Raw genomic sequence first — 72,089 nt, forward strand, 5'->3', positions numbered from 1 at the left:
AATCTGAGGATGTGAAAAGACTCACTGAGCGACATTTTATTGCACTTATTCCAGCAACGGAAACGAGAAGGAACCCTCAGAAAAGATGTCGTGTATGTACTAAGAGAGGAATGAGGCGTGATACCCGCTACTATTGCATTTGGTTCATTTAGTGAATGACACATTCGAGTAGAGCTCACTTAATTTCCAGGGGTGGGGGGGTTCTCCAGAATCTAAACCTTCCATTGTGTGCTTGTTTCTGGTAATCATCCATTGAGTTAAAATGGTCACTAAACCCATAGATGAATTCCCAGACGGGTGTCAGTTCCAAAATGGGGTCACTTCAGGGGGGATTCTTTAGTTATGGTACTTAGCGCCTCTGAAAAGTGCCAGAACAGCAGAATCCCCCATGAAGTGACCCCATTTTGGAAATGACACCTCTCTGGGAATTCATCTATGGGTTTAGTGACCATTTACCTATCTACTTATTTTCCCACCACTAGATTAATTTATACAGAGGAGTAGATTGTAAAATTCGGTCACTTGTTGGGGGTTTCCTCTGTTTAGGCACCTCAGGGGCTCTCCAAATGCAACATGGCGTCCGCTATCGATTCCAGCCAAATTTCCAATCCAAAAGTCAAATGGCGCTCCTTACCTTCCGAGCCATGCCGTGCGCCCAAACAGTGGTTTTGCACCACATATGGGGTATCAGCGTGCTCAGGAGAAATTCCACAACACATTTTGGAGTCCATTTTTACCTGTTACCCTTGCGAAGATTAAAAAATATTGGCTCTAAGGTAATTTTTTGTGAAAAAAAGTTAAATGTTCATTGTTTTCTTCCACATTCCAAAAATTCCCGTGAACCACCTGAAGGGTTAATAAAGTTCTTGAATGTGGTTTTGAGCACCTTGATGGGTGCAGTTTTTAGAATGGTGTCACTTTTGGGTATTTTCTGTCATAAAGGCCCCTCAAAGTGACTTCAAATAAGATGTGGTCCCTAAAAAAATGTTTTTGTAAAGTTTGTTGTAAAAATGAGAAATCGCTGGTCAACTTTTAACCCTTATAGCTTCCTAACAAAAAAAAAATTTGGTTCCAAAATTGTGCTGATGTGAATTAGACATGTGGGAAATGTTATTTATTAACTATTTTGTGTGACATATCGCTCTGATTTAAGGGCATGAAAATTCAAAGTTTGAAAATTGCAAAATTTCCAAAATTTTCCGATTTTTTCACAAATAAACGCAAGTGATGTCGAAGAAATTTTACCACTATCATGAAGTACAATATGTCACGAAAAAACAATCTCAGAATCAGGGGAATCCGTTGAAGCGTTCCAGAGTAATTACCTCATAAAGTGACAGTGGTCAGAATTGAAAAAATTGGCTCGGTCACGAAGGCAAAAACAGGCTCTGGCGCGAAGTGGTTAACGTAGCATCTCAGGTTCTCATACAAGAAGTATTAGAAAAGCAGCTTTTCAAGAGGTTTCAGTAGACTTTGGCTGTGCCCGGGACATTTGCTTACTTGTCTGGGAGATCTCTTTTTTTCTGGAAGCCGACCATCATTTTTAACACGATTGTCTAGAATTATACATGTGTGTATATGTTGCGCCCCTGTGGGTTAAGTCGCCACAGAGGTACTGCATCTCACCCAGAGGTGTGGTATCTCACTCTCAGGTAAGGATAGAGCGCTGCCCGGGACCCTAATACCTGCATCCAACACTACACTACTCCAGACCAGCAGGAGGGGCAAGATGCGTCGCTTCCCTTCTGAGCCCTGTCCCTGGCTGGAGTGGGGGGAACCAAAATAGGAGGAACCATGTAGTGGGTGTGGGTGGAGGAAGTAAATCAGGGGAGCTCAGTAAGAAGTGCTATAAAAAGAAGGTGGAACAATCTAGAAGGGTTCTTCAGTGAGAGGAAGAGTTGGGAGCAGGAGCTCTGTAGGAGCTCTGCTCAGGAGGAGGGCCTAGCCAGAGAGGCCCAAGACTGAAGAGAGAGAGAGAGGAGCAGGAGAAAGGCTCCAGGAGCATGGAAGGGATCCCAGGGGTACGGGCAGTGCTGGAGGCCACCTGTATGCCCGAATCTGCCAGGCGGTGGAGGGATCAAGCCGCAGAGGGGACCGGCCCCTAACTAGTGAGAATTACAAAGTTCAACTAGGAACCGGAGGCTTCTGTACTTTCAGGGTGCAGTTGCCACATCCGCACTCAAGTCGCCAAAAAGGTAACCACATAGGATCCAGGGAACTCCAGGTTGCCCAGAAAGATCCGAGGATACCGACTAGGGACATTGTTTGGTGAGGCACAGGGCAAGAAGGGTGAGGGCCAGCGCAGAAAGACGGCTGAGAAGGTCATATAGAACGGGGTCCTGTCAGGCACTCTTGAAACACCTGGGAGTTTGCTGCACCCCTGCCTGGTGAAAGCAGCGCGATGTGGGAGGTCGTAGTCCAGAAAGTGTAACCTGAGGAACTAAACAACTGTGAGTAAGCCCTGAAGACTGCACCCCACTGTCTCTGTGAATTATTCTGGCCGCGCCATCACCCCCTGCACTACAACTGCAACAGCAACATCCATAACATTTCAGCACAGCCCTGGAGCTAAGCTCTACCTGTGGAGGGGTAAACCAACTCTACTGCATTTACACCAGCTCCAGAGGACCTGCTCCGCAGCGGCGGCTCCATATAGCCGCATACCACAGGTGGCGTCACGAACTGTATATAAAAACTATATATCCCCTGTAAATATCTCCTTTTATTGACCGCCCTGGGTCACGGACCGGGTCACCGCCACTGTGATATCTCCCCTGCACCGACCGGCCCTGCACCGAGTACCCCACGGCCCAGGGAGCGCGTCATATATTATAGCTAAATAGATTGTTGACTGTCAATCTTCCTTAATCTGGGGCTCCATGCAAGATCTCGCCTCATGAGATAATTCTGAGAAAGGTCAAAGGTCAAGAATGGGTCTTTCAGCAGGACAATGACCCGAAATATACAGCCAAGGCAACTAAGGTGTGGCTCCGTAAGAAGCATTTCAAGGTCCTGGAGTGACCTATCCAATCTCCAGACCTTAACCCAATAGAAAATCTTTGGAAGGAGCTGAAACTCAATGCTGCCCAGTGACAGCCCCGAAACCTGAAAGATCTGGAGAAGATCTGTATGAAGGAGGGGGCCAAAATCCCTGCTGCAGTGCGTGCAAACCTGGTCAAGAACTACAGGAAACGTCTGACCTCTGTAATTGCAAACAAAAGTTTCTGTACCAAATATTAAGTTCTGTTTTTCTATTGTATAAAAATACTTATTTCATGCAATAATATACAAATGAATTATGTAAAAATCATACAAAGTAATTTTCTGGATTACTTTTAGATTCTGTCTCTCACAAGTGAAGTGAACTACGATAAAAATTACAGACCTCTCCATTCTTTGTAGGTGGGAAAATTTGCAAAATCGGCAAAGTATCAAATACTTATTTTCCCCACTGTAGAAATGAGCACATACAGTACAGACCAAAAGTTTGGACACACCTTCTCATTTAAAGATTGTTCTGTATTTTCATAACTATGAAAATTGTACATTCAAACTGAAGGCATCAAAACTATGAATTAACACATGTGGAATTATATACTTAACAAAAAAGTGTGAAACAACTGAAAATATGTCTTATATTCTAGGTTCTTCAAAGTAGCCACCTTTTCCTTTGATGACTGCTTTGCACACTCTTGGCATTCTCTTGATGAGCTTCAAGAGGTAGTCACCAGAAATGTCTTTCACTTCACAGGTGTGCCCTGTCAGGTTTATTAAGTGGGATTTTTTGCCTTATAAATGGGGTTGGGACCATCAGTTGTGTTGTGCAGAAGTCTGTTGGATACACAGCTGATAATCCTACTGAATAGACTGTTAGAATTTGTATTATGGCAAGAAAAAAGCAGCTAAGTAAAGAAAAATGAGTGGCCATCATTATTTTAAGAAATGAAGGTCAGTCAGTCCGAAAAATTGGGCAAACTTTGAATGTGTCCCCAAGTGCAGTTGCAAAAACCATCAAGCGCTACAAAGAAACTGGCTCACATGAGGACCGCCCCAGGAAAGGAAGACCAAGAGTCACCTCTGCTTCTGAGGATAAGTTTATCCGAGTCACCAGCCTCAGAAATCGCAGGTAACAGCAGCTCAGATTAGAGACCAGGTCAATGCCACACAGAGTTCTAGCAGCAGACACATCTCTACAACAACTGTTAAGAGGAGACTTTGTGCAGCAGGCCTTCATGGTAAAATAACTGCTAGGAAACCACTGCTAAGGACAGGCAACAAGCAGAAGAGACTTGTTTGGGCTAAAGAACACAAAGAATGGACATTAGACCAGTGGAAATCTGTGCTTTGGTCTGATGAGTTCAAATTTGAGATCTTTGGTTCCAACCACCGTGTCTTTGTGTGACACAGAAAAGGTGAACGGATGGACTCTACATGCCTGGTTCCCACCGTGAAGCATGGAGGAGGAGGTGTGATGATGTGGGGGTGCTTTGCTGGTGACACTGTTCGGGATTTATTCAAAATTGAAGGCATAATGAACCAGCATGGCTACCACAGCATCTTGCAGCGGCATGCTATTCCATCTGGTTTGCGTTTAGTTGGACCATCATTTATTTTTCAACAGGACAATGACCCCAAACACACCTCCAGGCTGTGTAAGGGCAATTTGACCAAGATGGAGAGTGATGGGGTGATACGCCAGATGACCTGGCCTCCACAGTCACCAGACCTGAACCCAATCGAGATGGTTTGGGGTGAGCTGGACCGCAGAGTGAAGGCAAAAGGGCCAACAAGTGCTAAGCATCTCTGGGAACTCCTTCAAGATTGTTGGAAGACCATTTCCGGTGACTACCTCTTGAAACTCATCAAGAGAATGCCAAGAGTGTGCAAAGCAGTCATCAAAGCAAAAGGTGGCTACTTTGAAGAACCTAGAATATAAGACATATTTTCAGTTGTTTCACACTTTTTTTGTTAAGTATATAATTCCACATGTGTTAATTCATAGTTTTGAAGCCTGGAATGTGAATGCACAATTTTCATAGTCATGAAAATACAGAAAATCTTTAAATGAGAAGGTGTGTCCAAACTTTTGGTCTGTACTGTATATATATATTATATATATATTTATAATATGGTTGCCAAAAATAAAAAATCCTAATGATTGCACAGATACGTAGCACAATGTGAATGTTAATCTATATAATTGACATTAACTAAGGGGAAATGTAAGCGTCTGTAGAACTACTAAAAGGATATCTTCATAGTGTGACAAAGTCTCTGGTAGTGTGTCAGAAGGGAGGTATGTGTCGCTGAGACTCTTAGACTCAGTGATGTGAAAACATGCAAGTTCTCATGCACAAGTAGGTGCAGAGAGAGTTAATAGAACCACATTTACAAGGGAATGTTTTCAGTGGATAATGAAAGTGTAGGGTGGAACGTTATCCACCATCCTTCCAATCAGGGGAGTGTCTGGGCTTTAAATAGTCAGCCCTGACACTCAGGTGTGTTCAGTACCTGGGGAAACTTTGTTCTAGGAAGGAGCTAGCACATGCTGTGATCAACCTGTGTGTAGCTAATTGTGAGTGGCCAGACCTTGGCCGAGATAAGGACTCTGCTTAAAGTTCTGAAAGTTTTGCATTTTGTTTTGTCTCTTTAGCTGAATGGGCTGTGTTTTTATTTACGGACTCAAGGGTAGTTTATGACTGCTAAATAAACTAACCTGAGAATTTAAAGAGACAGTATCTTGTGGTTTACCTACGCATACAGCCGAGCTTGTCGCTATACCACAATAGACTCACAAGCCCAAGTGGGTACACATATATAGTATATAATATTAAGCTCTATAAGGAATCTCCTATAAAATAAAACATCCAAAATGGATGTTTTGGGGGCCCCTGATGAAGCAAGGACGAAAGGTACATTGGTGCACATAGGACCACATCCCACATTTACTCACTTGGACATTTAAGTTGCCTTGTAACTACTGCTCCTCCATTTTGAATGTATTATTTTATAGGAGATTCTTTACAGAGTTTAATATTATATACTATATATGTGTACTCACTTGGGCTTGTGAGTGTAAGAAGCTATCTTCTTAGTAGTTCTAAAAACACTTACATTTCCTATTGGTTATTGTCAACTATATATAGACTAGATGGTGGCCCGATTCTAACGCATCGGGTATTCTAGAATATGTATGCGGCCGACCGGGCGCAATTAGCAAAGCGGTGTTTAAATTTGGCGGCAATATCGGAGATTGGTCACGGGCGGCGGCCGCGACCAATCAGCGAACCGTGTTAGTGAGAACTGGAGAGCGTGTTTAAATTTGGCACCAAAATCGCTGATTAGTCGCGACCAATCAGCAGAGCGGTTTTTAAATTTGGCGCCAATACTGCTGATTGGTCGCGACCGCTGACCGCGACCAATCAGCAGAGCGATGCAGAGCATTGTTTAAATTTGGCGCCAAAATCGCTGATTGGTCGCGGATGGCGGCCGCGACCAATCAGCAAAGCGGTGTTTAAATTTTGGGCCAAAAGCGCTGATTGGTCGCGGGCGGAGGTCGCGACCAATCAGCGAACCGTGGTAGTGAGGACTGGAGAGCGTGTTTAAATTTGGCACCAAAATCGCTGATTAGTCGCGACCGCGACCAATCAGCAAAGAGGTGTTTAAATTTGGCGACAATACTGCTGATTGGTCGCGGCCGGCGACCGCGACCAATCAGCAGAGCGATGCAGAGCGGGGTTGAAATTTGGCGCCAAAATCGCTGATTAGTCGCGACCGCGACCAATCAGCAAAGAGGTGTTTAAATTTGGCCCCAATACTGCTAATTGGTCGCGGCAAGCGACCGCGACCAATCAGCAGAGCGTTGTTTAAATTTGGCACAAAAAACGAAGATTGGTCGCAACCACCGGCCGCGACCAATCAGCAGAGTGAGGTTTAAATTTGGCGCCAATACTGCTGACTGGTCACGGCCGACAACCGCGACCAATCAGCAGAGCGGTGTTTAAATTTTGCACCAATACTGCTGATTGATCTCGGCCAGCGACCGCGATCAATCAGCAGAGCGTTGATTAAATTTGGCACCAATCTCGTTGATTGGTCGCGGCTGGACTCCGCGACCAATCAGCAGAGCGTTGTTTAAATTTGGCGCCAATCAGCGAGATTGGTTGCGGCTGGCGTCCGCGACCAATTAGCACAGCAGTGTTTAAATGTGGCGGCAAGATCAGTGATTGGTCGCGGCCGCTATTTAAATGTGGTGCCCAAATCGGTGATTGGTCGCGGGCGCTATTTAAATGTGGCGCCCAAATCGGTGATTGGTCGCGGGCAGCAGCTGCGACCAATCAGCAGAGCGGTGTTTAACTTTAGCGCCAAGATCACTGATTGGTCGCGCTCTCCGCACGCGACCAATCAGCTAATCGTATTGGTGAGGAGCGGGGAGCGGAATTGTATTACTGAGGACTGGGGAGCGCCGCAGCCTGTGCGGGTACTTCCGCTGCGAGAACCCGGGACATGAGCGACTGCTCGCAGCAGAAGTATCCCGACCCGCAGAGCCGCTCCCCGGTCCTCCCTTCACACCCTAGCCGCTGATGTCACCACAGTATCCGCATGGTGTTACAAAGGTCTGGACATTTGTGTTAAAAATCGCTGATTGGTCGCTGGCGCTGCCCGCGACCAATCACCGATTTGGGCGCCAAATTTAAATATTGGCCGCGACCAATCACCGATCTTGGCTCCACATTTAAAGACCGCTGTGCTGATTGGTCGCCGACGTAGGGCGCGACCAATCACCGATTTTGGGGCCACATTTAAATAGCGTCCGCGACCAATCAGCACCGTAGTGTTTAACTTTTGCGGCAAGATCCGTGATTGGTCGCGGGCCAAGACAGCGACCAATCACCGATTTGTGCGGCACTTTTAAATAGAAGCCGCGACCAATTGGATGTCAGCGCCGCTCCCCGGTCCTCCCTTCACACCCTAGCCGCATGGATGTCAGCGGCGCTGCCTGTGCGGATACTTCCGCTGTGAGAACCCGGGACATGAGCGGGCGCTCGCAGCAGAAGTATCTCGACCCGCAGTGCCGCTCCCCGGTCCTCCCTTCACACCCTAGCCGCTGATGTCCCCACAGTATCCGCATGGTGTTACAAAGATCCGGACATTTATGCTAAAAATCGGTGATTGGTCGCTGGCGCTGCCCGCGACCAATCACCGATTTGGGCGCCAAATTTAAATATCGTCCGCGACCAATCACCAATCTTGGCTCCACACTTAAACACCGCTGTTCTGATTGGTCACGGCCGATATTTAAATTTGGCGCCCAAATCGGTGATTGGTCGCGGGCAGCGCCAGCGACCAATCAGCGATTTTTAACACAAATGTCCGGACCTTTGTAACACCATGCGGATACTGTGGGGACATCAGCGGCTAGGGTGAGAAGGGAGGACCGGGGAGCGGCGCTGCGGGTCCGGATACTTCTGCTCCGAGCGCCCGCTCATGTCCCGGGTTCTCGGAGCGGAAGTACCCGCACAGGCAGCGCCGCTGACATCCAATTGGTCGCGGCCGCTATTTAAATCTGGCGCACAAATCGGTGATTGGTCGCTGTCTTGGCCCGCGACCAATCACTGATTTTGGTGCCAAAGTTAAACACTATTGTGCTCATTGGTCGCGGACGCTGACCGCAACCAATCACCGATTTGGGCGCCAAATTTAAATATCGGCCGCGACTAATCACCGATCTTGGCTCCACATTTAAACACCGCTGTGCTGATTGGCCGCGGCCGATATTTAAATTTGGCGCCCAAATCGGTGATTGGTCGCAGGCAGCGTCGGCGACCAATCAGCACAGCGGTGTTTAAGTTTTGCGCTAAGATCAGTGATTGGTCGGGTCCGAAGACCGCGACCAATCATCGAATCGTCTTGGTGAGGACCGGGGAGCGGCGCTGCTTGTGCGGCTACTTACGCTGCGAGAACCCGGGACATAGCGGGCGCTCGCAGGAGAAGTATCCTGACCCGCAGCACCGCTCCCCGGTCCTCCCTTCCGCATGGAGGTCAGCGGCGCCGGCGGTCCTTCCGCTGATACCGGCCGGGAGATGAGCGCCTCGCGCCGCTCATCTCCCGGATGCATCTCAGTCCCGCAGATGGGTCCGGCGGTCGGGTTCCTTCAGCTGGTACCGGCCAGGAGATGAGCGCCTCGCGCCGGTCATCTCCCGGCTGCATCGCCGCTGAGCTCGGTCTCGCAAATGAGCCGCTAACGGCCGCCATCTTTTTTCAGAAATACCGCGGCGCTGATTGGCCGCTGGCGGACCAATGAGCGGCGCGGGATTTCCTGGACAGACAGACACACAGACAGACAGACGGGATAAGACGATTATATATATAGATTAACATTCACATTGTGCTACATATGCGTGCAATCATTAGGATTTTTTTTGGCAACCATGTTATAGGCATATATCTAATATATATAATTGTCTTATCCCGTCTGTCTGTCTGTCTAGAAAATCCCCCGTCGCTGATTGGTCCGGCCACGGCCAATCAGCGACGCGGGATTTCAGAAAAAAGATGGCGGCCGTTAGCGGCTCATCTGCCGCACGAAGGTCAGCGGCGATGCAGCCGGGAGATGACCGGCGCTAGCCGGTCATCTCTCGGCTGATCGCAGCAGAACTACCCTGACCTCCATGCGGCTACCGTCGGGAGATCAGCGGCTAGGACCGCTGATCTCCCGATGGTAAGTGTGAAGGAAGGACCGGGGAGCAGCGGCACCGCCGGTCGGGATGCTTCTGCTGCGAGCAGCCGGTCATCTCCCAGCTGCTAGCAGCGGAAGTACCCGCATAAGCAGCGCCGCTCCCGGGCCCACACTAATACGACGCTGATTGATCGCTGCCGACGGCGGCGACCAATCAGTTATATTGGCGCCAAGTCTAAACACTGCTCTGCGCCAATCAGCACAGCGGTGTTTAAATTGGCACCAATATCGCTGATTGGTCGGGGCCGGCGGCCGAGACCAATCAGCACAACGGTGTTTAAACTTGGCGACAATATCGCTGATTGTTCGCGGCCGTCAGCAGCGACCAAGCAGCGATATTGGCGCCAAATTTAAACACCGCTCTTCACAGAGGTCAGCGGCGATGCAGCCGAAGTACCCGACCGGCGGCGCCGCTGACCTCCATGCGGCTACCGTCAGGAGATCAGCGGCTAGGGCCGCTGATCTCCCGACGGCAAGTGTGAAGGGAGGACCGGGGAGCGGCGCCGCCGGTCGGGATACTTCTGCTGCGAGCAGCCGGTTATCTCCCGCAGCGCCGCTCCCCGGTCCTCACTAATACAATTCGCTGACTGGTCGCGGCCGGGACCAATAAGCGATATTGGCGCCAAATTTAAACACCGCTGTGCTGATTGCGCCCGGTGTACCGCATACATATTCTAGAATACCCGATGCGTTTGAATCGGGCCACCATCTAGTATATATATATATTCACTACTGTCTCTATATATGTGATACTCATGTGTTGGTGACTTGGGGTCCTCCAATGTTATACTCTGTAGAATTGTCTTTTAATTTTTGCAATATTTATTTTAGCGTCAATAAGCACCTATTGTTTTATTTTGGTGGTATCTACAGTCATATACATGTATATACATACAGCAATATATATACTGTATAAGATCTGATGTCTGTAGTCACAGTATGTCAGCAATGTACAGTATGTACTTTATTGTGCACTGACATTAGATCATATATGCCCTGGACTGATCCTGCACCGACTACCAGACATCACATTGTATAGATGGCAGTATAGATATAATCTGTGATGTCCTGTACAGGCCGGCTCCAGGTTTTCGTAGGCTCAAAAGAGTCTCAGTGGCCCCTTTAACACATACCACAATTCATGATGCACAGATAAGGCAGAGAAATATAGATATAGTACAATGCCAAAGATTTCACTTACAGTATTTTTCGGACTATAAGACGCACTTTTTTCCCTCCAAAATTTTGGAGGAAAATGGGGGGTGTGTTTTATAGTCCAAATGTTGGGGGGTATATATATGTGGGGTGTGGGTGGAGCGGTAGAGGAGCGGGGCACAGGAGGCAGCAGCCGCCCGCTGCAGCCTACACTGTCCCCGCTGCTAAAGAAAATGAATATTCATGCTCCTTATTAGCAGCACACAGTGTAGCCGCGCTGTGGCTCCTGCCAGAATCGCCTGTGCCCGCTGTTAAAGGGCATGAATATTCAACCTCTCTCCACGTCCATGGGCATGGTGAGGGGGTGAATATTCATGCCCTTTAATAAGCGGGCACACGCGATAGCCCGGCAGTAGCAGGAGCCGCAGCGCGGCTACGGTGTGTGCCGGCTATGAAGGAGAGTGAAGTCACTGCTCCCAGCGCACACAGTCCCGGCATGGGGAGCAGTGACTTCTGGCAGCTGATCTCTCCTTGTGAGCCACGCATGGCAGTGATGTCATGCGCGGCTCACATGGAGAGATCAGTACGGGCAGACAGGACGCGGCGCTGGAGGAGAGAAGAAAGGTGAGTATCAGTGTTTATTTTCTTTTATGTGCAGCATGATAGGGATTAGGGGGACCATGCATACCAGGATAAGGAAGAGGGGGCAATACATACCAGGGTAACGCTGAGGGGGCCATACATACCAGGGTAACGCTGAGGGGGCCATACATACCAGGGTAATGCTGAGGGGGCCATACATACCAGGGTAACGTTGAGGGGGCCATGTGCAGCATGATGGGGATTAGAGGTGCCATACATACCAGGACAGCGATGAGGGGTGCCATGCATACCACTATACCAGGATAAGGATGAGGGGTGCCATGCATACCGGGACAGGGATGAGGGGTGCCATGCATACAGGGACAGGGATGAGGGGTGCCATGCATACTGGGGCAGGGATGAGGGGTGCCATGCATACTGGAGCAGGGATGAGGGGTGCCATGCATACCGGGACAGGGATGAGGGGAGCCATGCATACCGGGACAGGGATGAGGGGAGCCATGCATACCGGGACAGAGATGAGGGGTGCCATGCATATCGGGACAGGGATGAGGGGTGCCATGCATACCGGGATAGGGATGAGGGGTGCCATGCATACCGGGATAGGGATGAGGGGTTCCATGCATACCACGATGGGGACCACGTATAAAAGGAAGGAGGGGGGCATATATACCAGGATGGGGGATATTGTCAGAATTGGGGGACATTACTCCTATACCAGTGTCAGCAGAAGACCCCCTCCCCCTTAAAAGTGCATCATGAACACATTTTTGGCTTAAATTTTTATTTTTTTATTTTCCTCCTCTAAAACCTAGGTGCATCTTATGGTCTGGTGCATCTTATAGTCCGAAAAATACGGTACTTCTTACATTACATGAGTGATATCTATTGTAAATTCTATAATAGCTCAGAAACCGGCGAATCCTCACAGTGCATGGGGCGTGTCAAGGGGGGATTCAAAAGTTTTCATTTTAGACTGTACATTATAGTCCTCCATACAGTATTATGGGGACCACATAGTCCTCCATACAGTATTATGGGGACCACATAGTCCTCCATACAGTATTATGGGCACTACATAGTACTCCATACAGTATTATCGGCACCACATAGTCCTCCATACAGTATTATGGACACCACATAGTCCTCCATACAGTATTATGGGCACTACATAGTACTCCATACAGTATTATGGGCACCACATAGTCCTCTATACAGAATGGGCTCCATACTGAATAATGGACCCCATATAATGTTCCATAAAGAATAATAGGCCCCATATAATGCTCTATACACAATAATGAACCCCATATAATGCTCATTACACCATAATTGACCCCATATATTACTCCATGCAGAATAATGGGCCCCATATAATGCTCCATAGAGAATGGGCCCCATATAATGCTCCATAGAGAATGGGCTCCATACATAAAAAATAAATAAAATACTCACCTCTCCTCATACCCTGCTGGCTACAGGTCCTGTCTCTTCAACACTGAGACGTGACAGAGTCAGAAGACGCAGAGGAGACTGGACCTGCGGCCAGCAGGGTATGACGAGAGGTGAGTATTTCAAACACCGTAAAGCACGGAGGGGTTACACTGGGCCCCCCCAACTCACAGGCCCAATAGCGTTCCAGTGTCCCCAACTGTGAGTGGGCCCCCCCCCTCTTGCCCAGGGCCCTGGCACTTGCCCTGGTGCAATGGGTGGTTATGCCGGCTCTGGCCCTGTAGCTGGTGCAGGATCAGTCTGGGGCAGGGGTCTGTATAGTAAGGTCTGAAGTGTCTCGATCTCAGGTCCGATGTGATTTGAACATTCATACAGATCGAGAGCCGTCGATCTCACACTGACAGCACGACCCCAACCTGCTTGAAGGGTCCATCTGCTACAATAAATCTTTCTGATCCTCAGCAGAGCGACCATAGATAACATTCAGGATCTGGCCCTGGACTTGTCAGGAGGTGAGCAGCATCCTGCCACTTCCACACTCTACAAAAAGTATAAATCTCCTGTCCTGACCACTATCCGGAGCTCAGGCTAAGGCCACGGCCCCACTATCAGTATTTGGTCAGTATATTTTCTCAGGAGTGGGAACCAAAACCAGGTCAGTAACAATCAGAGAAAAGGTATAATAGAAACAAGTCACCAATTCTGCATTTATCACCAACTCCTGGTTTTGTCTCCCACTCCTGTGAAAAAATACTGACCGAATACTGATAGTGGGGTCGTGGCCTTACAAGAATCAAAGATGTCTGCCCTCTCGTACTGCTCAGCGGCTGAAGCTTCTCTCCGGCAGGCATAAGAACGTGGCCTGTGCCGGCTGTTCTGGGCTGCAGATGCCCAGCTGGCACATGTACACAATGAAAGATACAGGGCCGCCCTGCAGTCTGTAAAGAAGCAGCTGCTTGGCGACCGGCTTGGAGGGCATGTGCCCCTCTGGCCCACCTCGCCCCTGGTCAATATGATACCATCTTTTTCATTAGTTGGTGAGGTTAGAAGAAATTTCACTCCAAGACAGTGGATTTTGTACTTTATTCCAGTATATTTATACATAGAAAACATGGCAATGAAAAACAAGTAGATGCACGTGCATAAAAATGGCCCAACATTAATTAAAAAAAGCCTTTAAGATACAGATAATACTTGTATACAAAAATATTAACACATTCTCAAATTGTATATAAAGTGCACAAAAGTCAATAGCCCTGACATATAGTGTACACAGGGTCCCGTCCCCCCACATGGTATACACAAAATACAATGTCATCCAGGAAATAACAAAAAATAACAAATACATTTAATCTATTCTGAAATCCCATGTCTATACAAGATAATAATATGTAAAATTCTACAGTGTCAAAGAAATGAGCTAGAGACTACTACATGGCGATGATGCCTACGAACAAGATAATGCCCAGCGAATGCTGTAAATGATACAAATATTACCAGTCACCCAATTAGACACATGAGGTCCGGGCAAGTGATTTTCTACAGTTCATTGACCTCTATGATGACATCTAATATTTTCAATCATTTATAGAGCGGGGTACATTGGGCCTCATTAATAAATCTGCTCACTAGAAAACTAGTTGCCCATACTAACCAATTAGAGCTCAGCTAAGGTTGTTTTAACGGACCTGGAAAAGTAAAAGCTGTTCTGTGATTGGCTGGGATAAGTAAAAAGGCTGTTTTAATAAATGATTCCCAATGTACCAAGCCCCGCCATAAATGTTATTGATTACAGTAGGGGCCACAATATCCCATGTGTATAGTCATCACATTCATCTTATTGTCTGCGGTTACCTTGGGACATGCTATATTGAAATGTAAGATGATATCAGTGGGGTCCATGAGGCAGAGCAGTGTGTGGTACGTGTGACATTTCCTAATATCGAGCAATCAATACTGTACCTTGGTCTGGAATGCAAAGTCTGCGTGGACAAGGAAGGGGCTCCCAGATGCCAGCTGTAAAACCCGTCGCTCCACCATCACACGCTCATCACCGTCAGCAAGCAGGGCTCTTTTGCCGATGATCTTAACAGCAAAATGTTTGCGGGTAGATGAATCTTCCGCCAGCAGGACCGTTCCATAGCATCCCCGGCCAAGCACTTGATGGAATAATAATCTCCTCTTGATGGTATCAGAGACTGTGCTTTTGGAGCCGGTTGGCCAAACACCGCTGCTTCCTGCAGCTTCTTCAGCCTTCTGCTTTAGATCCATGGGTTTCTGTCCTAATGTAATCCTTCTTCTTTTCTTCTCCTTTTTGTCCCCTGATGAGATGAAGATGGCTCCTCTCTTCTTGGCTCCCATCTTCTGACTTTCTACCTTCTCCTTTTCTTCCACTTCTTCTTTCTTCTGGACTGGTTGTTTTGTCCTGTTGACTGAAGACTTCCTCTCATCATCAGATGTGTCATGGGAAGGTCTTAGTCTCTTCGCTCCTTCTCTCCTCACCACGTTCTCCTCTACTTCTTTCTTCTGGACTGGTTGTTTTGTCCTGTTGACTGAAGACTTCCTCTCATCATCAGATGTGTCATGGGAAGGTCTTAGTCTCTTCGCTGCTTCTCTCCTCACCACGTTCTCCTCTACTTCTTTCTTCTGGACTGGTGGTTTTGTCCTGTTGACTGAAGACTTCCTCTCATCATCAGATGTGTCATGGGAAGGTCTTCGTGTCTTCACTCTTTCTCTGTTCACCACAATCTCCTCCTCTTTTATATCCATATTATTGCTTTGCTTAGATTTAGCCGACATCTCCTCCACTGTTGTTGGTCAATTCCAACTGTCACTTACAACTGTCACTCAGTGCACTTCATATGGAATCATCATGCATGCACCACCACTGGTCATGTGATCAGCATCTGACCAATGATATTTAAGAGATAAATGAACATTAGCTGAGATTAAATATTCAGGTAATATTCAGATATTCTGTGGAACACAAGGTGCCACATTTAGTAATAGTAATAGAACTGCACTAAGTCGCCAATTTAATTTACATTGTTACTACAGAGCATCAGATGAATGTAATATAATAAATATTAGCAAGATGTATGATTTCCATCCACTCTACGTATCATAGAAATACAGATGTACTATCTTTTTATATAGAGATGTAGCAGAAGCCATCCTGATTGTTTGCAGCATGCTATGGTGATAGAGAAGCATGCATGACTGTGCCATGCAAATGGTGAGGAGCATCAAAATGGGACATATGATTCACGTAGCCAGGGGCGTAATGTCCGCGGTCGCAGTGGCAGTCACTGCGACCGGGCCCAGGGGGGGTTGGGACTTGTAAACGCCAGCAGAAATTTCAACAGGATGTGTGTATTGCAGTGCACAGTCGCTTCGGGTCCGTGCGTGACAAATCAGGGGCGGGCGGGGGCAGAGCCGGACTGGGGTGTCTGGGGCCCACCAGGGACATTGACTCCAGGGGCCCACCCCCCCGGGCCCACCCTTCAGCTATTAGCAAATACCTGTTAGCCGTTATACCCATTATACTGGCGGCTCCTGCCCATCACTGTGCGCTCACCAGAACTGCGATGTACAATTACTGTAGTTTGCATTAAAGGGTTTTTATTGGTGAAAACAAGTTATCAGTGATGCACAGGTTGGGAAGGTGATCACTTATTTATTGGTGGAATCCGCACTGTCAGAAGATTGTGGCACTTGAGTATTTGGTGAGATTTTTACCTCTGTATTTATAAGACAAAACCAGGAGTGGAGCAATCCGAGGTCATGTTTTATGCATTTCTCACCCACTCCTGGTTTTGTCTTATAAATAGAGAGGTGAAAATCTCACCAAATGCCAACTTGCTTTCTCTGGTGAACCTCTGTAACTGCATCTCTGCTGCTGTGTAATAGTCACAGGGCAGGGAGGGGTTAAACATCTAAGTATTTAATATCTATTGGAAATAAAGAGGTTTCCCCTTATTGATATCAGATAAAACAAATGACCAACCACAATCCACTCTACCAAGACCAATATTACCAGATAGAAGGCAGAAATACCACCACACCGTGACCAGATCACATATTACCACCACATAGTGCCCAAATAATACCACATACAAGGCACAAATACCGCCACACCATGACCAAAGCACATAATACCACCACATAGTGATCAAATGCTACCAGATACAAGGTATAAATACTGACACACCATGAGACCACATATTACCACCACATAGTGACTGAATAATACCACATACAAGGGACAAATATCGTCACGTCATGACCAAAGCACATAATGCCACCACATAGTGACAAATAATGCTAAAATAATAAAAATGTAAAAAAGCTCAGTATATTGGGTCAGTGTACAGGTTATACAGTGATCACCAGTGACATTATGCACAGGAGCTCTGTATATAGTGTACAGGTTATACAGTCATCACCAGTGACATTATACACAGAAGCTCTGTATATAGTGTCAGTGTACAGGTAATGCAATGATCACCATTGATATTATACACAGGAGCTCTGTATATAGTGTACAGGTAATACAGTGTTCACCAGTGACATTATACACAGGAGCTCTGTATATAGTGTCAGTGTACAGGTAATACAGTGATCACCAGTGACATTATGCACAGGAGCTCTGTATATAGTGTCAGTGTACAGGTAATATAGTGATCACCAGTGACATTATACACAGGAGCTCTGTATATAGTGTCAGTGTGTGTGTGTATAGGTAATACACATACTCACCAGTGATGTCTCTAGGTGAAGTTCTTTATCTGCAGACCGATATATCACATCTTCTATGCAGGACTTATCTCTGCAGAAAATAACATAGTTAGCTATAACTGATCACTTCCAGAGCACAAGCCACACTTTTCCGAAGATTTCTACACTGCATGAAATGACAAAATGCAACATAGTGCCGCACTACACAGTAAAAATAAAACACAAAATACATTTAGGGACTCCATCTTTAATAAAAAAAAAAATCATGAGAGATCAGAGATTATGGGTCCCAGTCAGGGATCGTACATCGAAATCATGTGGCCCAGTCAGGGGCGTATACAGAAATCATGGGGCCAATCAGGTTAGGGGTGTACATAGAGATCATGGGGCCCAGTCAGCGGCGTACATAGAGATCATGGGGCCCAGTCAGCGGCGTACATAGAGATCATGGGGCCAATCAGGTTAGGGGTGTAGATAGAGATCATGAGGCCCAGTCAGCGGCGTACATAGAGATCATGGGGCCCAGTCAGCGGCATACATAGAGATCATGGGGCCCAGTCAGCGGTGTACATAGAGATCATGGGGCCCAGTCAGCGGCGTACATAGAGATCATGGGGCCCAGTCAGCGGCTTACATAGAGATCATGGGGCCCAGTCAGCGGCGTACATAGAGATCATGGGGCCCAGTCAGCGGTGTACATAGAGATCATGGGGCCCAGTCAGGGATCGTACATAGAGATCATGGGGCCCTATGAGGTGAGGCTCTCAGCTCCACAGTATGGTGCCCTCAGGGAGCTCCCACAGGGCATCACAGGCCTTAGTATGAAGCAATACTAGAAGACTTGTGGAATTGCTTCATACTAAGGCCTGTGATGCCCTGTGGGAGCTCCTGAGGGCACCATACTGGGGAGGTGAGATCCTCACTTGGCAGTAGTAGGAGCAGCATCTCCATAGTGTGGCATTCACATCACACTACATGCTGCACTGTACAGGACTCCCAGCCGGCAGCAGGACAGATGAGGAGGTAACTGGGACCAGCGCCGGACTGGAGTACCTGGGGCCCACCAGGAAAAAATCAATCTTGGGGCCCACCAGCACCATGCAGTTACCGTATATAGGAATAACATAAGTCCACAAACTCTTTCAAAATGAATCAACTTTATTAACCAATAAATCTCTGCTGCTGTGTAGTAGTCACAACACAGGGAGAGGTTAAACATCCAAGTATTTAATATGTATTGCAAATAAAGAATGTTCCCATTCTTAATATCCGAAAAAACAAATGACTGACAACAATCCACTATACCTAGACTAATAATACCATATAGAAGAGAGACATACCGCCACACCATGACCAGAACACATACCACCACATAGTGATCAAATACTACCAAGTACAAGGTATATATACTGCCACACCATGAGAAGACCACATATTACCACAAAATAGTGACTGTCTGAATAATAACACATACAAGGGACGAATACCGCCACGCCATGACCATGGCACATAATGGCACCAGATAGTGAATGATAATGAAAATGTAAAAAAACTCTGTATATAGAGTCAGTGTACAGATACTGCAAAGATTATCAGTGACATTATACACAGGAGCTCTGTATATAGTGTCAGTGTACAGGTAATATAGTGATCACCAGTGACATTATACACAGGAGCTCTGTATATAGAGTCAGTGTACAGATAATGTAGAGATTATCAGTGACATTATACACAGGAGCTCTGTGTATAGTGTCAGTGTAGAGGTAATACAGTGATCACCAGTGACATACACAGAAGCTCTGTATATAGTGTCAGTGTACAGGTAATATAGTGATCACCAGTGACATTATGCATAGGAGCTCTGTATATAGTGTCAGTGTACAGGTAATACAGGGATCATCAGTGACATTATACACAGGAGCTCTGTGTTTGGTGTCAGTGTACAGGTAATACAGTGTTCACCAGTGACATTATACACAGGAGCTCTGTATATAGTGTCAGTGTACAGGTAATACAGTGATCACCAGTGACATTATGCATAGTAGCTCTGTATATAGTGTCAGTGTGCAGGAAATACAGGGATCACCAGTGACATTATACACAGGAGCTCTGTGTTTGGTGTCAGTGTACAGGTAATACAGTGTTCACCAGTGACATTATACACAGGAGCTCTGTATATAGTGTCAGTGTAAAGGTAATATAGTGATCACCAGTGACATTATGCATAGGAGCTCTGTATATAGTGTCAGTGTACAGGTAATATAGTGATCACCAGTGACATTATACACAGGAGCTCTGTGTATGGTGTCAGTGTACAGGTAATACAAGGATCACCAGTGACATTATGCACAGCTCTGTATATAGTGTCAGTGTGTGTGTGTATAGGAAACACAGGGATCACCAGTGACATTATACACAGGAGCTCTGTATATAGTGTCAGTGTACAGGTAATAGAGTGATCACCAGTGTCATTATGCACAGGAGCTCTGTATATAGTGTCAGTGTGTGTGTGTATAGGTAATACACATACTCACCAGTGATGTCTCTAGGTGAAGTTCTTTAACTGCAGACCGATATATCACATCTTCTATACAGTACTTATCTCTGCAGAAAATAACATAGTTAGCTATAACTGATCACTTCCAGAGCACAATCCACACTTTTCCCAAGATTTCTACACTGCATGAAATGACAAAAAAAGAAACATAGCACTGTACTACACAGTAACAGTGCTCCAGTGTCATTCTGTGCCTGCTCATCTGTCAGCAGACATATTTGTCTGATGGCAAAGATCTAAGAGAGATGAAGACAGAAGACCTATGGATTACGTTGGGAGTGAGGATTTTTCTTTATTAAAGGTGGAGTCCCTAAATGTGTTTTATTTTTAATAAAAAAAAAAAAAAATTCTGTCTTTTTTTTTTCTGTTTACTAGAAATTGATGGTGGCTATGTCTAATTTGGCGTGAAACCATGAATTTCGGGCTTAGTACCGGCTGATAAGGCAAAGCTGGCCTGGTACTAACCCTATTATTACCCAGGGTGCCACTCACCACCAGGGCCGCTGGAAGAGCCGGGTAAAGCACCTGGAAATGGTGCTATGATGAATGTGCCATTTTCAAGGGTGGCTGTGGGCTGCGATTTTCAGCGTGGAGGGCCAAGAACGCTTGGGCCTTACCATGCTGCGAATCTCAGCCCCCAGCTGCCTGGTTTTATCTGGCTGGCGATCAACATATGGCGGGAAAAAAAAAAGTTAAGTAGTTTAAAACAAATATTCGGCTTCTCTGTCTTTTGATCGCCAGCCAAGGTAAAGCCAGGCAGCTGGGGGTGGCAGTACGTAGCTGTCTGCTTTATCTGCGGTGAGAATCAAAAATTCATTTTTAAAAATTTCTTTTCACACTTCTATATGTGACAGACCCAACAGCCAATTGCAGATGCTGTCAAAGAGGATGGGCTTCTGTGATTGGCTGTTTGAGTAATGAACAATCAGCCCATACATTCTAGTATGGTACTATGTATGGGCTGCTTTCAGGTTACTCAAGCAGCCAGTCACAGACGCCCATTCTCTGGGTCAGCCTCTGTGATTGGCTGTTGGGACTGTCACACATATAGAAGTGTGAAAATAAATAAATAATAAAACAAAAATGACATAGCGCTCTGCAGAAATTTTGATTCTCAGCGCAGATAGAGGTGGCAGCCCGTAGCTGTCTGCTTTATCTGCCTGGTTTTACCTTGACTGGCGATCAAAAGTCAGGAAAGCCCAATGTTTTTTTTATTTAAAAAAAAAAATGCGTGGGCTCCCGCCATATTTTGATCGGGGGGGCTGGGGGCTGGGATTCTCAGCATGGTAAGGCCCAAGCATTCTGGGCCCCCCATGCTGAAAACGGCAGCCTGCAGCCACCCCTGGAATTGGCGCATTCATCGTAGCGCCATTTCCAGGCACTTTATCCGGCTCTTCCAACGGCCCTGGTGGGGGGTGGCACGCTGGGTAATAATGGAGCTAGTACCAGCTTTGTATTATCAGCTGGCACTAAGCCTGAAATTCATGGCATCACGCCAAACTACACATGGCCACCATGAATTTCTAGTAAACAGAAAAAACACAACACAGAATTTTTTTTTTAATAAAAATAAAACACAAAACACATGTAGGGACTCCATCTTTAATTAAAAACAAAACCCTCGCTCTGACGTAATCCACGGATCTTCTGTCTCCAGCTCTGCTACATCTTTGCCATCAGACAAATATGCCTGCTGACAGAGATGAGCAGGTACAGAATGACACTAGAACCCAGTTGTCAGAGAAGTGCTCAGCTGGCCTCCAGCCGCCGACCATGTTTTCCTGATGATAATCATGCCCATTGCCCAGTAGTATTTACTGCCAGCCCCGGCCAGGGGTCCTCCCAGTCACCCCTCCCCCCTATCCCTTCCCCCTCCCCCTCCCCGTTTCATACTGACTCGTCGAGATGAGCTGCAGCCGCTGCCTGGAGCGACGCAGGGTCCGTACTCCACAGCGCGCACAGGAAGCAGTCCCAGGGCAATGACGTCATCACCCTGAGACTGACCTCCTGCGCACGCGCCGGCAGTGTCGCGCTGCGCAGAGGAGGCAGAGGGCCCATCACTAATCATATCGGCAGTGCTGCGAACCGCGGGGGGGGGGGCCCTCTGTTCAGGGGGTAGGGGGCGGGGCCATCGGGACCCGGGGGTTTTCCCGATCCTCCGGTGGGCCAGTCCCCCCTGCAGAGGGGCATATGTATACATGCAGGTCGGCCACATCCCAGTGGTGCAGACACATCCACACTGCACCCTGTATCCTTGTGCACTGCCGTCTGCTGCAGTGGTAGGAGCCGCCTGAATGCATCTTCTTCCTGCCGGAGAGGAGCTTGTGGGCCTGTGCGGTGAGGAGGTGGACGCTGCGCACCTCCTGAGAAGTATATGGCTCTCCATGTATCTGTGCACATAGTATACCACTCTAGTGTATAGCAGAAAGGAGACATCGACCAGAAGAGTCCAGGCATGTGGGTGATGCACATAATTATTATATTGATAACCAGGTGGAAGAGGAGGAAATGCAGAAAAAGGGGGGAATTAAAAACTATACGCAAAGGGGACGTCGAGACAGGAATTACAATTAACACCAGTGGGAATGGATCATGATTAGAACAGCAAAGGGATAATACAGAGAATCAAGCCACAAATTAATCCAGTATATAAAAATATATATACATATCATTAGCTAGATATATCTGTACATATGATTGTTTAATTATAAACTTTACATAAAGTGCAAGTGTGACGCCTCTACTCAGAGAAGCCCGTGTTTTACCCTGGGTGTTGGGGGACTCGGTGTCAGGCCCTGTGATGGAGAGGTGGGATGCAGCCGTGGCCCGGGCCCGACCCGTGCTCAGGGCCGTCACATTAGAAAGAGATGGTGTGGGCTAGTCCTGCTTGAGTGGCTGATTAACGACTACGCCACCTGTGGTGTCTGGTGAAGGGTCACCAGCGCCGCAACAGTCCGCTGAGGCACGGTGTCATGGCGGCCAAAGTTCTCACTGCTCCCCACAGGCGGAGCAGGGCCTCAGGGCAGGCAGACAGGATGGAAGGGGGGTAGTAGTGCGAGGAGTACGGGCACCGCGTTGCATGGTATGGCGCATAATGAACAGTCCGGAGGCCATAGGGGTGAACTTCCAAGGCTTTACTCACTTAGAGATGACAGCGGGAAGGCGACTCCCTGCTCCCCGCGGAGTCCTGCGGCCACCAGGGACGGGGGTCCGACTACCTCCGAGAAAGTCCAGTGTTTGGTAGCGACCCTACACCAGAGTGTTCCTGCACTACAGACTTCACCCTTTCCCGTCTGTGCGTGTGTAGCTAGGCCGAGTCTCCATCTGAGCTCCTCTCAGGATTAGGGCACGGGTGGCAATTCTTCTCCATCCGATGCCCGGTGGGATCCTCAGGGCCTAACCGGGCTTTCCTGTCCAGGACATAGAGTACAAGGTCGGGGGTCGGTACTCCTCATGCAGCCAGAATCCCTCTGAATAGATCAGGTAGGCGAGGACAGGTGGCGTACTCCGCTCCGTCTGCATCCTCCCCGGGACCCATTTGCTGGGGAGCCACACTCTACAGCTCCTGGGCCTTCTTGATCCTGGTCCTTGGCCGGGTTGAGACATTCCTTGTCTGCAACCTACCTCTCGTCCCAAGGCCAGGGTACAAGGGCTGTGTCCCATGCCGGTGCAGGCCCACACAGGATCTGTGCTCCCGGAGGGAAGTCACATTAACACGTAGTAGTTTGACAGCACAGTACGACCACTAGGACTTGACTAACTAGGACCAACGAACGACTAGCAGAAAAGGACTAAGATCAAAAATGGCTTTTCATTAAATATTAGATCTAAAGTGTAACTAACTTGTAAGTCCTCCACCCTCACCCACTAACTGGTTCCAACCACTTTGTGTTCCCCAGTCTCCCTGTAACCAGGGGAGCAGCACCTAGTGCATACTAGCTCCCTCTGGTGGAGAAGTGTGGTGTTGGATGCAAAAGGTTAGGTCACAACTATCACACTGGCCTTACCACGGAGGAGGAACACTACACTCCACTAAAGAAATGCAGCATTCCTGTGGCGGTTGAACCCTCAGGGGCGCCACAGAAGTGCCTCCAAAGTATAAATATACATAAATTATATATCTCATATGTGAACAAATACAGGTGTTTCTCACTAAATTAGAATATCATCAAAAAGTTAATTTATTTCAGCTCTTCAATGCAAAAAGTGAACCTCATATATTATATAGAGTCATTACAGAGTGATCTATTGTTTATTTCTGTTAATGCTGATGATTATGGCTATACGAGTTTCACTTTTTTGTATTGAAGAACTGAAATAAAGTAACTTTTTGATGATATTCTAATTTAGTGAGATGCACCTGTGTATGTATATATACAAGGGCTGGTCCCTTATTATTTGGATGTCGGTGTGAATCCTGTAGAGAGTAGTGCACTGACTTGGGCATATGTGCTGTTGACAGATATGTATTTGTATCCACTTTAAGCATTTTTAAAAAAGGTGACCACATGTGCATTGTACTCACGCTATAGCAGATGCAGATCCCACTCCTGAATGGCGTCCACCCCGACGTATGTTTCGGCTTCTTGTCTTCGTCAGGGGGTGGCATCATTCGGAAAGAGCTAAGAGTTAAATGGCCAACTATAGCCAATCAGGATGGAGGTATGTCTCCACCAACCAATGGGTGCTGAGGAGGCGCGGCGCGATACACAACGCGCACCAACGCTACGAGGCAACTACGGCGACATGTGACCTGTGACGCTGCGATCACGTGATGGAGACACATGATCGGGGGTCACGGGGCACATATAGATACAGTCGGGGAGGATGACGTGGAGACGTTCATGCGTATCGCCTCTTCAGCAGACATCTAATCTACTGATTGAGTGTGGATATATCGGATAAAGTGGAAAATCTTCTTAATTTATAATGATGGATAACGAGTATAGGTTACATATTACAGCAATACACAGGAATAGGGGGTAGTGAGTGTTACATGTATATAAGAATATAAAGAATATCATAAATTATTATGTGTGATCAGGTAATAAATAAATAATATATACTGTATATTATACGGATATTAGTCCCCATATACAATACAAAGATTAATGAATTAGACTAAAAATAACCATTATAATAGATGGAGAAAAAGGGGGAATAAATACTAAGTCATTATTAAAGGGGTTTTCCCACAAACAAAAGTTCATTTGAATCATTGTCTGTGTCTGACCCTGTACGGAACATACCACAGCTCCTGGGCAGGGGGGGAGCAAAAGACAATACAGACATTACAGCCGGGGATCGCAGAGGATTCATTTTCTGAGGTAAAACATTTCACTGCCTGATTTATACAATATTGTCCCTCACAAAATGAATCCTCTGTTATTCCCTGCTGTAATGTCTGTATACTCCTTTGCTTCCTCCCCTGCCCAGGAGATGTGGTATGATCAGACCATGTTCTGCACACCATCAGACACAGCCATTCATTACAATTACTTCTGTTTGTGGGAAAACCCCTTTAATACATATATCGAAATCGTGAAAATCAATAGTGAATATGTTTATATAAATATATAAAAATACAGTGACATGTGAACAATAAATAAAGGGTGAAAAATATATATAAAAGAAAAAAAATGTATAAAATAATAAAATTTCAGGGACATGTGAACAATTAATAAAGGGGAAGGGAAGGAAAAAAGGAGGGGAGAGGTGTGGACGGGAGGGTTGGGGAGGGGGAAAAGGTGAACGTGAGGAAAAACTAAAAGATAATATTAATACATATATATACTGTAGAGAATTGTACTCAGCCGCCTTAGAGGTAGGCACAGGATACTGTTTCTTTAAAAATGTCCAAGGCAAGTTTATTCAGACCTCATAAACCGCACTTGCAAAGTAAACAAAAGACAGCCTTGTCCAGCACAAAGTAACAAAATAGAACATAACTAGTCCATACAATACAGCAGGTTCACCTGCTCACGGTCAGTGTCCTGTAGCACAGACACGCTGGAGGTCTCCACACCTCCAGCCACAGACACTGAATGAGACACTCGGTCTCCATTTTATACACAGGCCCTTGGGTGGGGATATGTGAGCAGCCAATCCTTCCCAACTCTAATGACTGCTCGTAAAAACCAGCCCTGATACGCCCAATTAACTCTCTCTGGGTTTATATCACCGAAGCTACTAACCTTGGTAACGCATATCTCCCCTCAAGGACCTGTCCGGCAGCCATCTTACAATACATAATAACAATTAACGTAATTCTTTTATTAATATCCATATGTGTACCCTCTTAGTGTTTACACTATAGTATAACGAATAATACAGACATCAGCTGTTATACATTATAAACACTGTCATATATCTGTATATACAGTACAGACCAAAAGTTTGGACACACCTCATTTAAAGATTTTTCTGTATTTTCATGACTTTGAAAATTGTACATTCACACTGAATGAATGAATTAACACATGCGGAATTATATACTTCACAAAAAAGTGTGAAACAACTGAAAATATGTCTTATATTCTAGGTTCTTCAAAGTAGCCACCTTTTGCTTTGATGACTGCTTTGCACACTCTTGGCATTCTCTTGATGAACTTCAAGAGGTAGTCACCGGAAATGGTCTTTCAACAATCTTGAAGGAGTTCCCAGAGATGCTTAGCACTTGTTGGCCCTTTTGCCTTCACTCTGCGGTCCAGCTCACCCCAAACCATCTCGATTGGGTTCAGGTCTAGTGACTGTGGAGGCCAGGTCATCTAGCGTAGCACCCCATTACTCTCCTTGGTCAAATAGCCCTTACACAGCCTGGAGGTGTGTTTGGGGTCATTGTCCTGTTGAAAAATAAATCATGGTCCAACTAAACGCAAACCGGATGGAATAGCATGCTGCTGTAAGATGCTGTGGCAGCCATGCTGGTTCAGTATCCCTTCAATTTTGAATAAATCCCCAACAGTGTCACCAGCAAAGCACCCCCACACCATCACACCTCCTCCTCCATGCTTCACGGTGGGAACCAGGCATGTAGAGTCCATCCGTTCACCTTTTCTGCGTCGCACAAAGACACGGTGGTTGGAACCAAAGATCTCAAATTTGGACTCATCAGACCAAAGCACAGATTTCCACTGGTCTAATGTCCATTCCTTGTGTTCTTTAGCCCAAACAAGTCTCTTCTGCTCGTTGCCTGTCCTTAACAGTGGTTTCCTAGCAGCTATTTTACCATGAAGGCCTGCTGCACAAAGTTTCCTCTTAACAATTGTTGTAGAGATGTGTCTGCTGCTAGAACTCTGTGTGGCATTGACCTTGTCTCTAATCTGAGCTGCTGTTAACCTGCGATTTCTGAGGCTGGTGACTCGGATAAACTTATCCTCAGAAGCAGAGGTGACTCTTGGTCTTCCTTTCCTGGAGCGGTCCTCATGTGAGCCAGTTTCTTTGTAGCGCTTGATGGTTTTTGCAACTGCACTTGGGGACACATTCAAAGTTTGCCCAATTTTTTGGACTGGCTGACCTTAATTTCTTAAAGTAGTGATGACCACTCATTTTTCTTTACTTAGCTGCTTCTTTCTTGCCATAATACAAATTCTAACAGTCTATTCAGTAGGACTATCAGCTGTGTATCCACCTGACTTCTTCACAACACAACTGATGGTCCCAACCCCATTTATAAGGCAAGAATTCCCAGTTATTAAACCTGACAGGGCACACCTGTGAAGTGAAAACCATTTCCGTTGACAACCTCTTGAAGCTCATCAAGAGAATGCCAAGAGTGTGCAAAGCAGTCATCAAAGCAATCACCAGCGCTGCGACAGTCCTCTGAGGCAGATGATAGGGCAGCTTGAGATGGAACGGCTCCCCACAGGTGGAGCAGGACTCAGGGCAGTGTAGAATAAATGGAGGTGCGCTGGCTGGGCGTTGTAGTGCAGGGAGGGAAATGGCACCGGCGAAAGAAAGGAGCGGAGGCAGCTCAGTGCAGTCATCCAAGATTTACTCACAGTTCTTAGACAGTCCACAGGTGCACAGTACTGGTGCAAGCCTCCCACGTCGCGCCGCATTCACCGGGCAGGGGTTCAGTCCTTCCTCAGGCAGTTCGGGTGTACCTGGCAGAACCCCACTTTCTTATGTACCTCTCTAGACCGACTTCATGCTGGGTCTTACTCCCTTCCCTGCACTTCCCACTGTGAATCCTGTTCGGGTGGCTGCGAGGTCCGCCCTGTCCGTCGGAGTTGCACAGACCTGCTTGACCTTACTTGGATTGAAGTGGGGGTTTGGCTCTTGGCTATAGAAGTCAGAAGCCTCGGGTTTTTCCAGCCGAGGCCTGAAGCTGCATGACTGGGCCAGGGGCCGGTCCCCTTCTTGCAACCTAGATCCTCCTGACACTTGGCAGGTTCGGGGTGTACGGGTGGTGCCTGCACTCGCCGTACTCCCCTAGGATCCCTTCTACAGAACAGAGCTTACTCCCTGCTCCCCTCCTGGGCCTCAGTCCTGGGCCCTTGTAGTGGAGCAGAGCTCCTACAGAGACTCTGCTCCCAGACTGTTCCTCTGAACCACACTCCTCAACTCCCTGCTCTTGTTAAGATGTCTACCTTTTTATATATCTACTGCATGAGTGCTCCCATAAACTACTTCCTCCACCCACACCCACTACTGGTTCCCCCTAACTTTGGGTTCCCCCCACCCCAGCCAGGGCTCAGCAGAAAACTACATTGCGTCTTGCCTCTCCTGCTGGCCTGGGGTAGTGTAGTGTTGGATGTAGGTGTTGGGGTTCCATGCAGTACTCCCTCCTTACCTGAGAGAAGGGAGACACCACACCTCTGGGTGAGGTGCAGTACCTCTGTGGCGACCGAGCCCTCAGGGGCGCCACACTACTACATGGATGACTATGGAGATGCATTATACTTTATGGATGACTATGGGGCTGCATTATAGTACATGGATGATTATGGGCTGTGAATTATAATTTATGGATGACTATAGGGTGCATTATGTTTTATGGATGACTATGGGGTGCATTATATTTTATGGATGTCTATGGGGGTGCGTTATAGTACATGGATGACTATGGGCTGTGCATTATACGTTATGAATGACTATGGATTGTGCATTATAATTTATGGATGACTATGGGGTGCACTATACTACATGGATGACTATGGGCTGTACATTATACTTTATGGAGGACTAATGGCTGTGTATTATATTATATGAAGAATATGGGCTGTGTATTATGCTAATATGGATGACTATGGGCTGTGCAGTGTATTATATGGAGGACTATGGGATGTATTATACAATATAAAGGACTATGAGATGTCCATTATACTTCTTCTATGGAGCCCCGTGACTTTTATGTACGCCCCTGATGAGCATAGTTTATTTTCTTCTATACATTAAAGAACAGTAGCAGAATGGGGAAAATATACCAGGATGAGGGATATACTGTATATACCAGAATGGGCCCGGGATAAGGGACGTATACCAGAATGGGCGATATAGATACCAGGATGGGGCCAGGATGAGAGACATATATACCAGGATGAGTGATATACGGTATATACCAGGATGGAGGACGCGCATATATATATATATATATATATATATATATATATATTATATATATATATATATATAATATAATAATTTATTCAAGATGGAAGGGGGACCCGGTCCAGATCTTGCACTTGGGCCCATAAGACTCTAGTTACGCCACTGCATGCAGCTATAACCAGTCAGTCAAATGTGTACATACAGTACTGTGCAATATTTTTAAGCAGGTATGGAAAACTGCTGCAAAACAACATCAAAGCATCAGGTACACTTGCATACAGTTTTGTGAAGGACCTCAACAAGGAGACTATTCCCAATATCTTGGCTCACTGAAAAATAACCACAGATCTTCTGTGGATGTAGGCTTGGACAAAAATACTTCTGTCTCTCTATGTAATCCAAGACTGACTTGATGATTTTGAGATCAGTGTTCTGTGGGGGCCATATCATCACTTCCAGGTTCGTTGTTCTTTTTTATACTGTAGATAGTACTTAGTCACATTGGCTTTATGTTTGGAGTCATTGTCCTACTTGTTAGGAATTGTGGTTCTGTGCTCCCACCTGGGAATGGATCAAGTCCAGTGCTACGCTACTTCGGTCGCAGGGGCCACCATTGTCCTGACTCTGCAGGCGAAACTACTACGCATGCAGGAAAACCGTCTCAATCTTATGGAGCATCGCGCTCTGGAGTAGTAGGATTTGTGAGGACGCGGGATGCCGTATCTCCCACTGATATAATGCCCGGTTAACATGGGATGCTGTGTTCCCCCGATTGCCAGGCAACACACGATACTGCGGTGTCTGGCACTAGGCAGTGGTGGGATTGGGTCCAAGCTGCTGTACAAGTTAGCAGGGAGTGGTTGTCTTTGGATGATTGAGAGGTATTCAACACCTGATCATTAGGCGGGCTATTTAAACCTGTTCCCTGCTCAGTCCTTTGCTGTTTATTACAGTTTCAATGTGCTGTGGTGGTGAGGGGTGCTATCATTATTAGTTGTTATCTTTCCAGCGTTTTGTCTTAGGAGTCTTCTCTTTCCCTTTTAATTTTTCCTAGGTGTTCTTATAGAGGTACCCACCCCGTTCTTGACTAAGCACCGGCCGTGTCACCAGACGCCAGCTGGCTGGCGACAGTGGGCCTGGGACGGCTCTGCCATAGTCCCCCTTCCATCACTGGGAGCTGAGTGAAAAGTGTTCCTGGTCCTAAAGAGCTCACCTAGCTGGGCAGCTTGCGCCAAGTGCGTCTGTCCCTGCGGATTTGCTGGTTTGGTGCCAGTCTTCCTGGGTCTTTCTGCGTTAGCGCATAACACTGCTGAATAATAAATTTAGAGCCAGTCAGACGCTTAACTGATGGTATTGCATGATGGATAATTATTAGTGTTGAGCGAGTATGTTCTGTTAACCCTTTCGGCGAGTATGCTTGGGCCGAGCACCGAGTAGTTACAGCTGCTCGGTGTTATGTTTAAATCACTCCCGTGTGCATGATTTGCGACTGTTTGACAGCTTTAGTACATGTAAGGAATGTCTATTTATTACACATTCCTCACATGTATTAAAGTTGTCATACTCGCCAAAAGTGTTAACAGGACATACTCGCTCAACACTAATAATTATCTGCTATATTTCTCTGCATTGAAGACACCATTAATGATGACCAAATCCCCAACTCCATTTGTTGAACTGGAGTTCCAAATATGCTAGGTCCCTCTGTAATGGTGTAGAAGATGTCTGAACACCCTCTCTGAAGACTCCTGACTGTATAGTTAGTGTGACCTGTGGTTTTATGTGTTTTATCCTTATGTAGGCTCCAGTTTTCCTCTGTACAGGGGTGGACATGGTTAACTGTAGGGCCAGCCCATAGTTTGGGGAGGAGTGAGTGGGCACCAGGAGTTAGTTCCTGTTTTAATAGAGAGTCTGAGTAGAGCTGCAGAGAAGAAAGGACAACTTCAATCGGATCTAGCCATAATTTTGTGTGTGCGAAGAGCAGACATACTAGGGAATACATTTCAGCATTCAAGTAACAGTGGCAGCAGTACTCCATACCAAAGGCAAGTTGGGGCACCCACTGAAAAATAAATCATTTTAAAGCTAGTCTCAGTGTTAGCCAGACCTGGAAGTCTTTGTGAAGAAATATGGGATCAGCCAGGCTGGTACAATGGTCACAGCGCAATACATCGACCCATGTAGCCCTGTACTGGGAATATGAAGGCCCTCGGTGGAGCTTGTTGTTCATTTGCAAAGTTCTACCCAAGTATTGCGCCACCGTCCTCAACCATCAAGTGTGAACCTCTGTCATACTATACAGATGAAAGTTTAAAGCATTATTCCTGCTACCCATTGTACATTTTTTCCAGACCTAGTAAATGAGAGTTTATTTTCGTAAACATGTCTGTCTTCTTCTTTGCGGAGTTAAAGAGTCCCAGTGTCTCACCAACTGTGGCAGAACATAGTCTGAATGTGCCATCAGCTGAATCAGTAATATGTGCACACAACGAGGAGCCCCTTGTCTCGTCCCTTACACCTTCACCATACTTCATTGTTGCTTGCAGACCCTCTATATTGGTCCACTCTCCAGCCCTTTGACAAACTAACTGTCTTCTGTGAACGGCAAATATTTCACATTTTTGCTCATTAGTCCATAGCCAAGGCTGACATTTTTCTGCACCCTTGTTTCTATGACTAAGATATTGTTTTTGATTACAATTCTTCCTTGAAGACCACTTCTGGCCAGAACTTTGGATGGGATGGGAGCATTTTTGTGCCAGCTCTGTGCTTAGGCTTGGACTGGCCGACAGGAGAACAGGAGAATCCTCCAGTGGGCCCCTGTGCAGAGTGGCCACCACCCTCTTATATGAGCAGTACTTGGCACAATAAACTTTACTCACTATGTGCAGACAAAGGTAGCATCTTATTCATTTACCAATCTACCCAGTTCATTGTTATATAAATTTGTGATTGAGGATAATGTCACATTTGCATGTAGTTGAGAAGTGGGGCCCTACAGTTGGATAGTCGGGGTCCCTGGCACCAGTCAGACACTGCTTGTGTCTCTTGTATTCGGTGGCTCGGTGTCCCGGTCTTCAGTCTTCTATCAGGTAGTGTGTTGTGTAGGACATACACTATTTTAGTGCCCTTCCCCCATCACAGAGATTGGTCTCCATAAGGCTGTGTGCCCACGATGCATTTTTAAACTTTTCCGCAGCGGCAAAAACGCTGCAGAAACGCTTAAAAAACACATGGTAGAAGGCCTGCCATGTTCCCCAATGATAATCCGCATGTGTTGTGCACATGCTGCGGAAATTTCCGCTGCGGATTATCATTGCGGAAAAAAACGCAGCACTACCAATTATTTTGCGGAAGTGCTGCGTTTTCGCCGCCATTGACTTGCATTAGATCGCATGGATTACGCATCACTGTATATGTAGATGCGCATTCCATGCGTTCTAATGTGTGGATCGTACCCAGGTCTAGAGAAGAGGAGACTCTCCTCCGGACCCTTGTACCATAGAAAACTGTAAAAAAAAAATGAATAAAATAAGTATATATTTATTTTTTACCTTCTGGCGGCCCCCGATGCGCTCCTCCTCTCATGCCGGCAGTTCGATGGACTGAAGGACCTGCGCTGACGTCATAGTCATGTGACGGGTCACGCGACACTGACGTCGGCAGGTCCTTCAGTGTAACATGATCTGCCGGCAGCCGGGACGGTGAAGCTAGACACCGGGGGCCATAGGAAGGTAAGTATATTTATTTTTTGACATTCTCTTGGGTCACACTATATAAATCCATGCTGTTTGCATGGATTTATATAGTCTGACCAAGTTGTCAAGCACTTTCCAAGTGATGCTAAAATCGCCTGGAAAGCGCTTGTCAACCCGCATGCGGAAATGCATGTGAAGAACGCTTCACATCCGCATGTCCCTGGCAGGAAAAACGCATGTACAATCCACATGTACAATCCGCATGCGTTTTTTCTGCCAGGGGAGATGCAGAAATGCTCAGGAAAAATCCGGAGCATTTCTGCATCGTGGGCACATTGTTAGAACCCTCCTGTTAGTTTTTGCTATCTTGTGTTTTGCGGTCACGTGACGATCTGCCTATATATTCCAGCTCCGCCCTTCTGGCTTTGCTGGACTTTAGTGTTGTTTGACTGTTTTGCTAGCCAGGTGCTTCGGTGCCTATCTCTGTCAGTTTGCTTGGACCTCTAGTACTTTTTGTCAGTTTGTCTTTTGTGTTCTACAACAATTTCTGTTTAGGAGGTGTGCCATTTTTGTCCCAGCCCTTAGTGCTTTAGGGACCCCTCCCTTAATTCTGTAGGTCTTCGTTCAGACTAGCCGAGGACGAAGGTGGGTCTGTTCACTAGGAACAGGCAGCCCGCTACATCGTAGGGATTCAGCTTAGTCTTACTGTAGGGACAGCTTTCCCCTATCTTTCCTTAGTTCTTGTTGCAGATCACAACAGTAAGTCCAGCCCAAAAAAAAAACTAAAAGGAAAGAAATTCAGGGATCAGTATGGTTTCCGTCCAGGAGTTGGCTCAACGCCTGCAAGGATTGTCTCTGGAGGTGGTCGAGCTTCAGCAACACGTGAGTAGCTGTCCTGGAGCCCATTTTGTGGAACCGAAGGTAGGACTGCCTGATGTTTTTTATGGTAAACAGCAAGATTTTTTTCCTTTAAAAATGCTTATTTGTTATATTTTCGTTTGAGACCAAGATCCTCTGGGAATGAATCACAGCGCATTGGTTTTATTATGTCACTTTTGCGCAAAGAACCACAGGGTTGGGCCTTTTCTCTCCAGCCTAATGATCCGTGTTTAAGTTCTGTTGAAGAATTTTTTTCTGCTATGGGGCTATTATATGACGATCCTGATCGAATCTCATCTGCTGAATCAGAACTTAGACGTTTGAATCAGAGGTCTGATGATGTTGAAAATTATTGCACACACATCAGGAGATTGGCTTCAGAAGTTAAGTGGAATGATTCGGCGCTTAGATGTTTATTTCTTGCTGGTCTGAGTGAAAGGGTTAAGGATTTGCTAATTGCATTCCCTGCACCTGAGACTCTGCAGGAGGCTATGCAGTTAGCTGTTCGTATAGACAGGAGACTGAGGTGCAGGCTCAATGACGTAAAGACTCCTGTAATCTCAGGTCCTAGTCCCCAGAAAATCTGCACTGACGGCGGGGAACCGATGGAGGTTGGGGAGATGTCACTCCACTCTCAGGAAAAAGACCGGAGATTCGCCGAGGGATTGTGTCTTTATTGTGGTAAAGGTGACCATTTGATTAAGTATTGTGAGCGTCGTTTAAGTAAAGAAAAAAAAAAGGTCAGTTACGCCCGTATAGCTTGTTTATGCTCTGCAGGAGTATTTCTTTCTGGGAGTACTACTCTGCAGGGAGATTTGATTGAATTTCAGGTATTTGTGGATTGTGGTTCAGCACTTAATGTGATTGATAAAGGGTTTTTGGAAAACCTTAAATTGAAATCCAAACCTTTGTCATCACTTATTTCTGTGGTTGCAATTGATAACACTCCTTTGAACTGTATTACTCACAAGGTTGCTGCATTTTCTCTCACTAGCAATGGAGTTCACCAAGAAATTTTGGACTTGGTTGTTTTGGATAATTTACCCTCTCCAGTTGTTCTAGGATTGCCTTGGTTAAAACTGCACAATCCTTTGCTGGACTGGTCTACTAATGTGATTAAGTTTTGGAGTCCGAAGTGCTATGATAAATGTTGTAATGGTCACTCTGCGGCTGTGGAAAAAGTGGAATTACCTGTACCTATTCAAGATTTTTGGAGGGTTTTTTTGGAGGAGTCGCAAGTTTTACCTCCTCATAGGGATTATGATTGCGCCATTGAGTTTGTTCTGGGTGCTACTCTTCCCAAAAGTCGCTTGTTTAATCTGACTATCCCTGAAAGAAAGGCCTTGGAGGAGTACAAAGAGACTAGCCTGGTTGCTGGTCACATTAGACCTTCTAAGTCGCCTGTGGCAGTCGGATTCTTCTTTGTTAAAAAAAAAGGACGGCGGTTTATGTCCATGTCTGGATTTTCATGAAATTAATAAGATTACCGTACGCAATTCCTACCCATTACCGTTAATTCCTGACTTGTTTAACCAGTTAGTGGGAGACAAGTGGTTCTCCAAAATTGATCTCCGGGGGGCATACAATTTGTTACGTGTGAAGGAGGGTGATGAATGGAAAACTGCTTTTAACACTCCGGTAGGTCATTTTGAGAATCTGGTGATGCCTTTTGGTCTTACCAATGCACCTGCATTTTTTCAGAACCCTATTAATGACATCCTGAGACCTCTGATTGGTAAGAATGTGGTTGTGTATTTGGATGACATTTGGATTTATTCACCAGATCTGGAGTCCCATTGGCAGAGTGTACGTGAAGTTTTGCAGTTATTGGGTGATATTTCACTCTTTGCTAATCTGGAGAAATGTGAGTTCGCTGTGCAGAAAATTAGTTTTTTGGGCTACATTGTCTCCAGCGATGGCTTTGAGATGGACCCTGTGAAGGTTCAGGCTGTGCAGGAATGGCCTAGGCCTATTGGTTTGAAATCTATACAGAGATTTTTGGGTTTTGCCAATTATTACAGGAAATTCATTAAGAATTTTTCTGTAATTGTTAAACCTCTAACCGATCTCACCAGGAAAGGTGCGAATACGGCCCAGTGGACTACTGAGGCCATTAAAGTTTTTGAGTATCTCAAAGAGAGGTTCAGTTCTGCCCCTATCCTTATGCAGCCTGATGAGACCAAGCCTTTTTTGGTCGAGGTCGATGCTTCATCGGTGGGGGTCGGAGCAGTTTTGTCTCAGGAGAACAAGGGTGGAGTACATCCTTGTGCCTTCTTTTCGAAAAAATTTTCGGAAACCGAACTGAATTATGATGTTGGAAATCGGGAGCTGCTGGCTATTAAACTCGCGTTTGAACATTGGCGTCATTTTTTGGAAGGCGCTAGATTTCCTATTCAGGTTTTCACAGATCATAAGAATTTGATTTATCTGGATGCTGCCAAGCGCTTGAATGCCCGTCAAGCTAGGTGGGCACTTTTTTTTTCTCGGTTTCATTTTTCTGTTACCTATTTCCCTGGTACTAAGAATGTTAAAGCCAATGCTTTATCTCGCAGCTTCTCTCCTACGGTCGGTGCCGAGGAGGAGGAGAGCATTTTACAAAAGGAGTTGGGTGGCGGCTTTGGACTCCGTTTTGGAGAATGGGATTCTGAAAGCTCAAGAAGATGCTCCATCTAACACTCCCCATGGGAGGTTGTTCGTGCCTGGAGCCTTTAGGAGAGATTTGTTTGTGGAGTGTCATGAGTCTCTGTTGGCAGGTCATCCAGGAATTTCGGAGACTAAGAGACTGATCAGTCGCAGTTTTTGGTGGCCTGGATGGCAGAAGGAAGTCATCAAGTGGGTGTGTCAGTGTACTGTGTGCGCTAGGTCAAAGGCTTCACATACTCCTGCTGCGGGGTTGCTTTGCCTTCTGGAGGTTCCTAGTGTGCCTTGGACGCATCTCACTATGGATTTTATTACTGATCTTCCTGTGTCCGAGGGTTTTACTGTCATCTGGGTGGTCGTGGACCGTTTTAGTAAGATGTGTCATTTGGTTCCATTCATTAAGTTGCCCTGCGCCAAGACACTCGCTAAGGCATTTGTTAAGGAGATTGTCAAGCTCCATGGCGTTCCCACGGATATTGTTTCTGATAGAGGACCTCAGTTTGTGGCTCGCTTTTGGCGTGCTTTTTGTGACAGGTTGGGAGTCCATTTGTCATTTTCGTCTGGTTATCATCCTGAGTCTAATGGACAGACTGAAAGAAAGAACCAGGATGTTGAGCAGTTTTTGCGTTGCTTTGTGGCGGACAATCAAGAGGTGTGGTCGGAGTTTCTGCCTCTCGCAGAATTTGCTCTTAACAGTCATACATCCTCCTCTGCTGGGTGTTCTCCTTTTTTTTTGTTGTACTGGGAGACATCCGTGTTTTGGTTCTTTCTCCAAATTGGGGTCGGCGGTGCCGGAGGAGGAGAATTTTTCTGGTGATTTAGAGAGAGTTTGGACTAATGTACGTTGTAACCTTCAAGAGGCTAACAAAAAGTCCAAGAAGTATTTTGACAGGAAACGTAAAGAGGTTTTGTTTACTGTGGGTGACATGGTTTGGTTGTCCTTGAAGAACCTGCGTTTGAGGATTCCCTCTAAAAAACTGGGTCCTAAGTTTGTGGGTCCATTTAAAGTGCTTCAGGTTGTTAACCCGTCTGCTGTTAGGTTGGATGTCCCTACTTCCTGGAAGATTAATCCTGTGTTTCATGTTTCCTTCTTGAAAAAGGCTGACGTATCTAATAGGGACGCCACTGTCACAGTTCCTCCTGTGGTGGAAGACGGCGAATATGAAATTTCTCGTATTTTGAATTCTAGATGGCATAGAGGGAAATTACAGTATCTTGTCTCCTGGAAGGGTTTCGGTCCCGAAGACTACTCCTGGGTAAGAACGGATGATGTCTCTGCTCCTAGGCTTGTTAAAGCTTTCCACAGGAGCTTTCCTGATAGGCCTGGAGGATTCAGAGGATCCTCATAGAAGAGGGGGTACTGTTAGAACCCTCCTGTTAGTTTTTGCTATCTTGTGTTTTGCGGTCACGTGACCATCTGCCTATATATTCCAGCTCTGCCCTTCTAGCTTTGCTGGACTTCAGTGTTGTTTGACTGTTTTGCTAGCCTGGTGCTTCGGTGCCTAGCTCTGTCAGTTTGCTTGGTCCTCTTGGACCTCTAGTACTTTTTGTCAATTTGTCTTTTGTGTTCTACAACAATTTCTGTTTAGGAAGTGTCCCATTTTTTGTCCCAGTCCTTAGTTCTTTTGGAGCCCTTCCTTAATTCTATAGGTCTTCGTTCAGACTAGCCGAAGAAAAAGGTGGGTCTGTTCACTAGGAACAGGCAGCCCGCTACATCATAGGGATTCAGCTTAGTCTTACTGTAGGGACAGCTTTCCCCTATCTTTCCTTATTTCTTCTTGCAGATCACAACACACATAGCCTTACTTTGTTATTTAGATAGACAGATAGATACTGTAGATAGAGGGCTGCCACCAGGAATTTCAGGGCCCAATATTGGCAACATTTTCAAGCTCCCTTGAGACTCCGCCCAGGCTCCACCCCAGCTCCACCTCCACCCCTCGAAACTTCCACAGTCCCACCACCAAATATTGGAAAAACTCCACTTCTGCACCACGCCCTCACCAATCACAGATTTACAGTTCCCACTCAACCATATATCACATACATAGCCAGCAACTTTTGTTTTGGCCAAAAGATTTTTTTAATCAACCACCACGACAAGTTAGACTCTTTTGGCTGGGCCCTACTTTACTCTAACCTATTAAACCTTTCTTAAAATATCCAATACTCTTTTTAGGTATATTTTTATTTCTTTTTCTTTAAAGGAATGTGTCACATACATTTTTTAAAATGACTAATAATATCACATTCAAGGAACAAAAACCATCACACCATAGCCGGACCACAATTTACCATCACATAGTCACCAAATAATACCACATACAAGGTATACTGCCACACCATGACCAGACCACATATTACCACCACATAGTGATCAAATAATAGCACATACAAGGAAAAAATACCGCCACACCATGGCCAGACCACATATTACCACCACATAGTGACCGAATAATACCACAAGCAAGGAACAAATACCACCACACCATGACCAGACCACATATTACCACCAAGTGGTCACCAAATAATACCACATATACACTGTGTGCAAAATTATTAGGCAAATAAGTATTTTGATCACATGATACTTTTTATACATGTTGTCCTATTCCAAGCTGCATAAGTTTGAGAGCCAACTACCAATTAAGTAAATCTGGTGATGTGCATCTCTGTAATGAGGAGAGGTGTTGACTAATGACATCAACACCCTATATAAGGTGTGCTTAATTATTAGGCAACTTCCTTTCCTTTGGCAAAATGGGTCAGAAGAGAGATTTGACGGGCTCTGAAAAGTCCAAAATTGTGAGATGTTTTGCAGAGGGATGCAGCAATCTTGAAATTTCCAAACTTTTGAAGCGTGATCATCGAACAATCAAGCATTTCATGGCAAATAGCCAACAGGGTCGCAAGAAGCGTGTTGGCCAAAAAAGGCGCAAAATAACTGCCCATGAATTGAGGAAAATCAAGCGTGAAGCTGCCAAGATGCCATTCGCCACCAGCTTTGCCATATTTCAGAGCTGCAACGTTACTGGAGTATCAAAAAGCACAAGGTGTGCGATACTCAGGGACATGGCCAAGGTAAGGAAGGCTGAAAAACGACCACCTTTGAACAAGAAACGTAAGATAAAATGTCAAGAATGGGCCAAGAAATATCTTAAGACTGATTTTTCAAAGGTTTTATGGACTGATGAAATGAGAGTGACTCTTGATGGGCCAGATGGATGGGCCAGAGGCTGGATCAGTAAAGGGCAGAGAGCTCCACTCCGACTCAGACGCCAGCAAGGTGGAGGTGGGGTACTGGTATGGGCTGGTATAATCAAAGATGAACTTATGGGACCTTTTCGGGTTGAGGATGGAGTGAAGCTCAACTCCCAGACCTACTGCCAGTTTCTGGAAGACAACTTCTTCAAGCAGTGGTACAGGAAGAAGTCGGTATCGTTCAAAAAAAACATGATTTAAATGCAGGACAATGCTCCATCACATGCATCCAACTACTCCACAGCGTGGCTGGCCAGTAAAGGTCTAAAAGAAGAAAAAATAATGACATGGCCCCCTTGTTCATCTGATCTGAACCCCATAGAGAACCTGTGGCCCATTATAAAATGTGAGATCTACAGGGAGTGAAAACAGTACACCTCTCGGAACAGTGTCTGGGAGGCTGTGGTGGCTGCTGCACGCAATGTTGATCGAAAACAGATCAAGCAACTGACAGAATCTATGGATGGAAGGCTGCTGAGTGTCATCATAAAGAAAGGTGGCTATAATGATCATTAATTTTTTTGTTTTTTGTTTTTGCATGTCAGAAATGTTTATTTCTAAATTTTGTGCACTGATATTGGTTTACCTGGTGAAAATAAACAAGTGAGATGGGATTATATTTGGTTTTTATTAAGTTGCCTAATAATTCTGCACAGTAATAGTTACCTGCACACACAGATATCCTCCTAAGATAGCCAAATCTAAAAAAAAAAACACTCCAACTTCCAAAAATATTAAGCTTGGATATTTATGAGTCTTTTGGGTTGATTGAGAACATAGTTGTTGATCAATAATAAAAATAATCCTCTAAAATACAACTTGCCTAATAATTCTGCACACAGTGTAAGGGACAAATACCGCCACACCATGACCGGACCACATATTACCACCACATAGTGACCAAATAATACAATACTGATCATTAATAAAAAATAAAAAAAATACTAATATTACCATAAGTGCCATTATACACAGGAGCTCTCTACATAGTAGACGGTGTACAGTGATCACCAGTGACATTATACACAGGAGCTCTGTATATAGTGTCAGTGTAGAGGTAATACAGTGATCACCAGTGACATTATACACAGGAGCTCTACATATAGTGTATAATGTACAGGTAATACAGTGATCACCAGTGACATACACAGGAGCTCTGTACATTAGTATATAGTGTCATTGTACAGAGAACACACTGACTCACAAGTGACGTCTCTAGTTGAAGTCCTTCATCTTCGCTTTTTTTCACTTTCATCCAGCGCAGACCGACCTCACTTCTTACAGCCAGGACTCGTCTCTGCATAAAATAGCACACAGTTATCTAGAGCACATTCCCCAATTTCTACATTACGCAGCTGAATACAGATGTGCACCCACCATTAATATATAATTAGTTATTATGCAACCCACCATTCCAAATACAAATTGTAATCCACCACGGCACCCCCACTAACTGTAAATAGCCACTTTCTCCACCCAATAAATATATAAATTAAATAGCACCTGTACTCTTTCCCAATTCATTACCAGTCACACTCCTGCATCCTCAACACCCCCCACTCTGTACCTCCCGCTCCCCCAATTCATTATATTTACATGAACCCCTCCACTCCAATTCATTATGTCATGTTCGTGCTCTCTCCCAACCTGTATTCATAATCATTTATTCTCCCCCACTCCCAATTCATCATTTGCTCTCCCCCACTCCCAATTCATTATTTGCTCTCCCCCACTCCCAATTCACCATTAGCTCTCCCCACCCCCCATTCAACATTTGCTCTCCCCACTCCAAATTCACCATTAGCTCTCCCCACTCCCAATTCACCACTAGCTCTCCCCACCCCCCACTCCCAATTCACCATTTGCTCCCCCCATCCCCACTCCCCATTCACCATTTGCTCTCCCCATTCCCAACTCATCATTTGCTCTCCCCACTCCCAATTCACCATTTGTTCTCCCCACCCTCCACTCCCAATTAACCATCTGCTCTCTACCCCCCACTTCCAATTCAACGTTTGCTCTCCCCACCCCCCACTCACTATTTGCTCCATTCACCATTAGTTCTCCCCACCCCCTATTCCCAATTCACCATTTGCTCTTCCCACCCCCAATTCATCATGTACTCTCCACACTCCCAATTCACCATTAGCTCTCACTACCGCTCCCTCCCAATTGACCATTTGCTCTCCCCACTCCCAATTTACCATTAGCTCTCCCCACCCCCACTCCCAATGCACCATTTGCTCTCCCCACCCACCACTCCCAATTCACCATTTGCTCTCCCCACCCCAACTTCATCATTTGCTCTCCCCACCCCCAATTCACCATGTGCTCTCCACACTCCCAATTCACAATTTGCTCTCCCCACTCACCTCTCTCAATTAATCATTTGCTCTCCCCAACCACTCTCAATTCATCATTTGCTCTCCTCACCCCCCCATTCAGCATATGCTCTCCCCACCCCCCACTTCCAATTCACCATGTACTCTCCCCACCCCCCAGATCATTATCTGCTCTCCCCACCCCCAATTCACCATGTGCTCTCCCCACCCCCCACTCGCAATTCACCATTTGCTCTCTCCGCCCCCACCTTCAATTCATAATTTGCTCTCCCCACCCACCATGTGCTCTCCCCACCCCCAATTAATAATGTGCTCTATCCACTCCTCACTCCCAATTCACCATGTGCTCTCCCCACCCCCCACTCCCAGTTCACCATGTGCTCTCCCCACCCCTTAATTCCAGTTCACCATGTGCTCTCCTCACCCCCCACTTCCAATTCTCCATGTGCTCTCCCCACCCCGAACTCTCAGTTCATCATGAGCTCTCCCCACCCCCCACTTCACCATTTGCTCTCCCCACCCCCACTCCAAAATCATCACTTGCTATCCCCACCCCCAATTCACCATGTGCTCTCCTCACCCCCCACTTCCAATTCTCCATGTGCTCTCCCCACCCCCGACTCTCAGTTCATCATGAGCTCTCCCCACCCCCACTCCAAAATCATCATTTGCTCTCCCCACCCCCAATTCACCATGTGCTCTCTCCCCCTCCACTCCCAATTCATCATGTGCTCTCCCCTTCCCCCACTCCCTATTCTCCAAGTGCTTTCCCCAACCTCCACTCCCAGTTCATCATGTGCTCTCCCCCAAGACCATTTAATTAATTCTATTAAAAATAAATAAATTGATACTTACCTCTCATATAATCCCCTGCAGCTGCACTTCCGTACTGGCATCTTGGCCCTCTATGCAGATGCGTACGCGATGATGTCATTGCGTACGCACCTTCACCAGCACGTCCAATAAGAGGCGGAGGGACTGCACGGCCGTTCAGGTTTTATGGCTGTGAGAGCTCCAAGGGTCTCGGCACACGATACCCCAGTGTCGGCATATAAGTAAGCAAAAAAGATGGTAGCACTTAATAGAAAATTACATAAAAAATGGTGTATTTATTGGCCCGTGTGAACAGGTGCCAATGTTTCGGCTCAAAAGCAAGTGGATTTTTAATGCAACCAAACAAGCCTCATCAGGTCTAAGAAATGTATTTATTTTAATAAAATAAACAGTTTGTATTGTGGAGTCGGCTCCACTTCAGAGTTATTACATATATTGGGAATAACTCTTTAACCCCTTCCCACTTAAGGTAGTTTTTACTTTCCTGACCAAGCCAAATTTTTTAAACTAATATGTGCCATTTTATGTGGTAATAATTTTTTTTTTAACACATTGTAGTTTATGTTCGTGGTAAATTTAGGTCAATATGATAGACATTTATATAAAAAATATCGGAAATTTGACAAATATTTAGAAAAAGTCTCATTTTTGAACTTTGAATTTTGTATGCCAATGAAATGTCCCATCCCTCAGTTTTTCAGGACCATCTACACATTTGAAAAGATTTTGAGGGATCTATATGTCATGTATACACCTCAAAATATTCAAAACCGTATTCAGAAATTTTGTATAACCCACAGGGCTTCATGCAAAGTTAAATGAAAAATTACTTTTTATTATTATTATTATTAGCATGTGAAGGTATTTGCAAAGGGGGGTAGCAGAGGAATAGTGAGGCGAGAGATGAACCAGTCGAGCAGCAGAGTTGGGGATGGACTGGAGGGGTGCGAGAGTGTTAGCAGGTAGGCCACAGAGGAGGGTGTTGCAGTAGTCGAGGCGGGAGATGATGAGGGCATGAACAAGCAGTTTAATAGATTGAGGGTTGAGGAAAGGATGGATTCTGGGAATACTTTTGAGCTGGAGGCCACAGGAGGTGGCAAGAGCTTGGATGTGGGGTTTGAAGGACAGGGCAGAGTCAGGGGTTACTCCGGGGACCGGGGAAAGTGTGATGTCATTTATTGTGATAGAAAGATCAGGTGGGGAAGATATGCGAGATGAAGGAAAGATGATGAGTTCAGTGTGCGGAAACAGTTGGCTTATACTCGAGTATATACGGTATATACTTTAAACTGTAAAGTGTTAGTAACAAGGCAAATCAACAGTAGAACTAATAACAGTAAGCTTGGGATAGCAGAGAAAGTCTTTCACTATTTAACGTTAATGTTCTCTTCACAAAGGTGGTGTGCCCAGTCGTGTGAGTTTCCATGTAAGTTCTCTATGAAGCTCTGGCCCTAGCAGGGATCACTGGGTTTTCCGGCTAGGCCGCAAGTCTCTCTCTGATGTTCACTACTAGGACCAACCCTTCTCAATCAATATGTTTCCACAAAGTAAAATAATAGGAGCTATACTCACCTCCGGTGCTGGCACCATTCCAGCTGGATCACTGAGGGGCTCCCGCAGGAACTGAGCAGTCAATGTCTGTGATCCTAGCTGTTATCTTTAATTAACGCCTTTGATGCCGCAACCTATAGTATCAGTGGCATCTAGGTTGTCAAATAAAGGTAGGGGGCTCTTTTAGTCAACCAACTCACACAATGGCCCCCACAGCTGTAATTGTAAATCATGCCTCGCAGCATCGTGCAATAAAGCTCAACCAGGTTCACATTCTGTAAAGGGACTAAAGTAAAAAAAGTAAAAACCAAAACGGTTTATAGAAAAAAATAACAAATCCCAGGTCCCGTTCTTTGATGTGGACTTGGGAACTGAGCCGACAAATGATGGCTGCATTATTCAGCCATCATCTGCCTCTAACAGATGCGAGTGGAGGGAAGCGACCGTTAACCTGTTATATGCCGCTAACTATCTGTGATGGCAGAATTTACAGCGACTGGTCCAGGTGGGGCACACTGTTCTAACTGTCCCTGCATCATGATTGTGGGGTGCCAAAGGGTTGTCATGACAGCTTGAGGTTTTCTGAACACCCCAGTGCTTGTCATGACAATACTCTGTAGTATCGGTGTCTCTGCGCCTTGACAGGCAGAGACGCCGTCCCTCTTACCGCCGCGCTCCCCTCCCGGCGTCCTCCGGCGCTCCTGCTTCTGCCGGCGCGCAGCTTCCCGGGCATTGTGCTTAGGGCGCCCTCTTAAAGGGGCCGCGCACGCCGTCCTAAGGAGTCCCCGGCCAATGACCGGAGGACCTCTCATATAAAAGGCACCTCCTCCAAGATGGAGGTGCCCATGCAAGGTTGTAGCTTTGTGTGTTAAACTCTGCTTCAGCCCTCAGGTCCTGCTGCCAGCCTGACTACCAGTCCAGCCCGCCAGCTTGACTACAAGTCCAGCCCGCCAGCCTGACTACAAGTCCAGCCCGCCAACCTGACTACAAGTCCAGCCCGCCAGCCTGACTACTAGTCCAGTCCGCCAGCTTGTCTACTCTCCAGCCCGACAGTCTGTCTACAGTCAAGTCCGCCAGTCTGTCTATGGGCCTTGCCCGCCTGCTTACCTGGAAGCACCTGCCTGTTACCTACCGTGCCTACCAGTCAGCTTATCTGGAGGCTCCTGCTTGTTATCTGCCGTGTCTGCCAGTCTGCCTACCCGGATCACCCGTCAGCCTGCCTGCCGTGCTCATCTGCTGTACCGGTCAGTTCCTGCCTTCTGACCCGTGGGAGTCACCTGCTCTCATACAAGGTTGGTCCCAGAGTAGCACCTGGTCTCTCTGCTCGGTCTTCCCTGGTCACGGAGTCGATTGAGCCGCCGTATGACCTTGGTCAGTCCGAGTTGACAGCTACTTACGCCCCTCTGGTCCCTCCTTGCACCGCAGCACAGAGGTTCCACCACCCGGATCCGTAACATACTCCTTTGAACACATGCCTGTGGAGAGTAGGAGACTGTGATTTTTGCTACATACTGAAGCAGGGCTGCCACCAGGAATTTCAGCACCCCATACTGGCAACATTTCCGGGCACCCTTGAGACTCCACACCAGCCCCGCCTCCACCCCTCAAACTTTCCACCGTCCCACCTCCCACTCTTGGAAAAACTCTGCTTCTGCACCTCGGTTTCACCAATCACACATAAACAGTTCCCATCGAACACCATATCACATACACAGCCATCAGCTTTTGTTTTGGCCAAAAGATTTTTTAAGCCTGCCACCACGACAAGGTAGACTCTTTTGGCAGGGCCCTACTCTACTCTAACCTATTAAACATTTCTTAAACTATCCAATATTCTTTTTAGGTATATTTTGCTTATTTTTCTTTAAGGGAATGAGTGACGTACATTTTTTAAACTAATTGAAACCAGATTGTGATAATTTTTTTATAATCTGTATTTCTGACTTCAGATTATTGTATCCTGTTTTCTGTACATTTATGGAAATCTGCTGTCTTGCCTGTTTGGAGATATGAACAATAGACATATGGATGTATATATATCACAAGACAAAATATGGGAGTCTAATTCCTAGGGAGAGTTTTCTATACATGTTCTCATGTTTAGTGACATGCAGATGTCATTGTGCAGGAAAGGGGAAGAGGTGAGCTGTGACACGACCTAATGTGAATGGTGGATTCTGTTATCTCTCATTGTAATCCTGCTGGCTATGATAATGAGGTGACTGCTGAAAAGGAATCTCTTCTGGACGTGTTATTCTATTAGAAAAGCAATTTCTGTTTATTTATTATTTATGATATAAGGGGTGACAAACTTTAAAGTAAATTCTTCCAAAAAGTTAAACTATGATTAAAAGGATTGGCAATTTTCTGGTTATTCTTTACCAATGTGTTTGAGATGATGATAAGGCACTTAGTATTATGGTCTTTCTTGAACTTCGGCACTAAATACGAAATATGGGAAATAGACTATATTTCTATGTTGAATTTCTGCATTAAGGGCCTTTTAATCATCTCACACACACATTGGTTAAGAATAACCAGAGCATGGTCAATGCCCTTAACATAAAAGTTTTGTAAAACATTCCCACTAAACATTTCGCTAATTAAATCTATTTTTCATAAGAGTCATTTAGTTAAATCCTTTGGTCAATTATGTAAAGTGCAAAATTATAATGTAACAAAACAAAGACAAAACGTATAACCAATTAATACAATGAAAATAAGGTCATTTTGTGAGGTCAGAAAACATATTAAAACAACAAACAGTTTTGCACACGATCTAAGGAAATGAACCATAATAATAAAGATGTATTTCCATAAATTCAAGAACAACAAACAATAGTGCGCTCTATCCTAAAAACTGAGCCCTAATATTAAATGGGTATTCCCATCTGGGGTACGGATAGTGCATCGCAGGGTCAGTCAGGTGCAGGTCTCAGAACTGAAACATTACTAACTGATCTGTTACATCTGTCTAATGCTAGGACTTTGGGTCAGTAATCCCGCAGTCAGGCTAGGACACTCATCCATAATACAGGGGAACATACATGGCAATAACACACTAATGTAAAACTGGCTGCAATGTAGAAGATGTGAAGATGCAAATTTACATGTATGGAACAGGCAGTCGTTTTACCTGCTGGTTAGAAAAATCCTTAATCAGGTCTTTAATATTCAGGTGTCTGGCGAGCTCATGTTCAATTGACAGAAGGGCTCGGCTGTTTAACCGTTGTTCCGTCATTGTAGAATGCAGATAGTTCTTGAGAGTTTGCTAATGCTATCTCTCCTTCTGCTACTCAAAGTGGTTGGGTGATAAAAATTCTTGCAATACACACCTCTCCAAATCTTGAAGCTCGAATTTGTAGATGGCGTTTAGTAAAGCCAGTGGACCCATGTTTTCTGTAAATGTAGCTTCATAAACTTTCCGAAGACGTTGCTACTCAGAAAGTAACGGTGATGTGAGATCTACCTGCCTTCCCATGGGTTGTTCCATCTCTTGCTATTATTTTGAATTATTTGGTTCTTTCCTAGAATGGGTGGTTAAGTATGAAACAGGTTCCTCCGCTATAATCCATTATCTTGACGATTTTCTTTTTGTGGGACCACCAGATTCCAGGTCCTGTCAATTTTTGCTGGACAATTTTATTTTTTTCGCGTCGTATTTTGGCGTTCCCTTATCCAGTGGAAAAACTTTTGCTACTACTTCGCTATCCTTTTTAGGAATTGAGATTGATTCCGTTGCCATGGTTTTTCGCCTTCCCTCAGAAAAAAATTCAAAATTGCTGTCCCAGATTGAAGGATTTTGTTCTGTCCTCAAAGTAACACTATGTCAAATGCAGTCCATGCTAGGCCTCCTTAACTTTGCTTGCACAGTAATGCCTATGGGGAGAATTTTTCCAGACGTTTATCCCTCTCGACCAAAAGCATCAAGCTTCCCCATCATAGAATTCGGATAAAACCTCCTTTGAAAGCAGACTTGCTGGTTGGGAAGGAGTTCCTCTTGTCCTATAATGGATATACATGCTTTTAGTCATCGGAATTGACTAATGAGGATCTCTCCCTTTTTTCCGATGCCGCTGGATCTACTGGTTTCAGTGTCATTTTTGGAGACCAATGGTGTGCCGAACCTTGGCCGGAATCTTGGCGCACTGAGGGCTGGGTTAAAAACCTTACTTGGTTAGAGTTATTTCCTATCATCACAGCCATTTCTTTATGGGGCCCATCCCTCAGGGATAAACGGATCTGTTATTGGACTGACAATATGAGTATTGTACACGCCATAAATCACTTGTCATCCTCATCTCCCCTGGTTATCAAATTACTCAGATTCCTGGTATTAAAATGCTTACGTTTAAACATCTGGTTTTAAGCCCGCCATGTTCCGGGTACAGATAATGTCATTGCTGATTCTCTTTCTCGTTTCGATTGGCAGAAATTCCGGGAATGTTTCCCCGCAGCCAAACCAGAGGGGCATCCATGCCCATCCCTCATGTGGGAGGTGGTAGAGAAAGATTGATGGAGTTGGTGAGATCTTCAGTGGCCTCATCTACATGGCGTTCTTACGGTAAGGCATGGAATGAGTGGCATAACCTATTTGGGGATAGATCAGCAGCAGCATCCGACGCTGCCCGTCTGGAGGTCACAATCGAATATTTACTTTACTTGCGTAGCATGGGTGTTTCAGGAGCCGTTGCACAGAACCGCCTATCTGATCTCGGTGTTTATTTTCGCCTCTTAGGTTGGAACGATGTTACTAAGGTTTTCATCATTCGGCAGGCTATTATGGATTGGAGGAGGGAGCACACTCGTCAGGAGAACAGACGGCCCATTTCTTTCAGTTTACTTACCCGCCTAATCAACCCACTCCCGCTGTCCGCTCTTCTCCTTTCAAGTCTGCTCTACTCTCTGCCGCTTTTTGACTCGCGTTTTTTGGTTTGGTGCTTTGCGCATTAGTGAATTGGTGTCCCCATCCAAGCGCACTTCAGGAGGACTCCAGTATGATGGTATCACTCCCTGTGACCGAGGTCTCCGTATCCACTTTCGGAAATCGAAAATTGACCCGTCCGGTATTTGTTCATGGGTTCCCCTTCTTACCATCCCCGGTCCTATTTGTCCTTTAACCCTTGTTAATAATTACTTATCATTCTGGCGATCTGGTGACTCCTTTTTCTCACATGAGGATGGTTCTCCTCTTACGGTTTTTCAATTTCAATCTAGTTTTTTTGGAAATGTTTAGCTTTCGTAGGCCTTCCTCTCAAGGTATTTGGTACGTACTCCTTTAGGATAGCAGCTGCTACCGAAGCAGCCCGTGCTGGTTTGCCTAACTCCGAGATCCAGCACATTGGTAGATGGCGTTCCTCCTGTTTTGCAAGATACATCAGACCGAATTTATTGCTTCACTAACTTTATTATCTCTTCATAGATGGTGTAAAACACACAGTGAGGATACTGGGCCACTCTTACATCTTCTGGGCATCCCAAAGAGCAGAACGTCGACCAGGTGGCAGAGGTCTTGGGTTCCACGGCATCAACGTTTTTTTGAGAGGAATAAGAGGCTTGACCTGGCCTCAGGTTCTTCCCGAGGTGGTGCGGATAGCTCAGACTGCTTCCTCTCCCTTAATTCTAGTCCTGCATGCGGGCGGGAATGATCTCTGCTCCTTTCACCTAGCGGAACTCCTCACAATCATGCGCTCCGACGTGGATAAATTCCACAGACTTTTTCCAGAGCTTACTCTGATTTGGTCAGAGGTCATGTCACGTGTTGCATGGCAGGGCGCGAGAGATGTGGCGGCAGTTGAACGTTCTGTGCGCACGCTTAATGCCCGCTTGTCCCGCTTTATCCGTTTTAAGGCCGGAGTGGTCATGAGGCATCACCAACTTGAGGGAGACAATTCCAGTCTTATGCTACCCGATGGAGTCCATCTGACGGAAATAGGGCTGGATATTTTTCTCTCCGGTCTCCAGGATAGCATAGAACAAGCTTTTTACCAAATGGGTGGGGGGCGGAGCGCAGTATAAATACTCCGCTCCTCCTTAGCGGTCATTTTCTCCATCTTGATGTTTTTTTCCGGGACGAAGTCTGACTTGCGCTGGGAGTCCAGCTGTGGCATATGGATTTGCACCCGTTTCAGCTGGCCAATAGTGCCTTAACCGAGTTTTATACCGGTTAAATACTGAGCATGTCCTTTTTGGCTGTGACCGACTTCTACCCATTAAAAGGAGTTTTGGTTAAGATCTGTGTGTTGTCGTTATTCCATGGGACTTTTTGAGGAAATATTGTTGTTGGGTCTCAGCAGTCTGCAGGGCACGTCAATCTTTAATTGAATGCCCCTTGACTGCTGTGCCCTGCTGAAGGGGTTAAATTGTGTGTCCCATGTTCTTTTTCTCCTCTCCTCCTGGCTTTCACCCAATAATCCTCTTCTTCCTCCCTCTTCCCCTCTTTATAAGTCCAGACCCTGTGTGAAGCCCAGCTGTGCTTGGTATCACAGATCCTAGAAGGGTGTATTGACGGATTCCTCCACAAGAGGCCCCCATAACCATTCACACATCTCCACCTTCCACCTCAGACCACCAGAGGGAGCTGTTAGGGATATATAAAGAAGGGAAGGTGGAGCCAGGCAGTCAGTTCCTGCAGAGTGAGACACAGAAACAGGGCAGTCTGCAGTGGAGCTCAGTGACTCCGCAATTCCTCTGGAGAGTTCAGTTAGTGCAAGCCTGAATACAGAGTTGAGCCCGGTTGAGTCGTAGCTCAGAATAGTGAGCTTAGGTGTGCCGGTGCCATAAGATCGGTGAAGCGCGGCAAGCTGCCGTTAGTGCGAGTAGCCTATTGAGGGCCCGAGTAGGCCGAAGGCGAGTAGAGAGAGTTAGTACATAGGGGGCAGAGGAGCTTAACTAGCTCACCCCGAAGAAGAATTTACCGGACACCGGGTCCGAAGCTTACCGGGATATCCACGACCCAGTAAGATATAACCGGAATCCCTGGAGAACTACAAGTCCCAGGATCGCTAAAGGGCTGATACGTACCAGAGCCAGGAGACACATAGGCCCCGTAGGTCGGGAGAGTGCACTCCAAGAGAAGGCCCTACCACAAGGACAGCCAGCGCAGGACAGAGACAAAGTTAGGCCTAGCTTCAGGCAGGTCAGAAACTTACTAAGCAGAGGCAAGGAACAGGAGGCCCAAAACCCGCTCATTGGGGAGGATCCGGACATACACCCTTCACCCTACATTGCTCCGGGGAGTGCCTGAATTTCCATCAGTAAAAGGTACTGAAGTGACTATCGTGTCTGTCCCTGTTCTTGCTCTGACGCGGCTGAGTCTCTCTGTCCTGCATACCCCGTCATACACTGCCCTGAGGCCTAGCTCCATCTGTGGGAGCTATACCATCCAGCTACCTTATCATTGGCCTCAGTGGACTGCGCAGCGCTGGTGATCCTCACCAGAAGCCACAGGTGGCGTCACGAACTTTTATAAACTTAACATCTATCAACGCCTTTTTAAAGAGAGACCCCAGAGTACGGGCCCGGGAGCCGACCACCGCGACCTCCTTAAGGCTAAAGGCCCGGGTAACCGAGTCTTCCCCCATCCCCTGGGCTAGTCATCTCCAACTGGCGTCACGAACAGGATTACGTGCCCGCTGCAACGACAGAGTGTTGTGCCCGTTGCCACCGGGTACTGTGCGCCTTTATTCTGAACTGTGTACGTAAAGTTGTGGTGAAGGTTGCCGCCATTGTTGGGCCGTTGAGCAAGAAGAAGGGCGTAACCGCGGGAAAATAAGGGGCGTACCTTCAAAAGAGCGCTAAGCCCCGGACACGCCCCACGCCTTGACGTCAAAGCTAGAAGCGCCAGTTCCTGTAAGGAGCATCGCTGAACGCTCTGACGTAGGACGCAAGGTCCTGAAGACAACCGTCACCTGCGGAGCTGCGGCCTACCGGAAGAAAAAAAACAGAAGGTAGGCCACGGTTAACTAGGGGGGTGCCAAGATGTCCGACAAGCAGCAGAACGCCAACCTACCGGTCAATGTCCCTGAAGTTCAGCCCGATGATGAGCAGGCCGAAGCCGCCGCTCCACCAGCAGCGCCTGTAACACCCGTAATTCCTATGACTTTACCGTACATTCCTGGAGCAAAGTGGCTCCCCCAGTACAACGGCAAACCAAATACCCTGTCTGGATTCAAACGGAAGATATGTGGTATCTTGGACATGTACTCCATGACCGGCAAACAAAGAGCCGCCGTTGTATTAGGACAGCTGACCGGTGCTGCGGAGCGGGAAGTGGAAACATGATCGGCCGCAGACCAGGAGTCAGTGTCCGCAATATTTCAAAAACTACAGACTGTCTTTGAGGACCTTACTGAGGCGGACCTCCAGATGAGGTTTTACAGCTGTTCCCAACAACCAGAGGACAATGTTCGGGACTACGCCTGGCGTCTACAGGGGGCCCTGCGGGCTCTAAACCAGGTTAGTCCAACCAGCGTTGAAAATGAGAACAAAATGCTGAAGGAACAGTTTGTCCGGGGACTGAGGTCTCCAGAGGAGAGCAGGACTGTGCGTTGGTGGTCCCTGGATCATCCAGAAGCTACCTTTGACAATCTTAAGGACATGGCTATAAAAGGACTGCAGCCCCTGGAAACAAATGCCATCCAACGTTACCAGGGTGGGGCGACCCCAGTACCTGCAACACCCACCTTTTCCCCGGTGGCTGCTGAAGCTAAAGTTCCAGCAACGTCCCCTAAAGAACTGGACAGTCTGCGCTCTGAGGTGCGTCAGTTGAGTAAAACCCTGACCACTGTGCTGAGTGCTCTGCAGTTGCGGACGGAGCCTGAGGAAGGAGGGAAGATCCTGTTAGCCGATAGCCCTGAGAATGTCCCCTGGATGCGAAGGAGGAGGAGACCAACACCACCCTCGCCGAGGATCAGTGACTAGCGCCGTCCACCAAAGGACCCAGCCTGCTACCGCTGCCGCAAGACCGGACACATCGCCCAGAATTGTCCTTTAAACGAGAAAACCCTGGGTCCGAGGGCCGACACCCAGGAGTAGACTCACCAGGCCCATCAGACTGGTACAACAGGTTCGTCGGAGGAAGACCTTTCCTGTCCATTGTACTGGACGGGATCCCGACGCATGCCCTGCTGGACACAGGATCTCAGGTAACCATCATGCCTGAAGTCCTCTACAAGAGGTTCTGGTCCATGGACGACCTACGTCCGCCAGCTCCAAATCTGTCTGTGTATGCCTCAAATGGACTCCTCCTTAACCTACTCGGGGTTAAGAATGTGACTGTAAAGGTGGGGAGAGTGGAGCTGAAGGACCAGGGACTAATTGTAGTGGAGAATAACCCTGATGACAGCAACCCGTATATGGTATTGGGCACTAACGTTGTTGGTAACTGTTTGGGAGAAGTTGTGTTCTTGCTCCAACAGATCGCCGACACTGCCAGACCGAGAGAGAGGAGGGCACTGCAGAGGGAGATCCGCGTCCTGATGTATCAACAGCAAGTAAAGTTAACAGATGGTGAAATCAGTAACGTGCGGGTAACAGACCCCATACCCATTGTCGTTTCCCCAATGAGTGAAATGCTCATCTGATGAAGAGCTGCCATAGGTCTTAGAGGACAGAGCTACCAGGCGGTAGTAGAACCCCTATGCTCTGAGCACATACCCACGCTCTTAACTGCCAGGGGAGTGGTAGATGTACGTAATGGGAGGGTGCCCGTCCATCTTCTCAACTTAGGGGAAGATGAGGTCAAACTGCCACGTTATGCCACTGTTGCCAAATTACATGCTGTCAACAACAACTGCATCCATGAGGCGGAGTCCTTAACTTCACCAGAAGAAGTGGAGGATAATGACCCTGCAACCCAGGTGGAGGATTGGTGTCAACCGCTCCCTGTTGGGTCGGACACCACTCCTACCCACCAAAAACAGGGTGTACACTGGGTGGTTCAAGAGTACTCGCAGGTGTTCAGTAAACATCCACTAGACTTCGGAAGGGTTAAGGGGGTTCAACATCATACCCCCACAGGCAACCATTCCCCAATCAAAGAACGTTATAGGCCTATACCCCCAGCTCACTACCAGAAGGAAAAAGAAATGCTGCATGACATGAGGAAGGCGGGAGTGATAAGGGATAGTTGTAGTCCCTGGGCAGCTCCCCTAGTGCTGGTTAGGAACAAGGACGGGAGCATGAGAATGTGTGTAGATTACCGTCAAGTAAATCGCATTACACATAAAGATGCATACCCTTTACCACGCATAGAGGAGTCCCTAGCTGCCTTAAAGTCTGCAAATTACTTTTCCACCCTTGACTTCACTAGTGGGTACTGGCAAGTAGCTGTGGCTGAGGAGGATCGGGAGAAGACGGCCTTCACCACCCCGATGGGACTCTGCGAGTTCAACAGTATGCCGTTTGGACTCTGCAATGCCCCCGGAACGTTCCAGAGATTGATGGAGTGCTGCCTGGGACACCGCAACTTCGAGACTGTGTTACTTTACCTGGACGATGTAATTGTGTACTCCAGAACGTACGAGGACCACTTGAAACACCTGGCAGAGGTATTTGAGTCACTGTCCCGGTATGGGATGAAGTTGAAGCCCTCAAAGTGCAACCTACTCTAGAGAAAGGTACAGTACTTGGGGCACATTGTCAGTCCGGAAGGGGAAGCACCAGACCCGGAGAAAGTCACAGCCATCCAGAAGTGGCCAGAGCCGAAGAACCTCAAGGAGGTGCGTCAGTTCTTGGGACTAGTAGGATACTACCGGAGGTTCGTAAAGGACTACACTAAGAGAGCAGCTCCTCTGCAAGACCTCCTGGTAGGACAGTCCCCCAAAGGCAAAAAACCCCCATTCCACTGGGGTAAGGAGCAAGCCGAGTCGTTTCAGGAGATGAAGGAGATCCTGACAGGTGATGAGATCCTAGTCTACCCTGACTACAGCCAACCGTTCCTACTGTATACAGATGCCAGCAACGAAGGCCTGGGTGCTGTTCTAAGTCAGAAGCAGAATGGGCAGGAGAAGGTGATCGCATACGCAAGTAGGAAGCTCCACCCGACTGAGAGGAACCCAGAGAACTATAGCAGCTTCAAGTTGGAGTTCCTGGACTTGGTCTGGGCCATCACTGAAAGATTCAAGCACTATCTGGCTTCCAGCAAGTTCACTGCCTTTACTGATAACAACCCCTTGACCCATCTTGAAACAGCTAAGTTGAGAGCTCCGGAACAACGATGGATGGCTCGGCTGTCAAACTACCAATTTACAATCAAATACCGGGCGGGCCGCAAGAACGCCAAAGCCGATGCCCTGTCTAGGATGCCTCACCAGTCAGACACAGAAGAAGAAGTGGATGACCTGGAAGAGATTGAGCTACCTGCCCTTCATCGAAGTGGGATGATCCATGAGCAACGAGCCTCCAGGAATCAGCGTGGAAAAACGTTAAACCCCCTGTCTCAGCACAGCTGGAAAGAGACCCAGGATAGCGACCCGGTTGTCAGCCGCATCAAACAGCTGATAACTCAAGAAGGTGCCTCCCTGGAGAAAGATGCGTCTCTGCAAGCAAAGCAGCTGTGGAATGAGCGAAGTCGGCTGTTTATCTACCATGAGAAGCTGTGCCGGAGGTGCGTCAATCCAAAGACTCATGAGATGGTATGGCAGATAGTAGTCCCTAAGACAGACATCCAGATGGTATTAGAGGCTTACCACGATCAGGCGGGGCACTTTGGTTGGAAAAAGCTAGAGACCCTGCTGAAATGTCGATTCTACTGGGTAGAAATGCGCAGCTCCATTGAGAGGTGGTGCTGGGACTGTGGACCCTGCGGCCTAAGAAGGAAAGACTTCAGCAGCCAGAAGGCACCCCTGCAACCCATCAAGACGACTCGACCCCTGGAGATCGTGGCCCTGGACCATGTTGAGCTCTCCCCCAGCAGGTCAGGGTACTCCTATGCTCTGACTATGGTGGATCACTACTCACGTTTCTTGGTGGTCGCCCCCGTCAAAGACCTGACGGCAGAGACAGCAGCAAAGACGTTCCAAGCGTATTTCTGCAGACCCCATGGTTACCCTGAGCAGGTGCTGACGGACCAGGGCCCGGCCTTTGAGGCTGAGCTGTTTAAGGAGTTCTGCCATCTCTACGGGTGTAAAAATATAAGAGCTACACCGTATCACCCGCAAACAAACGGTCTCTGCGAAAAGATGAACAACATTATCATCGACCTGCTAAAGACCATACCACTTGAGGAGAGAAACCAGTGGCCAGACCTACTACCTGACCTAGTGGATCTGTAGAATCATATACCAGTGAGTTCCACCAACTGCACTTCGGCATATCTCATGCGGGCAAGGCCAGGAAAGCAGCCCATGGATCTGGAGCTTGGTGTTGTTGAACCTGAAGCTGATATGACCACTGAGGACTGGGACAAAACCAGACAAGAGCAGTACAGAAGGGTACAAGCTTGTGTCAAGGACAGTCTTACTCGGGTGAGAGAAAAGCAGGAAGTTTAATACAACAAAAACGCACCCGCAGAACCTTTCACACCAGGTGAAACAGTGTTAAAAAGAAAAAGAAGTAACCACAAACTTGATGACCAGTGGGAAAAAGACCCCTACACTGTGTTACCGTCACGGTTTAACAACAAAAAGACATGCATAATTAGTCGTGATGGAGGAAGAACATCTGCCACAGTGTCCAGGGACCACCTAAAGTTGTGTCCAGACTTACAGAAACACCAAGAAAAAGTGCCTCTCACAACCCAGGAAGAACCTAAAGAAGCAGTGACCCACACTGACCTAGGAGACTTCCCAGCGGATTGGCCTCAAATAGGAGGTGCAGTAATTATTCCAGTACTCCAATTCTATGAACAGCCAGCAAACCCTCCACAGCAAGTTAAACCTGTAAGTGCTGTAGAAGAGCCAGCTCAAGAAGTATCCCCGGATGAAGGATCCCCGGCAGGAGCAGAGCAACAGGGCCCAGCCAATGGTAGACTTGCCAGTCCAAGAGAGAGGTTAAGGCAGTTTTACAACATGGTTACATGTAGAACTGGTAGAGTAACTGAGGATACAGACACTGACACTCCACCAACCACAGCACTACGCAGGTCAATATGTAGTACAAGAGGTAAACCTCCTGTTAGGTACACTCAGTAGATAGTTAAAAATCTCTGAAAATATATATAGTTACCCCTGGGGTATTGTATATTAAATTGTAATGTACTGCATGACTGTTTATTTTTATGCATGCTTATCCATTTGTGCTTTTTTCTCATTAATTCTTTATTTGCCTAAGAACTTCGTGGCTGAGGACTGTGTGCAGCCCAAAAACTCTTACTATATATAATAGCGCTCCCTGGAGTGCCCTTTAGGTGACCTCAGAAGCAAAACCTGTTTGGAGTGGCTCTTTTGGAGGTCCAACTCGGGATCTTCATGCCCTGCAGCTACCCCAGGGCCAACGTAGAAGGTTTAGGACAGGTCCCTCAAAACTACCAAAGTACTCTACCTTGTGAGATGGACATCCTTGCTGGGAACCTCACCACAGGAGACTTGGATTCTGAGGACACTCTGTAATTGTTTTGTTATGCAACGTTTAAGATTCGTGCCTCCCATAAAGGGAATATTGTTCATGTATTGCTTAAGTTTACTATTGTTATTGTTTTATAAAATGTACTTCAGCTCGGGAGTGCTGAGATTAACTAGGGGGGAATGTGAAGCCCAGCTGTGCTTGGTATGACAGATCCTAGAAGGGTGTATTGACGGATTCCTCCACAAGAGGCCCCCATAACCATTCACACATCTCCACCTTCCATCTCAGACCACCAGAGGGAGCCCGTTAGGGATATATAAAGAAGGGAAGGTGGAGCCAGGCAGTCAGTTCCTGCAGAGTGAGACACAGAAACAGGTCAGTCTGCAGTGGAGCTCAGTGACTCAGCAATTCCTCTGGAGAGTTCAGTTAGTGCAAGCCTGAATACAGAGTTGAGCCCGGTTGAGTCGTAGCTCAGAATAGTGAGCTTAGGTGTGCCGGCGCCATAAGATCAGTGAAGCGCGGCAAGCTGCCGTTAGTGTGAGTAGCCTATTGAGGGCCCGAGTAGGCCGAAGGCGAGAGGAGAGAGTTAGTACATAGGGGGCAGAGGAGCTTAACTAGCTCACCCCGAAGAAGAAATTACCGGACACCGGGTCCGAAGCTTACCGGGATATCCCCGACCCAGTAAGATATAACCGGAATCCCTGGAGAACTACAAGTCCCAGGATCGCTAAAGTGCTGATACGTACCAGAGCCAGGAGACACATAGGCCCCGTAGGTCGGGAGCGTGCACTCCAAGAGAAGGCCCTACCACAAGGACAGCCAGCGCAGGACAGAGACAAAGTTAGGCCTAGCTCCAGGCAGGTCAGAAACTTACTACGCAGAGGCAAGGAACAGGAGGCCCAAAACCCGCTCATTGGGGAGGATCCGGACATACACTCTTCACCCTACAGTGCTCCGGGGAGTGCCTGAATTTCCATCAGTAAAAGGTACTGAAGTGACTATCGTGTCTGTCCCTGTTCTTGCTCTGACGCGGCTGAGTCTCCTTGTCCTGCATACCCCGTCATACACTGCCCTGAGGCCTAGCTCCACCTGTGGGGAGCTATACCATCCAGCTGCCTTATCATCGGCCTCAGTGGACTGCGCAGCGCTGGTGATCCTCACCAGAAGCCACAGGTTGCGTCACGAACTTTTATAAACTTAACATCTATCAACGCCTTTTTAAAGAGAGACCCCAGAGTACGGGCCCGGGAGCCGACCACCGCGACCTCCTTAAGGCTAAAGGCCCGGGTAACCGAGTCTTCCCCCATCCCCTGGGCTAGTCACCTGCCTCTTCCTGCCTCTCTCCACACAAGCATGGGACCCGCAGTCTGCGTTTCCCACCACCCCTCCCCTTTTTTCCCATGTACAGTGTGTTTTGTTGGTATTATTTGGTTGTTCTGTATTTAAGTCACAGCAGCAGTCATTTGCTCTATCTTGATGTTTTTCTCCAGTACGAAGTATGATATGCGCCGGGAGTCCGGCAGTGGAATATGGATTTGTACCCGTTTCAGCTGGCCAATAGTGCCTTAACCGGGTTTTATACCAGTTACGCGCTGAGCACATCCTTTTTGGCTGTGACCGACCTCTAACCATTAAAAGGAGTTTTGGTTAAATTCTGTATGTTGTCGTTATTACATGGGACTTTTTGGGGAAATTTTGTTGTTGGGTCTCAGAAGTCATCTTACTACTGTTACTGGTAAAAATGATCATAGACATGTGCAATGTTGGTTAAAAAAAAATCTGGCCTCCTCCTCCCCTTAATAGCCGGCCATCGCACACCATGTTATTTCTTCTTACCCCAAGACAGCACCAAAGACTGGAGCTGTTATGAGCAAGAGGAAATCCAATTACCAGTTAAGGTAAAATGTTCTGCACATGCCTATGAGTATCATGAAACGCAGATGTTGTGGCGCTTATACTTGCTGCCAGAATAGGAGTAGATCTGCTGGCATCTCTGTATTTGGTGTCATATATTGGGATCCTCTGTCATTGCTATGCTTATCTTCATTATTAACTGATCATTTAAAAAAAAAAAAAAAAAAATCCGGCCTCCTTCCTCCCCTTAATAGCCGGCCATCACACACCTCTTCCCGACACCCATGACAGCACTTTCATGAGTGTGAGGAAATCTTACTACCGGTAATGATAAAAATGATCATAGACATGTGCAATGATGTTTGTTTTAAAAAAAAAAAAAATCCGGCCTCCTTCCTCCCCTTAATAGCCGGCCATCGCACACCATGTTATTTCTTCTTAGCCCAAGACAGCACCGAAACATGGAGCTGACATGAGCAAGAGGAAATCCAATTACCGGTTAGTGTAAAATGTTCTGCACATGCCTATGAGTATAGTGAAGCGCAGATGTTGTGGCGCTTATACTTACTGCCAGCGCATGATTACATTGTCTGGCTTCTTCATCTTTGGGGTCTGTGTTTTGGGTCCCTCAGTGTCGTATCCATGGTCATCTTCATTCCAGCAGTGCTTTCAGATGATCATCAAAGTGATGTCCAATCTTCAGTTCTTCAAGGTCTTCTGGAGGCTGAGGAAGACAGCTGGCTCTGATGACTATGGAGCTGGTGTCTTGTCAAGGGTTTCCAAGTTGACAAAAGAAAATCCCGTGAACATGGCCTGGTCCTTTGCTGATAGAGGTGACTTTTTGGCCTCTGCTGCTTCTAATTTCTCCAGATGGTGTGGTCGAGAACTGTGATGAGCTTTAGATGGCTATAAAACAAACAAAAAAATAATTATTACCAAAATCTCAAACGTTCTGGAGAAGGATGATATGAAATGATCTGGACCATCAGACCAGGACCAGCAGCTCTGGATGATGTTGATTTTCCAATGTTAGGCTGTGTGCCCACGATGCGTTTTTAATGCGTTTCTGCAGCGTTTTTGCAGCGCGGAAACGCACTAAAAACGCATGGTAGAAGGGCAGCAATGATAATCCGCATGTGCTGTGCACATGCTGTGGAAATATCCGCTGAGGATTATCATTACGGAAAAAAACGCAGCACTACCAATTATTTTGCGGAAATGCTGCGTTTATCGCCGCCATTGACTTGCATTAGAACGCGCCAATTCCGCAAGACTGCATCTGTACTTGCGTAATTGGTGCGTTCTAATGTGTGGATGGTACCCAGGACTAGAGGAGAGGAGACTCTCCTCCAGACCCAGGCACCATTAAAAAATCTGTAAAAAAAGAATAAAATAAAAAATAAATGTATATTTACCTTCCGGCGGCCCGCGCTGCGCTCCTACTTGCTTCCCTGCACTTTGCAGTGGATTGAAGGACCTGCGCTGACGTCAGAGACATGTGACGGGTCATGCGACGCTGACATCGGCAGGTCTTTCAATCCACTGCAAAGTGCCAGCACCGAGTGAAGCAAGCCAGCGCGGGCCATCGGAGGGTAAGTATACATTTGTTTTTTTTATTTTTAACCACTCTCTCGGGTCACACTATATAAATCCATGCAGTTTGCATGGATTTATATAGTGTGACCTAGTTGTCACAAGCACTTTCCAAGTGATGCTAAAATCGCTTGGAAAGCGCTTGTCAATCCGCATGCGGAAATGCATGTGAAGAAAGCTTCACATCCGCATGTCCCTGGCAGGAAAAACGCATGTACAATCCGCATGTACAATCCGCATGTACAATCCACATGTACAATCCGCATGTACAATCCGCATGTACGATCCGCATGTACAATCCGCATGTACGATCCGCATGTACAATCCGCATGCGGAAATGTCAGTGAATAACGCTCCATTTCCGCATGTCCCCAGCAGGAAAAACGCATGTACAATCCACATGTTCAATCCGCATGTACAATCCGCATGTACGATCCGCATGCACGATCCGCATGCACGATCCGCATGTATGATCCGCATGTACGATCCGCATGTACGATCCGCATGTACGATCCGCAAGTACAATCCGCATGTACGATCCGCATGTACGATCCGCATGCACGATCCGCATGCACGATCCGCATGTATGATCCGCATGTACGATCCGCATGTACGATCCGCATGTACGATCCGCATGTACGATCCGCAAGTACAATCCGCATGTACAATCCGCATGTACGATCCGCATGTACAATCCGCATGTACGATCCGCATGTACGATCCGCATGTACGATCCGCATGTACAATCCGCATGCGTTTTTTTCTGCCAGGGAGATGCAGAAACGCTCAGGAAAAAATCCTCAGCATTTCTGCATCGTGGGCACATAGCCTAAGTGTCAGCGCTAACTAATACTTAACAGAGGTGCAATGTGATCTGGTCATATACTTACTACAGGGATGTGAGGTGGAGGCACTTTCAGGGCTTCCACAGAGACCCAATCAATACACTGGAAAAACACGTGCTCTCGGATGTTACCATGGACTCCTAAGCGTCTGGCTGGATCTTTCTGTAGGAGCTAAAAACAATAAAGTAAAACCCATGAAGGTAAGCGGTAGAGGCAATAAAACATTCTCACAACTTCACCATTTAAATGAATATTGTACAACCCATAGTACTAATAACCTGGAATTATACTGACCTGTTTAATGATGTCATCAATGCCGGAGGATGCCTCATCGAGTGTCAGATGGAACGTACACTCACTGGTAACCATATCTTTTAAGATGACACCAAGAGAATACCAGTCTACTCCGGCGTTATACTCCTCGCCAGCAAAAATCTATCATGGAAGAGAGAACAGAAAGGTCAAAATGTTAACATTCCCATGGACTGTAATTTTAGTGAAAACTAAATAGGAAAGCACTATTATCCCACCTCAGGAGCCATGTAACCTGCAGTCCCAGCGTATTCGGTGGCTGTTCGGTCTCCATGCATGTTGTCAATTGCGAGACCGAAATCTGTGATCTTAATATGGCCCGTTTCAGCCACCAAGATGTTCTCGGGCTTGAGGTCTCTGTGGATGACGCCCTTGGAGTGGAGGTACTGGATTCCACAGACCAGTTCAGCGGCATAGAATCTGACAGAAAGACATGAATGAGTGTAACTTTCCGAGGAGAAGACAAGAAACACAAAGATATTGCTTCCAGCCAATATTATCTACATTGACTGGACGATTAGAACAAGATGACCATATGCAGAACATACAACAAATCCTGCCAGATCCCACTGAAGAATAATGAGGCCACTCAGATTTCTGTCAATGTTCTGGTTAATTTCGCTGCAATCTACAATATTTTTTATATTAAAAACACCAGAACCCAAAGGCAGATAATACAGCACCGAAGTGAACGGATCAATGCTAGACATTTCTATACAGTTATGATCAGGTTTGTAGGTAACATAAAATGTACCTTGCGCTGGGGATGTCAAGCCGCCCCTTCTCCAGAAGGAAGGTGTTAAAGTCCCCGCAGCTCACGTATTCCAGACCAAGCAGCACACAGAGCTGGAGCACAGAAATACAGAAGTAGATTTGTATGCAGGTAAAGTGGCCAAAAGATCACAATATCTACACACCTACTACAGAATAGCTCCGTATAAATATAGGCCGCAGGATAAATGGAAGGTGGTCTACATGTCCCATGTAAGAAGGATTACATTTCACATGTCCCATCATTTGTTTCAATGTTCTAGCTGATGACCATGAGACCCCTGTAATGACACCTTAGGGTTCATAATGATGCTCCTGTGGAGGGTCACTTAAATATGCGGATATGTAGAATGATTTTCTTCAGGGGCATACAGAGATAGAAAGAATTGCTGTACGTTTTGTTCAGTTAATGTTCAATGTCCTTTTATGTCAGATATTTATAGGGGTGTCCTGTGATTACTGATGCACAGGGCAGGCATGGTGCCAGTATCTCTTCCCCCGCAGCATCTGGCAGATTTATTATAAAATGATTCTGGTTTATGGTAAAAACACGAGGTCAGACCTTGTACAACACTTTAATAAGTAAAAAATGGAGGCATGTTTTCATGAAACTAGCTTCACGTGGCGAGACTCCTTAGATATGGTGCTCGGATTGAATCATGTTTTTCAAAGCATTTAACTCAGACAAAAGAATGAAATCTTTGTGCCCGGAGTTCTCACTAGTTGTATCAGCAGAATAATATATCATACAGAAAATACTTACACATATCTTACTGACCAACAGTCAGGGAGGCCCGACTGGACTGGACGAGTGTAGACTGCAGTGCACAAAGCATGGTTGTTGTATACCCTAATCCAAGCTACAATAATACCAGGCCATAAAAGTGGTGGTCTGAAGGACATGATGCTCCATCTGTTAACCGGTTCAGGACCGCCCACTGTACATAAACGTCGGCGCTGCATGGGCTCTGTGCAACGCCGACGTTTAAAAAAGGTGGGTGGTCCTGCAATGTTAAGACCCCCCAGGGTCCTGCAAGCGCTGCGGTTCCGGTGCAGAGCGATAGCTCTGACATGTGAGATCATGGGGACCTGATTGGATCAGGTCCCCTTGATGTTAACCTGTTCCTATCTTCTAGATGAAGCTATCCATAGCGATCGCGGCATTTAAAAGATAGTGACAGCCGGTGGTCGGCGATCGGGACCCCCACATACCTCAGCAGCGAGGGGATCCTGATGCTGTGACCTCTGACCTCATCGAGACCTGATTGGCTCAGGTCTCGATGATGTCAGCGTCACACCAGCCAATCAGAGAGATCACTAGGGAAGTTTGTTTTAGCAACAAACTTTCCCGGGCGATCTGCCTGATAAATACACTGCTTCCCCTCCGATCTCAGTGAGAGAGCAGAGGAGAAACAGTGTGACAAGAGCTGTCAGCCTTGCCACTGTGAAAGTAGAAAAAAAGAAAGTAAGAGTTAGGTTAGGGTTAGTCAGTCCTGTCAGTCAGTCAGTCCTGTCAGGTCAGTCCAGTCCAGTCAGTCCGGTCCGGTCAGTCCAGTCCCGTCCGGTCAGTCCAGTCCAGTCAGTCCAGTTCCGTCCGGTCAGTCCAGTCCAGTCAGTCCAGTCCAGTCAGTCCAGTCCAGTCAATCCAGTCCGGTCAGTCCAGTCCGGTCAGTCTAGTCCAGTCAGTCCGGTCAGTCCAGTCCAGTCAGTCCGGTCAGTCCAGTCCAGTCCGGTCAGTCCAGTCCGGTCAGTCCAGTCCGGTCAGTCCAGTCCAGTCAAAAAATATAAAAACAAATAAAATGGCCCGTCAGACTTATACCGCAGAGGAAGTGTATGCCCTGCTATGTTCTGACACTGATGACAGCGCAATCTCAGATGGAGATGTGGATTTTGAGGGCTTTAGTAGCGGCGACACTGAGAGCTCAGAAATGAGCAGTGATTCTGGTCCATCCTCAAGCCCAAGGACCAGTACAACAATAGGGGCAAATAGCGCTACTGGAGAAACGTCTCCAAATCAGGGAACACTGCCCAGTACAAGCGCTGTCCCTGCTACTAGTGAATTGGCGCATGCCAGTGTACAAGGGGCTTTGCCACGTGATATAGCATTTCCCAGATGGGGGGCTTCGGATTCGGCTGCTCCATTCAGCCCTGATTTCAACGCCATTCCTGGTATAAATGTGGAGGTGGAAGATTTTGGACCAATTCATTTTTTTAATTTGTTTTTTACAGACAGCTTGCTAGAGCATATTGTCGTGCAAACAAATTTATACGCATCCCAATTCATAAGACAGAATCCCCGATGTTACTATGCTAGGGCAAATTTATGGACACCAACTAATGTCCCGGAAATCAAAAAAAATTTAGGACTTACATTTGCCATGGGGCTTGTTAAAAAACCGAGCATTCGATCCTACTGGTCCAACCACCCTGTTCAAGCCACCCCTATGTTTTCAGTCGTTCTTCCTAGGACCTGTTATGAAATGCTCATGCGGTTTTGGCATTTTAACAACAATAGTCAATGCCTGCCCAGAAATGCCCCAGAACATGAAAGGTTATATAAAATTAGACCCATCATTGAAAATTTGTCAGAAAAATTCTGATGGCTCTACACCCCAACACAAAATATTTCTATAGATGAGTCCCTTGTAAAAATTCAAAGGAAGACTGCACCTCAAGCAATTTATCCCATCTAAAAGGGCAAGGTTTGGAATAAAGCTCTATAAAATGTACGAAAGTTCAACGGATACACATCCGCTTTTCACATATATGAGGGGAAAGATAGCCAACTAAACCCACCAGGATGCCCTACTTATCTGGGGACATCTGGAAAAATTGTTTGGGAGCTGATAAGTCCATTTTTTCAATAATTATTACACCAGCATACCCCTATTTAAAAGTCTGGTTGAACACAACATCGGAGCTTGTGGGACCATTCGTAAAAACTGTCAGGGGTTTCCACATCCATTGGTCAACCAAAAGTTCCAAAAGGGGCAGTCAGGGGCAGTACGCAACGGAGAGCTGCTTGCCCTGAAATATAGGGATAAGAGGGATATTTTTGTCCTCAGCTCGATCCACACAGATGCCACAAAGGCCACTGTAGAACTAGGATCCACCACTCCGAAGCAAAAACCTGTGTCAGTCATTGACTACAACAAACACATGGGGGGTGTGGACCTTGCAGACCAGGTTCTACAGCCATGCCAGGTATCAAGAAAGTCATATACCTGGTATAAAAAGTTGGTTATTTATTTGTTTCAGGTGGCCACATACAATTCTTTTGTGTTGTACAAAAAAGCAGGAAATTCCGATCCTTTTCTTGATTATCAAGAAAAGGTAACTGAAAATCTTGTTTTTGAAAGTGTTAGCCCCGCTCATCCATTAGAATCTGAGGATGTGAAAAGACTCACTGAGCGACATTTTATTGCACTTATTCCAGCAACAGAAATGAGAAGGAACCCCCAGAAAAGATGTTGTGTACGTACTAAGAGAGGAATGAGGCGTGATACCCGCTACTATTGCCCACAATGCCCATCATTGCCAGCCTTATGCGTCACTGACTGCTTTAAAATCTTCCACACAGAACCACGTTTTTAAACTGTAAAAATGTATTCCATTTTGTCATTCAAACATTTGGTTCATTTAGTGAATGACACATTCGAGTAGAGCTCACTTAATTTCCAGGGGTGGGGGGGTTCTCCAGAATCTAAACCTTCCATTGTGTGCTTGTTTCTGGAAATCATCCATTGAGTTAAAATGGTCACTAAACCCATAAATGAATTCCCAGAGGGGTGTCATTTCCAAAATGGGGTCACTTCAGGGGGGATTCTTTAGTTCTGGTACTTAGCGCCTCTGAAAAGTGCCAGAACAGAAGAATCCCCCCTGAAGTGACCCCATTTTGGAAATGACACCTCTCTGGGAATTCATCTATGGGATTAGTGACAATTTACCTATCTACTTATTTTCCCACCACTAGATTAATTTATACAGAGGAGTAGATTGTAAAATTCGGTCACTTGTCAGGGGTTTCCTCTGTTTAGGCACCTCAGGGGCTCTCCAAATGCAACATGGCGTCCGCTATCGATTCCAGCCAAATTTCCATTCCAAAAGTCAAATGGCGCTCCTTACCTTCCGAGCCATGCCGTGCGCCCAAACAGTGGTTTTGCACCACATATAGGGTATAAGGGCGCTCAGGAGAAATTGAACAACACATTTTGGGGTCCATTTTTTCTGGCTGCCCTTGTGAAAATTAAAAATTTGAGGCTAAAGTAGCAGTTTTGTGTTAAAAATGTGTTTTTTTTATTTTCACACTTCAACATTATAAAATTCTGTGAAGTCCCTGGGGGTTCAAGGTGCTCACCACACATCTAGATAAGTTCCTTGAGGGGTCTAGTTTCCAAAATGGGGTCACTTGTTGGGGGATTCCTCTGTTTAGGCACCTCAGGGGCTCTCCAAATGCAACATGGCGTCCGCTATCGATTCCACCCAAATTTCCATTCCAAAAGTCAAATGGCGCTCCTTACCTTCCGAGCCATGCCGTGCGCCCAAACAGTGATTTTGCACCACATATGGGGTATCAGCGTGCTCAGGAGAAATTCCACAACACATTTTGGAGTCCATTTTTTCCTGTTACCCTTGCGAAAATTAAAAAATATTGGGTCTAAGGTAATTTTTTGTGAAAAAAAGTTAAATGTTCATTGTTTTCTTCCACATTCCAAAAATTCCCGTGAAGCACCTGAAGGGTTAATAAACTTCTTGAATGTGGTTTTGAGCACCTTGAGGGGTGAAGTTTTTAGAATGGTATCACTTTTGGGTATTTTCTGTCATAAAGGCCCCTCAAAGTCACTTCAAATAAGATGTGGTCCCTAAAAAAATGTTTTTGTAAATTTTGTTGTAAAAATGAGAAATCGCTGGTCAACTTTTAACCCTTATAGCTTCCTAACAAAAAAAAATTTTGGTTCCAAAATTGTGCTGATGTGAAGTAGACATGTGGGAAATGTTATTTATTAACTATTTTGTGTGACATATCTCTCTGATTTAAGGGCATGAAAATTCAAAGTTGGAAAATTGCAAAATTTTCAAAATTTTCGCCAAATTTCCGATTTTTTCACAAATAAACGCAAGTGATATCGAAGAAATTTTACCACTATCAAGAAGTACAATATGTCACGAAAAAAGAATCTCAGAATCAGGGGAATCCGTTGAAGCGCTTCAGAGTTGTTACTTCATAAAGTGACAGTGGTCAGAATTGAAAAAATTGGCCCGGTCACGAAGGCAAAAACAGGCTCAGGCGCGAAGTGGTTAACGTAGCATCTCAGGTTCTCATACAAGAAGTATTAGAAAAGCAGCTTTTCAAGAGGTTTCAGTAGACTTTGGCTGTGCCCGGGACATTTGCTTACTTGTCTGGGAGATCTCTTTTTTTCTGGAAGCCGACTATAATTTTTAACACGATTGTCTAGAATTATATATGTGTGTATATGTTGCGCCCCAGTGGGTTCAGTCGCCACAGAGGGACTGCATCTCACCCAGAGGTGTGGTATCTCACTCTCAGGTAAGGATAGAGTGCTGCCCGGGACCCTAACACCTGCATCCAACACTACACTACTCTAGACCAGCAGGAGGGGCAAGATGCGTCGCTTCCCTGCTGAGCCCTGTCCCTGGCTGGAGTGGGGGGAACCAAAATAGGGGGAACCATGTAGTGGGTGTGTGTGGAGGAAGTAAATCAGGGGAGCTCAGTAAGAAGTGATATAAAAAGAGGGTGGAACAATCTAGAAGGGTTCTTCAGTGAGAGGAAGAGTTGGAATCCCAGGAGGACTACAAGTCCCTGGCAAACCTGAAGCTAGACACATACAGGACGAGGAACCACGAAGGCCCCGACGTCCAGGGAAAGTGGTTACCAACCGGAGGTCCTACTTCAGAGCAACAGGTGGAGTAAAAGCAGGACACATAAGCTAGGCCCAGTTGCAGGCTGGCCAGGAGCTTACACCGAGGCAGACACGGATCAGAAGGCCTTATACCCGCTCCCTGGGGAGAAGTCTAAAAGTGCGCCCTTCACCTGGAGTACCCTGGCCTGTACCTAACAGCTGTACCAGAAAAGGTAACGAAGCAAAACCCCCTGTCTCTCGTGGCGTCAAGAACTCTCTGAACTTTTACTAATAATTTATACACCTTTGTGCACTGACCGCCCTGGGCCAGCCACCATGATATACCCCCCCCAAACAGTACACCGCGGCCCTCGGGGGCGAGTCATGACAAAGCCCTGCTCCTGGGCCCCCAGGCGGAAGTCCCTGACCCAGGCGCTGCTCATGAAACCCTGCTCCTGGGCCCCCTGCAAAAGCCACCTGATCCCACACCCGAACGGGTGTACGGGCGCGCGGCCTGGGACTGGTCCGCGGAGGTGGAAGACCAGAGCCTCCCACTGCTACCTGCTCCTAAGCCCTCAGCCCTCTACAGGAGTGAAGAGGACCAGTTCCTGTGGGATAACCCGGGGGAGGACCTCATGGGTTTTCCCCGGGAGACACGAAGGGAAGCTGCCCGACGGGAAGAGCACTGTCGGAGAGAGCTCTGGCAGCTGGACAAAGAGCGGCACATCCGGCGGGTGCGCTGGGAGAAGATGGAGGCCCGTAATCTAGAGGAGAAGACCCGGGCCCGCAAAGCAAAGACGGCCACCACTAGTCCCCGTGCAGAAGGGACTGTCGTGAAGTTCGACCTGGACGCCGGGTGGGGCTTCATCAGAGAGCCACAGGATGCGACGGATCTATTTGTTAATCGGAGGGACGTGGAGTCCCACCTGCAGCAAGAACATCCCGACCGAGACCTGTACCCTGGTGACCAAGTCACCTACACCAGGCACAGAGGTGAGCGGGGCTGGTATGCTTCCCTGTGAAGCCCTGTCCCTGGCTGGAGTGGGGGGAACCAAAATAGGGGGAACCATGTAGTGGGTGTGGGTGGAGGAAGTAAATCAGGAGAGCTCAGTAACAAGTGATATAAAAAGAGGGTGGAACAATCTAGAAGGGTTCTTCAGTGAGAGGAAGAGTTGGGAGCAGGAGCTCTGTAGGAGCTCTGCTCAGGAGGTGGGCCTAGCCAGAGAGGCCCAAGACTGAAGAGAGAGAGAGAGAGGAGCAGGAGAAAGGCTCCAGGAGCGTGGAAGGGATCCCAGGGGTACGGGCAGTGCTGGAGGCCACCCGTACGCCCGAATCTGCCAGGCGGTGGAGGGATCAAGCCGCAGAGGGGATCGGCCCCTAACTAGTGAGAATTACAAAGTTCAACTAGGAACCGGAGGCTTCTGTACTTTCAGGGTGCAGTTGCCACATCCGCACTCAAGTCGCCAAAAAGGTAACCACATAGGATCCAGGGAACTCCTGGGAACTCCAGGTTGCCCAGAAAGATCCGAGGATACCGACTAGGGACATTGTTTGGTGAGGCACAGGGCAAGAAGGGTGAGGGCCAGCGCAGAAAGACGGCTGAGAAGGTCATATAGAATGGGGTCCTGTCAGGCACTCTTGAAACACCTGGGAGTTTGCTGCACCCCTGCCTGGTGAAAGCAGCACGACGTGGGAGGTCGTAGTCCAGAAAGTGTAACCTGAGGAACTTAACAACTGTGAGTAAACCCTGAAGACTGCACCCCACTGTCTCTGTGAATTACTCCGGCCGTGCCATCACCCCCTGCACTACAACTGCAACAGCAACATCCATAACATCTCAGCACAGCCCCGGAGCTAAGCTCTACCTGTGGAGGGGTAAACCAACTCTGCTGCATTTACACCAGCTCCAGAGGACCTGCTCCGCAGCGGCGGCTCCATATAGCCGCATACCACAGGTGGCATCACGAACTGTATATAAAAACTATATATCCCCTGTAAATATCTCCTTTTATTGACCGCCCTGGGTCACGGACCGGGTCACCGCCACTGTGACATCTCCCCTGCACCGACCGGCCCGGCCCCCGAGTACCCCACGGCCCAGGGGGCGCGTCATATATTATAGCTATATAGATAGATATTTGATCACACGGAAATTGCTCAATGGCATCCGTAGGGATTAAGTAATATTTAAAGGGAATCTGTCACTAAGTTTGTTACCTCATCTGAGAGTAGCATGATGCAGGAAAAGGGACCATGATTTCAGGGATATATCAATTAGTTTACTGGGTGCAGCAGCTGTGACACAGAGTTTATAGATGTAGCAGAGCTCAGAAAGCTAACCCCACCC

The 72,089-nt window shown here is 46.7% G+C and overlaps 1 protein-coding gene across 1 annotated transcript; it reads left to right on the forward strand.

The window, feature by feature from the left end:
* Nucleotides 1–45,610: 45,610 nt before the first annotated feature.
* Nucleotides 45,611–51,232, forward strand: LOC141231546 (uncharacterized). Its single transcript, XM_073667729.1, has 3 exons — nucleotides 45,611–46,292; nucleotides 49,433–49,564; nucleotides 50,423–51,232. Exons 1-3 carry the CDS (start codon nucleotides 46,085–46,087, stop codon nucleotides 51,016–51,018), a joined length of 936 nt encoding a protein of 311 aa, XP_073523830.1. The 5' UTR covers nucleotides 45,611–46,084; the 3' UTR covers nucleotides 51,019–51,232.
* Nucleotides 51,233–72,089: the final 20,857 nt, after the last annotated feature.

The sequence above is a fragment of the Phyllobates terribilis genome, unplaced genomic scaffold, assembly GCF_046119375.1.
Source record: "Phyllobates terribilis strain yellow unplaced genomic scaffold, ASM4611937v1 Scaffold_523__1_contigs__length_1222443, whole genome shotgun sequence".
Taxonomy (NCBI): Eukaryota; Metazoa; Chordata; class Amphibia; order Anura; family Dendrobatidae; genus Phyllobates; species Phyllobates terribilis.

What these genes read in the sequence shown, in the direction of transcription:
- LOC141231546 (XM_073667729.1), top strand. Translation starts at nt 46,085, where the DNA reads ATGGGCCTTGCCCGCCTGCTTACCTGGAAGCACCTGCCTGTTACCTAC. An exon ending in GTCACCTGCTCTCATACAAG is followed by an intron (nt 46,293 to 49,432) that starts GTTGGTCCCAGA and finishes TTCGATTGGCAG; the next exon opens with AAATTCCGGGAATGTTTCCC. An exon ending in ATCTACATGGCGTTCTTACG is followed by an intron (nt 49,565 to 50,422) that starts GTAAGGCATGGA and finishes ATCTCTTCATAG; the next exon opens with ATGGTGTAAAACACACAGTG.